Source organism: Ictidomys tridecemlineatus, chromosome 8 (genome assembly GCF_052094955.1).
Source record: "Ictidomys tridecemlineatus isolate mIctTri1 chromosome 8, mIctTri1.hap1, whole genome shotgun sequence".
Taxonomy (NCBI): Eukaryota; Metazoa; Chordata; class Mammalia; order Rodentia; family Sciuridae; genus Ictidomys; species Ictidomys tridecemlineatus.
In genome coordinates, this window is record NC_135484.1 from 75033738 (window position 1) to 75105826 (window position 72089).

The 72089-nt window shown below is 36.7% G+C and overlaps 1 protein-coding gene across 1 annotated transcript; it reads left to right on the top strand.

Moving 5' to 3' along the window:
• The first annotated feature begins 8709 nt into the window (after positions 1–8709).
• Positions 8710–38475, top strand: Tbx18 (T-box transcription factor 18). Its single transcript, XM_005324745.5, has 8 exons — positions 8710–9464; positions 10558–10762; positions 12921–13022; positions 16208–16379; positions 24033–24200; positions 27132–27196; positions 33434–33528; positions 35467–38475. The coding sequence occupies exons 1-8, from the start codon at positions 9158–9160 to the stop codon at positions 36189–36191; spliced, it is 1839 nt and encodes a 612-aa protein (XP_005324802.1). The 5' UTR covers positions 8710–9157; the 3' UTR covers positions 36192–38475.
• The last annotated feature ends 33614 nt before the right edge of the window (positions 38476–72089 follow it).

Genomic DNA, 72089 nt, shown 5'->3' on the forward strand with positions numbered 1-72089 from the left:
CGAGTGATGGTGAGGTCTGATGGGTTCGACTGTTGCTGAGGGTTTTGATGAACATAATTAGCTCCCGGAAAGGCGAGTGGCGCGCGGCAGCCCCGTCTGCGCGTCCTGCTCAGCCGACTCCGGGAGAAGCGGGCGCCGCACAGGAGCCCGCACTAATCTCCAAACCCTCGGCGGGCTCTGAACCGCCGTGGGCTGATAGACCCTTTCAAGACAGACTCTCTGAGAGATGATGTATTTATTCTTCGCACTTACTGTGCACTTAGCACCAATAGGGGCTGTTCTTTGCATTTATCAACAGAAACCCGCGGCTCCGCGGCCCCCAACTCCCGTGGCGTCCGAGCTCCGCGCCGCAGGCTCAGGCTCGGAATCTTGGGCCTGGGCTCTCAAACTGGTGGCGAGCGTCAGCGGACACTGGTCGCGACTAACCTCCTGCCCTGCCTGACGCACACACAGCCCCGCCCCGAGGGACCGCTTCTAGCCACTTAGATCCCAGGAAGGGAGCGCGGGTACGTGTAAGCCGGATGCCAGAATCCCGCAGATGCGCTAGGAAATAAATACGCCTGAGGGTTCCGGACTCCAAGCGGCTACGCCCGCGGAGGAGAACTTCCCAGGAAGCCTTCCCTGATTTTCCATAAGAAAAGTAATTATTAATGGCTGAGAGGAATTTCCCTTTCAAGTGACTTGTGCAATCAGAGGAACTCCTCTGGGATCCGGAGAGAGTTGTGGAGTGGGGATTTTTACTCCTTAAACACTTTCCCCAAATTTACCTCCCAAGTCCTCTTTGATTTCACACACACACCCCAATGGAGAATTCATGATGATAGATGAATTAGGGGATCACTTAGGCGTGTCCATGCATTTCTCCCCCAACAAGTTCCTTTCCCAGATGATTCGATCCTCGCTGGAACCCCCGCAGCGAAGCCCTACTCGCTCCGCCTGGAAGAGTCCAGAGGCTGCATCCCGCGCCGCTCCCACGCCGCCGCGACTCTGATTTATGCTCCAATGGCTCGCGAGAACTCCAATGCTTTGGCTGGGTTAATTTTTGTCATTGTTCCTCATCACAGTGAGATAGTTGAAGTCTGAGGCCGGTTTTATTTATCACCCTGAACATTTGAAATACAGTCAGACATAAAAATAACTGACTCCGGGACTCTGGCGCAATATTGGAGCCGTCGGGGAATAATTTGGCTAACTGACTTGGACGTTTTACCTTCTAAACAGAAATGCAACTCTCAGTCAAACTGTAAATCATATTGTCTTCAGCAATAAAAAAAAAAAGTACCAACACCAGAAAGAAAGGAAACAAAAATGAAAGAAAACGCAGATATTGGACCAAAGCAATACAAACTTCGGAAAGCCAGACTAAATTTTAATTTCACGCGTGGAATCTCGTCAGAAATGTGAATTCTTGAATGTTTTACCGATGGGATCCACCTCTTGGATTCTAGGGTGCCCCTGGAAATGACTGGCTTTAAAAACCTTTCTGTGGTCGTTATTAAATCAAATCAAATGCTAGTTTAAAATATTAATAAAACTCAACTAAGCGTGCTCTCTACTGAAGGCAGTTTGGGGTCTCTCTCTAGAACTAATTATAAATGCAAATGAGACGCTGAATGGCCTGGGCAGGGCAAGGTGGGGATTCAGGAAGAGACTCCAAACTTTGTAAAGAAGGAAGTGGGGAAATTTCCCTGTCCAGTTTTCCATAGATGGATGGAAAGGAATCTGATAGTTCGCACTTCAGGGATTCCTCCCATCTCTCTGGGAGCCCATAATATTAAATACTCGATCTCTTACCGACTCACATAAGAAGTGATCAAAAGCCTGGCCAAGAGGACCCCTCAGCAAGGCAGAAACTGGAAAAGAACAGAAAACCTGTACAGACAACCACTCAGCCACTGATCACAGAAGAGACCCCCAAAACACAATCAAACAAAACTGTGCCTGGGAAGGGCGCATCTGCTATTATTTTGTATTATTTCTCCTCTCCAGCAAATTTCATTCCAGCGCAACAGGGCAGAGACTAGTCTGGACATTTCCCTTCCCTTCCAATACAGAAATCTAAGGATTTTTTTTTTTTTTAATGGTAACCCAGAGCTACCTAACCTGTAGACAACTGCCCCACTTTTAGACTAAAGGAATATATATTTGTTTAAACTCATTTTTTGTCCAAGAACATTCACTATAACCACATTTCTCCAAATATACTGCAAGGAGAGCAGATATGACTCTTAAAATGCACATAATTAAATTTAAATTAAAAACAACACAGGGGTTCAGGTAGAAAACAGGGATTTTTTAAAAGCAGCTTTGAAGGCATAAGGGAAGATATTTTGGCAGTAGGCAGTACTTAGTATCTACTAATAAACTGAATATGTCATTTAAATTATTGCAATCAAAATGTGGCTTCAAAAACATTAAATGAAACAAGATTAAAACTAATATTATGATGGGAAAAATGGTTGACAAAAAGCAGGGTTTTTTTTTTTTCTCAAGAACAATTTGAATCATTACAGTTTTGAAATTTGCATGGTCCAGTTTTTAATCTGGTAGTTTTAATGTAGGTCCCAAGTTGGCTTTGCTCAAGTTGATATCTCTGTTTCTTCACAGCTCAATAAATGCAGCTTGCTCTACTGAAGGGCACCTCCTGTATTGTGAGTAATCCTTTGCCAATAGATGACCTGATGTCCTTTTCAGTATAACCAGCTGGGAAATAAAAGAAAAATATTTGCCCTTCTGCCTATTTATTTGTATTTGTTGGAGTTTTTCTTTGTTTTTAATATATGGAGATGAGGGTTTTTTTTAGAATCAAAGATTACAAATATCTCAAAAAAACATATATTTCAAAAATTAAGTCTACAGATGTAATACATACTGTGAACCCTATAAAAATGCGTTTACAATGCTGACTTAAAGAAAGAAATTTATAACTTTCATATGTACCTTCCCTGTGCAATAGGCAACTGCCATATGTTTCCGACTTCCATAATTCAGTTTTCCTGGACATCTGTAGCAGGTAGTGAGTGCTTCTTAAAGTACATTTTATGTAATTTGAGAAGGAACCGCACCAAAGACTAAAGGTGAACGTGAAAACGTTAACGTTTTTCTAGAAATGCTAGTTATTCTAAATTTACTTTACCTACTATGCATGGCTTGAAGTAGTTTTTTTTCTCCCCTTTCCTTTGTGTGACATAATTTGGAAGTACAGTTTTGTATATGCTGAGATTCTTTTCAAGCAATGTTTCCAGAACATACACAGTTTTGACAGAGTTCATCTTGTTACTACCACTCTTTAGCCTTTTGCTCAAAGAGACTCATGGCTTTTTGCTGAAACCCCACTTTGGAAATATTTTCTAATGTGATGCTTTATTTGAGACAAAATTTAAGGTTTTATATTGAAAAGGCAAAAACCCTATTCTCTTCCAATTTTTAGCTACCTGAATTGTTCATAATCCACTTCTTAAAGGACAGAAGAGTATGCACAATTGAAAGTGAAAACAAAAACAAAAACAAGTTATGTAGAAAAGTTATTGATGGCTTCTATTCAAATTTTTGCCATGGGTTTAAATCCAGAATCCATTGCCTATGCTGATACTAGTTCTCAATAGCTTACTTCTTTTTGCACAATTCTATTGCTAGCTTTAAATTACTTTGTTTAAAGTCCTGTCATTCAGCTGAAATCAAAATGCCTCATCTGTCAGAACAAAAATATGAATAAATTTCAGACACATTCTTCATTGTTTATAGTTTTGACAGATGATATGAATGTGCACAAAATTTTCATTGCTTGGGAACTGTAGTAACTACCAATGTAAAATCCAGAAACAGGGCCCAATTTACAACCAATTGAAGGTGGGCTAATTTTTATGAAAAGTTAAACACCAAAGCCCAACAGGGTGACATAAGCCTGTCATCCCAGGTAATTGGGAGGCTCAGGTGGAGGACTGAGGCAGGAGGAAAGCTTGACCTCAGGAGTTCAAGGGAAACATAGTGAGACGCAAATACCAAAGACAGTGACTCTTGAGCAGGGCCATTTTCAATTCATTTTGCTAAACTGGCAAACTCAAGGTAATCTTTGTTTATAGGGAAAATAGCAATACATATCTAATTCAAACAATATGAAGCTGCATATTTTGAACATTACTTTAAACATGATTTTACATAGATTATTTAAATACTCATTAAATAGAGAATATTGCTTAGTTTTTCCTGCATTGTCTCAGTTTATGTCCAAATCTATTTGTTGCAATATTGATATTAGCAACGTCCAATCACCCATCTTCAGGTATTCATTCACACCTCTGTGTTAATTTCATTACTTCCTTCAAGCCATCTTACATTTGGATCAGGTTTGAGATAGATAAAAGTGTGGCCTTCTGGAACATTTCTGTTATTGACCCCTTAACCTGTGATGCTGTGGGAAGAGTGTGAGTCGACGAACGTGGAAGAGAAGGCGGCCGATTCTTTCAGTATGTTCTGGAGGTAGAACAGATATTGTTGGAAATTGTACACGAAGGGAAGCTCACTCATCCAGCGCATGGAATTTTCTTCCGCACACATTGCAGGTTCATTACTTCCTCACTTCCCTTGATGCGATCAGTTAGAAGCCTCCTTCCTCCCTTTATCTTTCCTTTCTGCAAATTGGAGAACCAGGGGATGAGACAAGAAGGAGTGAAGCCCAGCTTACCCTCGGAGGAGGAGTACACTTTCATTTGTTCTCCCGAAATGACTCACTTCCCCTGAGATCCAGCCAGAAATGATAAATGATTTGAAAAATCATTAGAAGAGAAACTCTATGCTCCCCACCCCCCGACCGAGTCTGAGTTTGAGGAGCCCGGATAGAGTTCTTTCACTGTCTGCGCGGGTTCTTTGATTAGCGGGCCTCAGTCTCCGTCGATTGTTGGCCGAGAAGGTGACTGTGCACGATCTGTGAGTACATCTGCGTGCGAGTCCGCGACCTCACAGAGCAGAGAGGAATTGCGGCTCTGGATCTCTTTCTCCTCCAATCCTGGATTTACAGCTGCAGCTCCAGACCAGGCAAGGAGGAGGTTCGCGAGGGCGCAGTCATCAAATCCCGGCCTCCTGAATTTACTCCCGTAGCCCTTGTAAACTTATACTGGTTATAACTTATTATTTTCATTAACTCGGATTAGAGGGAGGAGCAAGAAGAGTAGGTACAAGGAAGGAAGAAAGGTAGGGGTAGCGAGGGCGGAGAGAGGGAGCCCTAGTTCAGGTAAGCGGCGCTGTGATCAGAGCGATATCTGTTATTTAGGTCCCCAATTAAGATATGTCTCCTTCCCAAATTACAAAGTAACACAGCCAAGTGCCCTCCTTGGTGGTTGGATTCAGCCATTACTCACCGACTCCCCCTCCTATTTCTGTATTTCTCTCGTTCAGTTCAGTTAGTCTTTTAGCTATAATAAAAGTCTTTTTATGTGTGGGAAGGAAGTCTGGATTCCGTTTGGAAACTCTGGGACCACCAGTTGCACCCCGAGTTCAGAGGCCAAGAACACACTTTCCTAATGACAGGACTGGTCGTCTCCCTGTATGAGGTCTCCGTTCAGGCGAAATCAAATGTAAGAGTAAAACCTCTTACAGTGATTGTCAAATATAAGAGAAAAAAAAAAAGAAGAAAAAAAAATCTATCTAGAGAATGAAGTTCTGCTGTGTGGGGCTTTTACCTATGGAACTTAAAAATAAACACTTGTTTATAAATACAACTATCTTATAAATCAAGTAAGATGAAGTAGCAAACTACACACGCATACATCAAGTATACAAAGTTGTGTATAGTGTGTACTGAGGGATCTGATTTTTTTTAAAAAGAATCTTTCTTAACTGTCCATTTTTAAACTGCACCAAGAAAAATAGAACGGATGTATTGTATATGGACACACCAGGATCTTTGCCCCTCCCTTTCTCTCCAGGTCCCTGAGATGGACCCATTCCTGAGGTGACTTTTTTTTTTTTTTTTAACAGAATCCCGCTGGTCTTTCCTGCAAGAGGCCTGTTTCAGTTTTAAAACTTTCTTTAATGTAGCTCCCACTTGAAAAAGACATTTTTTCCCCCAAAGTGTCAGGCGGACACCTTCCCGCATACATAGATCCTCTCCCACGTTTATATACGTGCAGGTGCACATGCGCACGTACACATGCATACACGGCCACGTGCACACCAGCGCACTAACACGTACACTGGTACATTCACATTCAAAAGCGAACGTTTCCTCCCACCAGTACGCGTCTTTCTCCCATTTTGATTACTCGAAAAGCGCCAGGGTCTAATTCTGTCGCAGCTGGAGCACGCCCTAAGGTTGGGAACAGGCCTTGTTAGCACGACGGCTTCGCCATCGTTTTGAAATCCGTAACTCCCCCCCCCCCCGGCCCCCCGCCAATTTGCGGTGCTTTCTTCCTGTGCCCAGGAGAGGTTCTTTGCCCCTTCTTTAGGAACCTAGGTAAAGGTGCGCTGCAGTCTGCCACTCACGGCTCCACCCGGTCGGGGGCAGCTGGTCCAGCTCAGTTTGGGAATTTGAGCCTGGATTCACTTAAGTCCGGGGAAGCAAGCGGTGGTGAGGCCCTATTGCTAAGGTTCCCCAAGCCATGCGTGGGTGGGATTAAGGGAGCTAGAATTTTTGTCCTTCCAGGGCGACCCTCGCACTTTAGGAGTATTTCTTAGTGCTTGGACGCAGTTTCGGTGAGCAAGGCTTTCCAGCTTGTTTGTTATGTGGACATTAAGTACCAGATTTCTGCGAGGTTTGGGATTTGCCCCTCTAGTTGCTCCAGGAGAAAAAGGGAGAGAAGTGGAGGAGGAAAAGAGGACTTTTTATCCAGAGAGCGCCATGCAGGCCCCATGTAAACTTCTTACATCAGTTTAAACTGCATGGCATAGGGACTTGCGTCTGGAAACCGCGTTTGTCCCTGGCGGTTTCTCGGAACCAGCAGCTCCTCCTCCTCCAGCTGCTGGACCATAGTAGGCCCTTAGGTTTCAGCAACTCCACCTCTGGACCTCAATGCCCCCAAGCTCGACTTGGAGAAGAAACAGTAGCTCTTCCTCAGGGTCACAGAGAGCCTGGTTTTGGAGGGGGCTCCTGTTCTCACTGTCAACTGAAAGTGACTTCAGGCTCCCTAGCCCCCAGATGCCTAAAGAGTAACCTCCGGCCACATCTGCCACCCCTCCCCCCTTCCCAGTCCAAGCTCTCCCTGCCGCCTCTTAGCTCTCTTTCATCACTTCTTGCCCTCCACCAAACTTCAGAAACAGTGTTTGCACTTAATTTTTTAAGGGCATAATATTGTCCTGGGACACCGCTTGAATTTGGGTCCCCCTTCGTCTCCAAACCAGTGACTAAGATTTTCTTTTGAAATGCAAAACAGACCCTTCCCGTTGATGACGTTTCTTAAGCATTTGAAGTGGCCTTGTCCCCAAGGATATTAGGGAGTCCTTTATGATCTTGAGACAGCTAGGCTCGCCAGGGCGGCCTGCACGTGCCTCCGGGCACCGCCTGCTAGGTTTCTGCTCCTCCCCCGCTGTCCAGTCTTGAAGAAACCACTAGTTACCGAGCTCCATGCAGCAAAAAGATTGGTCCCAATGTCGAAGCTATTTCCAAAAGCTACTCTCCTGATCGCTTATAGAGAAGTCAGAAAAAAATAGGGCAGTTAATGTTGCGGGGGTTTAATTGGACAAGAGAGAAAAAAAAAACGATTATTAATTGTGTGTTTTATATCAAAGGGTAATATACATCTTGAATTTTATTCTAAGATTTATGTTTACACAAAACACGTTTTTTGTTGATCTTAAAAGTTGAGTTGAAACTACAAAGCAAACGGTACATACATATTTGTCATTCAACTGAAAAGTCCTATTTTCTCTTGCGTTTATTTTAAGGAAACAAGTTGACCCTTAAAAAATTAAGAAAAGTGGCACTTTTTAGATCAGGAAGAATATAAAGTTAAGTCACAGAGAAAGTTTTTCAAGCGGCAATCGAGTTTTAAAATTTATTTTATTTGTGAAGTTTTAAAGGGTTTAAAGGTTAAATTTATAATATAAACACATACAGAATTAAAATTCAATGACCTATTTTAAAATAACTATCAAAAGAACAAGGGGGTCTACAAAAAAGGGGGGATGATTTTCCTGGTAATTTATATGGGCGACTGAGTGATAGATAATGTAACATTGTATTCCTAAATGTAGGTGATAAGTATTTTTGAACCTGTCACCAATAAGAAAAATCCACGGAGTAAAATTTGAACCTAATGCTATGCTCTGCACAGAGCGGGCGCTACTAAACGCGGGAATTTTCAAAAGAGAAACGACCGACTGGTGGCTGTGAATTCTCTCTACCTCCCCAAATATTCCGAGTTGTAGCAACATAAAGTCATAAGAATGTGGGACCGGGAATTAAGACTCCTGTAAAGATTCTAGATATGCTAACTTGTGGTTTTCTCAGTTTAAAGACAGAAGACTCCGCCTTTCCAGGCCCTGGCGAGAAAAGCTGGAGATTACGGGCCTGGACAAGGCTTGTGGGAGGCAGCCAGAACGATAGGGTTCAGCCAACGCTAGGCTGGCACATCCAAGCCAGATGGCGGCGCTTTTCACTCCACGTTTTTTGCTACCTTGTAAGGAAGTGGGCGCGGGCAGAGCGGAGTCGGTGCCTCCCGATTGGCTATCTGTCTCGGGGATTGACAGGTTCCTAGGCTCCGCCTCCACTGCTTTATTGACACTAATGAGCAAGTTCTTCCCACCGCTCTCCTGCCTGGAAGTGCTGACAGATCAAGGCAACAAATTTCAATTACAATCCCTAATTTGTGTCCGCAGAGTGTTTTTTACCCATGTTAGCCCTTTCTGGCGCATCAGTCGAGGCAGATCTTGGAGCAGCAGGAGGAGGTGGAGGGGGTGGGAGCGAAGGAGTGCATCAGTGAGAGAGCGCCAGAAAGACTGAGGGAAGGAAACTTGGCCGTCTCGTCGCTGGTTCCTCGGATCCCAACACCAGCGAGAAAGAGGAAACGACAAATTTCTTTTTGCCCGCGGCAGGGAAGGGGACAGATACCGAAGACCCCCCCAAGAACTGTTCCGTTTTTTGGTGGGGCAAGGAGAGCGAGTGTGTGCGTGTGCCCGCGTGAGTGTATATGAGAGAGGGGCGGGCGGGCACCGGGCGGAGGGGATGGCCGAGAAGCGAAGGGGCTCGCCGTGCAGTATGCTAAGTCTCAAGGCGCACGCCTTCTCTGTGGAGGCGCTGATCGGCGCCGAGAAGCAGCAACAGCTTCAAAAGAAGCGGCGAAGGTTGGGCGCGGAAGAGGCGGCCGGGCCCGCGGACGACGGAGGCTGCAGCCGTGGAGGTGGCGCGGGCGAAAAGAGCTCCTCAGAGGGAGATGAAAGCGCTGCGCACCCACCGCCAGCTGGAGCGGCGTCCGGGCCAGCCCGGAGCTGCACAGACTTGGAGCCGAGCTGTGGGTCCCGAGGAGCTGCTGGTGAGTCGGCCCCTTCCAGCCCAACTTCTTTCCGGCGCTTCTCAGGTCCCGCCCGCCCGCAAGGCGGCGGCGAACCTGAACTGAGAATCTGTCGGTGTGTATGCGCGCGGGGTCCTTAATTCAGTCAGGAGCGCCTTGGCCTTGGGTGTCAGATACAAGGCTCCTTCACAACCTGGCCACCCTAGATACGATTCAAATGCAGCTTCCAGCCTCGCCCAGCAATCTGCCGCCGCCCACTCGGCGCGTCCAGCACGGACAGCCGCGGCGGTTTGCCGAGCGCGGAGATGCCAATTCGTGCTTTTCTCTGCTGCCTCCCTTGGGGTTCCAGCCAATGGGTGCTCCTTTTTCTTTCCTAAGTTTTAAAAGCCTGGGGCGGGGGGAGGGTAGAGCGACAGCATAACCCCCCCGAAACCGGAACGAATGCCCTAAACCGTTGGTTTAAACCAGGAAGAGGGCGGCGTATTTGCAAAAGTGGTTTCCCCGGGGGTAGCGGAGCGGTTCCCTTCCCTATCCGTCTGGATTCTCTGGCCAAGGCCGACGGCGATCGCTCGATTGCTTTTTGCGCTCTTTTCGTGGCTTTGCTGCTGGGCTTGAAGCGCTGAGCGTCCGGGAGCGGGGTCTGAAAAGGTTCCTGGAAGATGCCTCGGGCCGAGCCCAAAGCGAGACGCCTCAGAAGCCTGTCGCGAAGGGAGGCCCCCGCATTCGCGACTTGGGGCGGGGGCGCCTGGCGCTTTGGCTGCAAGCGCTTCGAGGAGCGGGTTCCGTAGGAGGCTGCCTTCGGACTGTACCCCGGGACTTGTGTCAGACCGTCGGGCGTGTGTCCTACATCCTGCGGCAGCGCGAAAACTTTTGGGGCCTTGCAAAGCCCCTCCCCGGGGTTCTGGATTTGTGGGTCTGGAGGGCCGAGCGCCCCGCCGGGGCTGAGAGGCACGTCTATCGATGGGGCAGTTCGCTCGGTGTCCCCGAAGGCACTTGAAGATTCCCCTTTTCCCTCAGTACTTTTCTTCTCAGACACCCACCGAGGGGTCCCCCTTTCCGAGCGGCTTCCCCTCGGGAGCCCTCACCGGTCCTTTCTCTGCCCTTTGCTGTCCAGGCGGCTGTGAGGACGGCTTTCTGCCGGGCGCTTCCCCGCTGGCGTCCCCTGGAGGCTCCCCAAAAGGGTCCCCCGCGCCTGTCCTGGCCAGGCCAGGGACCCCGCTGCCCTCTCCCCAGGCGCCGAGGGTAGATCTGCAAGGAGCAGAACTCTGGAAGCGCTTTCACGAGATTGGCACCGAGATGATCATCACCAAGGCGGGCAGGTAAGGGGCGAGCTGCAGCGGACGCCCCCACCGACCCGGACGGTGGCTTCACCCAGTCCTCGCCCGGGTACGGAGAAGGGCCTGCAGCGCGGCGGGAGCTCTGGGTCGCCTTTTCAGACAGATGCGACAAGGCCCAACCATAGTTCACTTTTGAGGCTGACTTTCCTATTTATCACCAAAAGCAGTCGGTGAAGGGCTCAGCCTGGCCGCCCACTTGTTAGTGCCAGGAGAAAAGCGTTGTCGCCGCTAATGCCTCAACTATCGCGGCTGATGTTCCTCACGCAGGGCCGTTAGAGATTCGAGGTCATATTTACGTCGAACCAGGTATTTATTTAGGCTCCAGTTAAGAGTTCTGGAAACAGGGAGTACATTCTTCTCCTTCCTCTTTTAAAGTTTTAAAAACCGTTTACTCTTTAGCAGACTATGATCTGCCTTTTCAGATTTGAAACTTCCAGGTTGGTTCTTTCTCAGATTTCCTGGCACTGAGAACATGATGTATTGTGCTCTTTTGTTATTAGAATAGGATGAAAAATCCCTGAAATTATACAGTAATATATATTCAATCATGTATAGCTGTAAGAATAATTACCCTGATTTTTAAAAATCCTTTTTGTAAACCTACAGATATGGGGTTAAATATTTTTTTCCTAAATAAAGTCCAACACATAGCCTTAATTTTCAGAAGAAAAATAAAAATCTGTAAGAAATTATCTTTTTTAAGTATGAAATTTTCATATCCATCAGTAAAATAAATGGATTTGTTGGCTAGATCGTATTATTTGGAAGGCAGACGAAGAGATACTTGATATTCACATTTAAAATTTTCAGTTCATTTAGTGCAATGAAATCTATTAATGATATGTTCCTTAAAAGGAACTATAAAAAGCACACACAACTCTTTCAGGGAGTACACATGGTAAAAACCTGGATAGCATAAAAGTATCCGAACTTATTAGAAATTACAAAAACATATTTTATTGAATCCATATGCTACCTTCTACATTTTCACAGAGCTTTTATTAATGATCCAAATTCAGTTTTCAACAACACAAAGCAACAGTTGTCTTATAAAGGATGTAGTTAAAGACCTTTACTCTTTATCTTACAGGTGCACTGAAATAACATTAAAACAGTCTGCATATTAAACTGTTCTCATGCTTAGTTAGGAATAATGGACTTTCCTTTCTCTGAAAGTGGTCTTTACTAGCATTATTGTTTTAGAAAAAAAATTGGTAAATAACTACTAAAATTTGTTATAAAGCTAAATTAGCCAAAATTAGATTAATTGAAAGTCCTAGATGTAAATCAAAGATGAATTTTTTAAAAAGGAATTTCTGTATTTTTAAAAAATATGTAAAATAAAATTTGCTGTTCTACTTCTTGCTGCTGTGCCCTTTTCAAAGGATAGGTACCTTTTGATATATATCTCTGGGAAGCCAAGAGAAATGGGGATTTCATTTGTTTTAATTAGTGAAGGGTTGAGTAAGATTGGTTAAAATAGAAAGCATTTTTAAGGTGTGATGGGGGAAGGAATTATTTGGTAAATATACATTGTGTTTAGTTTCTGCTTTCAATAAAGAAGTTTTACTATAGCTTTCAAATTTAGAGTAACTTTTGCACTTCACCTCTACCATGCTGCAGACAGGAAGTCCTGTCTCAATAAAGAACATATTGTTTGGTTATAGCATGGCACATTGGCTCCTTGTGGTTTTTTATAACCCCCTTTAAAATTTCACATTATAATATATTTTATCACTTTCAGAAATTTGGAATTTCTATTTCTACCATTTGGTCCATTTTAATATTTGTATTATTAAAGTAAATATGCTTACTGTCTTTGTTTTAAGAAGTGAAGTGCTTGCTTTCTTTAGTGCCATCACTCCCTCAGTGTAGGAGTAGTTCTTTTATTTTTAGCTCTGTTGACATTTTAATAAACATGGAGCACATGCACACAGGGTGCAAAAATTACGTTTTGAAACCTTAGTTTAAATATGTTCTATGTTCTGACACTTTGAATTGCATTACTGTAAGGAAAGCTATGAATTTGACTGCATTAAAAATAGAGATTAGAGAAGATATTTTGCTTTAATCATTTCTCCATTCTTAATCACAAACAAAAACAAAACCCAATCTACTTTCTCCTTTCCCTTTTAAATAGACGCATGTTTCCAGCAATGAGAGTGAAGATCTCTGGATTAGATCCTCACCAACAATACTATATTGCCATGGATATTGTGCCAGTGGACAACAAAAGATACAGGTACAGTGATTGGATACATGACAATAAGAAAAATTGTAGGACTTTGTAGACTAGTGCCTGTTTCATTTGTGACTACTATGAACATTGTTTCTAGATCCATAGTCCATTGTCTATGGATTTCAGCAGCCCAGATGATGTCTTCTCTTTCAGGAAAATGTGGAAACTGAATTTTTGTTTTGTTTTTAATAGATATAGAAATGTCTTCAAACATTGAAGACTTTTAATAGGGACCCATATGGTATTGCTAAACAAAATATTTTTTATAAAATAGTTGATAAACTAAATGTATTTTTTACATTGATTCATGTTTCAGTTAGGATTCTGAGAGGAAATGTTAGGTAAAGTTTGTAGATACACATTATAAATTTTCTTGATTTTTAAAAAAATTCACATTAATTTCCTTTATCTTTTTATATTCAAAATTATAAATGTTTATAGGCCTTTTCCATTTAATATGAGAAAATTATCTAAGATTTTCTATAAAAATGAAAAATAAAATTTTTATAATTCATTTATATTAAGGCATCTCTAAACTGGCAATGAACTGTTACCTTTTGGACTTCTTTGGTTGGTAGTTAACAATTTTTAAAAACATTTATAATACTTTCATTTTGAAAGAGTACATTTATCTAGACATTAGGTAAACTTTGAAAAGATGTGTGTTCTTCAGTTTCAAACCAAATTTTGTTCTTTTTTTCTTTTGTAAGAAAGTAAATCAGCTGTTTTTAATGGCAATGCTTTTTGTTTTTCTGAAGAGTTAAAAACACTAACATTTCAAAAAGGAAGTTTTGAGCATTGGAAGATTAGATGATGGATGCTGTTTAAATTTTGCTCCTCTTTGTTTCTTTTTAAATAGAGTGTTTAGTAAGTTTTAAAGTGAAATCAGATTTGTTTTTTCTCACTTAAAAATTTAGGGAGTTGTTTTTGCAGAATAGCTTTATGATGTCAAAAGTATATAGATTTCTGGGGTTTGAGGTTGTGGCTCAGTGGTAGAGTGCTTAGCTTGCACACGTGAGGCACTGAGTTCAATTCTCAGCAACACATTAAAAAATAAATAAATAAAACAAAGGTATTGTGTCCATGTTGAAGTAAAACAAAAATTTTTAAAAAAATATACAGATTTCAATTTATATAATGGCATATATGAAATACTACAAAAATGGATAATAGGAAGTTTTATTCCAGTTTTGTGTATAAGTTGTATTTTATACATTTATTGACTTAATTTTAATTATTTAATTTTAACTTATTTTAATTTTAATTGATTTTAATTAAAATAATTCATTAGGAAGTTTTGCTTAAATTGTTGCATAACAGAAGCTAGAAAGCATAAAAGCTTATTCTTTAAATGTGCTTGATTTAAAACTCATATGCTAATTTGTGCTTTGTGCAGAGGGAGATAATCTAATTCTTAATGAGCTAGGAAATTATTCCTTTCTCTTCTAAGTTTGTATCCTACCTATTTCTTCCTCCGCATCTCTTCCATATATTTTAGATGTTTTATTTTACTTAATTCATTCTTATCTAGTCTCTCACAGAAAGTATGAAAAATTTACATATTATTATGATGATGTTAGATTTTAAAAGATCCAACTGTAAAACATAAATTTGCTTTCACTTTTGTTACTCCCTAAAAAGAAAGTTGTATTTAGCATATATATTTAAACTCTTTTATGAAGAATGTGTAACATGTAGCATTTATCCTCTTAATGACTATGAAGTCTTAAACTACGTGATATATATAATTTTGCAATATTTTGATAGAGCATATAATTCTATTTTGGTAGTAATGTAGTCATATCTACAGTGCAGTGTTTGCTCGCATTTCTAAGATTTCCTTTTTGCTTTCAAACTTTCAGTAATACTAAAATTTTTTTGACTTATTCTTTGATGTCAAGGACTGGTGGTGTTTGGTCAAGTTAAAATGATTGTCCCTTATCACAATGTAAAACAAGTAATCACAAAATACCAGAATCAGAAACTTATTTATTAAAATAATGTACCAACTAAAGAAATGTTTTAAAAATTACTCATAATTTTTTGCTGATGCATTTTCCCAAGAAAAGGAATTAAATTATAGAAGGCATTGAGCTCAAAAGGGCATGAAATGTCACCCTACTTAAGACAAAGAGTCTCACCAGAAATGTGATGAAAATGTTTCCTGCTGTGTTTAAAAGCAATTTGTGCATTACACAGGTATATAAATTATATACCATATTTTAATACTCAAAGGTAATAAAAACATCTAGGACAATTTCATTTTATACTCTTTCATCACTGACACACTAGTTTCTAATTTTTAAATTTTAAATTAATATTAATAAATTACTGTCTGAATATAGGTTTAAATTTTAAGATCTTATGTTTAACTTGAAACATTGTTATTTAAATGTATTCTTACTGAATCCTATATATTTGGTATGTATAATTAAACAGCATAGGATATTTTGTCTATTAGAAAAGTAACATTCATCGGTTATACCATCATTTTCAAAGTATTATTTATATCTTGATTAGTGGTATTTGGAAACTACTTGAAATAATTTTCTTACAAGAAAGAGAAATATCAGAGGTGAATCAGGGTCTACATTTAATATTATTTAAATTTAAAAAATTAAACTGAATATTTTATCCTAAATTTATAATGTCATAACATTAGAAAAAATTCTAAATAACAGATAAGACTGTTTTCCTATCAAAATATGATAATTTCCTCTCACCTTTCTATTATCTATCCCACCAGATTGTACATAGCCTAAAATGGGAAATGATCTTTAAGGAAGTATGATACTTTAAGATAATTGTCAAGTATTTTGAGATTTACTAAAAGATGATGTTGACAACTTCATAGTTTCTTCATGTCAGATGAACAGTGGAAAATATCACATTATAGATAGAATTTCTAATGTAAGTGTGATTCATTAGAATTAAGTTACTTGAGTTTATGGGGGTGATAGTGTGCATATTTTTCACTAAGCTCTTAATGTCCTACTTACTGTGAGTTGTCAGTAGGCTCCTGAAACTTCAGAAAGTTTTTGAAAAGCACTTAAAGGCTTATTCTGGGTATAAAGAAGAAACAAATTTATTTTAGACATTAAGTGTGCACATTTGATCTGATACAGTTGAGCTGGAAATTCCAAGAAATAAATAGTCCATAATCTGAAAATCCTGTCTTTGCCTTGTAGGTATGTTTACCACAGCTCTAAATGGATGGTAGCGGGTAATGCTGACTCCCCTGTGCCACCCCGGGTGTATATTCATCCAGACTCACCTGCCTCCGGGGAGACTTGGATGAGACAAGTGATCAGCTTCGACAAGCTGAAGCTCACCAACAATGAACTGGATGACCAAGGCCATGTGAGTAGATGGCCTCTGTAATACACCACCATTGGATGGCATAGCCAAATCTATGCTGTGTCTGACTGAAGGAAATGGACACTTCTAAGATCACAATATTACTTTCCTGGTTGATCAGCATGTGCATAATCTGTCCAAAAATCAAGATTATATTTGCATCAGAGACTATGCTTTTGGTTTTGAAGTATACTATGAAACATATAATAGGTTAAAACTAGATACTGCATTTGTATTGGAGAGAAAAAACCCAAGGCAGAGCCTTTATTTTAGCCAAAATATTTGTGTGAATCTCAAGAGGTGCTAGTTATTATATTCTAAATATAAATACTACTTAGGAGTTGGGTAAATGAGGATAATGATTTATTGTATCCTGCCTGCAGTCACTTCTTTTCTCAACAGAGGCTCATTGCTTCTCAGTACTAGCCCAGGCTTTTGCTATTTGTGTGTCCCATCTGCAAGCTCCCAGTTGTTTTATAATGACATCTAATATGTCAAAATATGTTATAACAATAATTCCTTTTGTTCTTAAAACTGGTTAAACATGATATGTAAATTAAAGTTCAGCCATTTCAATAATACAGTCATTTTTAACACCTTATTAATTTTATGCAGCATGGTTCTTATGCAAGATTTCTATTTTATTATTTTAATAAATAAGTAACCCTGGATTTAAGCTGATTTCTGTTCAAAGCTAACATTTCTATTAGGTTTCCATTATTTGAGAATGATTTGATTGATGCAGAACTGAAATGCCTTAAAGAACACATAATACATAAAAGGAAGAGCAATGTGTTCATTTCTCAAAGGAGTGACATAAAGATTGCATATTTATGAGCAAACCTTTTAAAACAAAAATACAAACTCATAAATTATAATACAGTGATGACAGGATATGGTTTGCAAGTTGCTAGACAGTGTCTTAAACACTTTACCTTAATGAAAACCTTTGAGAACTAATTTCATTATAGTACATTTGCAGTGTCTAGATTTTCAGGACACATCTAGTAAAACCTCACATTGGTAGTGCTTTTGTTTATTAATTATTGCCTTTTATGATTTCAAACAGAATCAGAAAAAATAATATAAATTTCTTTTCTGAATCCAACTTCATGCCCTACATTTTAGTGCATTATTTTATTTTCCTTCTTTTTATTCTTTGTGCTTATTTCTACAATTTAATATAGTCAAGTTGTAATGAATATTCTTCATTTCAGTTAAAAAAAACATAGATTTCTTCTTTCTCATTATGGGAGCTGTCTGTGAAATGTTGGTATGTTGGTAGCATATTCATTGAGAGTTCCTTTTTAAATTTTTCTTTGTACAGGAAATTTTAGAAAAAATGTCACTTAGCATTAACTATTTTGGAAACTTAAAAGTAGCTTACCCTTTCTGAGTTTTCCTAGTATAAGAATATATCTTCTGAAGTGATTATTGGATCCAAAAGCTATTTTACTGTCGTATATAAAGTACAAAACTTCTAAAGTCAATAAATCCTTTTATAGTTCTGATTCTTTCAGTCCAAATTACTGGCTTTATATCCAATATCTAATGTATTTAATATTAGATGTAGATTTAGTGATTTATTATGACTTTTAATGTTGTAATTTTGTATTGGAGAGAAAGGACCCAACTTGAGTTAATGCTGTTTTAACATTCTTCAGAAAATACAATGCATATATATGTATATGTATATGTGTGTGTGTGTGTGTGTGTGTGTATACACACATATACATACAAAGAGTGCTACACATATACATATAGCTAAAGAGAGAGATTTAAATAATTGGGTTATGTGATTGTTGGGGAGCTGGCAAGTCTGAAATCTGTAGGGTAGGCTGGCAGGCTAAAGAGCCAGGGTGAGTAGGTATTGCACCTTGAATCTGAAGGTAGTCTTCTATCAGAATTTCCTTTTCCTCTGGGGACCTCAGTCTGTTTTCTTTTAAGGCCTTCAACTGATTGTATAAGGCCCACCCACATTATGGAGGATAATCTGCTATACTCTAAGTCTACGAATTTAAATGTTAATGTTTCCTAAAAAATACTTCCACAGAAACATGTAGACTGGTGTTTGACCAAATATCTGGGTACTGTGGCTAGATAAGTTGATACGAAAGTTAACTATCAATATAATTTATTTAAAACATAAAAAGACAGGTTACAAATTGAAATTCAGCTCTGTAAATCTAAATAATTGAAACATTTCACTATTAGAAAAATAAAACACAGCAGAAACAGGTAAAATTTAGAAAAGTGTATAATTTATTTGGGAAATTTTTTAAGACTGGGCAGGATGTACTAGTTTAATAAAAGAAGGTAGTTAATGTGTGTGGAGAGTAGGGAGAGAGCTATTTCTATGCAATTTGGAAGCAAGGAAACTGCCTTTGTAAAAATGTATGTACCTGTCAGTTACACCAGAGGAGAGTGTGTAAGGGAAAGTGCTCTTTTCCATTAATCATTTTAAAAACATTGAAAACTTTGTAAAATGTAGTAAAAGATACAAAGCTATGGTCTCTGCCTTTGGCGAGTTTCTAGCCTAAATGGGGAAGGAAGGGATCTTTTATACAGTTTATCAATACTGCCAGCTCAGAGAAGTAGAGATCTGGCCTTGAGAAATTGGGTGGGCTTCCTGTAGAAAGGTGTCTGTTATGTTTACTTAAAGTGTGCACAACATTAAAAAATTAACTTTGGCACAGAGTATATTTCCATTTTGGATTCTCACTAAAGTTTCTTTCTAAATACTCCCTGGTATTTAGAAAGCTGAAAAGTCACTTTGGGAAAACTATGAATGTCATATATCATGTGGTCCTAGGTCTAGTTACAGCCTGTGAGAATCTGCAATGGCAGTGCATTAAATTAATAAAAATTCCAGACTTACATGGACTTCTCAAGTCACAATGCTGTACGCTTGCACATCCTTAGCAGAGTATAACTGGGAACTGGGAGGATAAAAAATGTAGGAAAGTAATTTAGCAAGTCACTGCTCATTTGAGTCCACAATTTTACTAGAAGTTATGGTACCTTCCTTTAGAATTAGAAGTGGGTGCTGGGGAAGGCAGAAGCTAAGTGCCTCCTCTGTGTCATGAAAGGGACTATTGAATTAGAAAGTTTCACCTGAATGGTATGGCCGTCTTGGTAGACCCTGAGTCACATTCACCAACAGAACTAGAAATAAATTACTAATCTCTAATCTATCCTCATTTTGGGTCATTGATCCCTACCTGATCCTTGGAGAATCTTTAAGTTTTATACTGACTTTTATACGAAGCAAAATTCGTCCTTGGGCTACCCACGTGCAGATTGTTAGTATGCTTGGGTTGGTTAAATTCTAACTATGTGCGTGTTTCCCTGTCCACATGGATCTTGCCATCTGAAGGAAAACATTTAGATAAGCATCTCCTGAAAAATTAGAAGACATTTAACAGGAAATGGTGCAATTTAAACCTCAGCAGAATTTGTACCCATCGTGCTGGGATGCTTTGGAAAAGTAGCCTGGCAAGACCAGGCAGTCATCTTCAGGGGCCTGTGGGAGGACTTATATTACCAACTGCTGAGGACTCAGAGATACAGGTTCCCTCACTCACTATCTTCCTGTTTCCTCCTTGGGAATTGGGTGATAAAGCAAGATATTCCAGGGGAGTTTACAAAGTTGGTGGGAGGAATCTGTAGTGACCTAGAGTGTGGTACAGCACTTTTGTTGTGATCATGGGAAAGTTACTTCACCCTTTGAGGCTTGGTTTTCTCATGGGTTATATTGGAATCAGATAACTTTGAGTGAATCAGGTGAGCTGATGTACATGAAAGTACTTATTTTTAAGGTACTTAAAAATTACTTATTTTATTTTGTCACATATAAAATGAAAGTTAGGCATTCTTGCTATAGTTTGTGAGTCAGTTGTTATAGCTTTGTCCCCTATCATTTAAAGTCAGTTGGTACTTGGTATCACCAAAAATGCAGGGAGCCAGGTTTTTATTATCTGTTCCTTCTTGGTCTTTTGCTTGACTTATTCTAACATGGGAATTTAAGTCATCTGGAAAATTTCTAGTCAGCAGGGAGTTTCCCTATTCAGCTGTTCTGCAAGACTAAACGCAGCTGCCTGTCTATCAAACCCCAGGCACTTTCAACTCATCAGATCAGAAATAAATAATATCATACTTCTTTTGACTCAAATTTAGTCTTTAAAGTAGAAGGCATGTATTAGCCTGTATAGGCAGAAGTGTTCTGCATTTATGGACATAGGTTTGTGTGACTGTGCTAATAGGTAAGCCCCAAATCCTCTGTCTAAACAGAACAGAGAGCTTAGAACATGCACATCAGATGTAATTATTTGAGTTTCAGTGATGGACATTATCATTGCGGTTTCCTTTTTTATAAGACCAGTGGTTCTCCTGGTTCTGCTTGTTCTACTTTATAAGCAAACTGAGATTGACCACTCATCATTATAATTTTGATAGCTCATTAAAAAGCAAATAATGCTATCTTATAAAGAAGAATTGAAACTTGTTTGGCATTCTCTAAAATAATTTCAGGAATACGCTGAATTCTTACAGATAATGTTGAAATTATATTATTTTGCTTGAATAATCTTCATATTGCTATTGACAATGGCTCCTTAACATGTAGACAGAGGCATACATTAGTCATTTCTATACCTTACCCCAATATACTGTACCTGAAGTCATTTTTGAATTGGTAAGAACATAAATTAATTAATTAAATGTGTATACCTACTTGGAGAAGTTTCCTTGAGTTATCAGAGCCCTCATAAAACAGGAACTTACTTTTCATTTTCTGGTGAACAGAAAACCCAAATAAACTTTTGTTTCCTTCATTCCAAGTCAGTTCATTTCAATCTTCTGAAATTGTGCATTTGTTTTTGTTCAATTAATGCAAAGTAGTTTTTTCTTTTGATCTGTGATTTGTTTCTAAAAGCTATGATAATTCTCTCTGGGTTCTTATCAGAGCTGTTCTTTGCTTACCATAGGCATTTTGTTTCTTAGCTTGGAGAAAAGGAAGAATTTTCCCTCAAACTCTTGTATTCCCCAAGATGTCAAGTATGTATGGATTTCCTCAAGAGAGAAATTAGTTTATGTTCGTATTTGAAAGTGTGTTTTAAGGTAAAAATTTATAATAAATAATTTGGGCAAAGGACCAGGATAGTTATATCATGAATTTTTCAGGTGATGACCTGTTGGGGCTGAGTTTACTACCTCTGTAGGCTGAGAACCATCGTTGTGCTTCCCTTGTTGGGCCTGGCCCAGTCCTGATGCCTGCCCACACAATGTTAAATTCATAAGGAATGCAGGAAGACATAGTGTTGAGATCAAGCTGTGGGTCACGGGAGTGGCTTCCAGATTCAGCCCTGAGGATTCAGAAGTCTCTTGCTTCTGTAGGCTTTAGCTTCATCATCTATAAGCTGGAATATTAATGGTAGTTTTTTCCAGACTTGGAAATGTTAAAGGTAATGTCGCATAGAACCCTACATCTAAAGAAGGGAAGGGCCATGGCCCTAATTAGAAGACAGAAAGCAGACCTCAGTTTACCTGTCATCTGCTTTTCTCTCCCAGCATTTTTGAAAAAAAAAATACTAAATGCAAGATACCTTTCAACCCTTCTGAGATATTGGGCTTCCCAGGATATAAACTTAGATTTTAGTTATAACTTTTAAAATTAAGATCGTTGATCATAAACTGCTAGGAATAATATACTGAGGAAGAGAGACAAAAAAATTCATTTTTACTGAAAATCTGTTTAGGACATACTGATCATTGGAATCATCAGAATTCAATGTTGTTTCTGTGGTTTTCAAGCTTTTTACCTGACTTGAAGCAGGACATACCTTTTATTTTATTATCTAATGCAGATATATACACAGTCAGTGGAAACTGTTTTTCTGTATTTATCCTTACTATAAGCAACACACTTTTTTTTACTGTATTTTATAATTTTATTTATTTAAAAAAATTTCTGGCTGTAACCCTTTTAATTGATTACGTGAGCCCTAATAGGTCATGAAATTCTACCCTTTTCTTATATCTGGAAAGAATTTTCAGAAATTATGGATTCCTGTGTGTCCCCAGATGAGGATGAGAGCTCTTAAACCTATGCCTTTTCCTTTTATTCAATCTGCCTCTCTAAGAGGCATACCTAATCAGCCAGATTGTTAGAGCTGCTATCTGGGCATTTCTTCCACTAGCAGAAAAACTTGAGAGTAAAACAAAATAAAACAACAGCAAACCTCTGACTACACTGTTAGTTACTACCAGAAAGTTAAAGACATCCTTTTGCAATTGCAAACACACTCTTGAGGTATAGGTGTAGTTTTGTTTGAGCTGATCAAAGATTTTGAATTTGGCTTATTAAATTTTGAATTTTGCCCACATCCTGAAAAAACGAGGCAGGTCAATTGCTGTGTTCCCATAAGATTTTTTTCCCCTCCAAATTTGTAAATATCCCCAAACCTATATTCAAATCTACAGCTCAGGAAAGATATAATAGATTGTTAACTAAACTCATGTATGAGTATCTGAATATAGAATCCCAGCAGCAAATAGAAAATCCCACTTAATGAGAATTTTTTTTCTCACTCAATCCTCCTCCAGCCTTCAAAGCATAAAACTTATAAAGGAGAAAGAATTCACCCACAATCTCATCATCCAGAGGTGATCACTATTCATATCTTTGTCATTGTTACTATATTTTGATTTGGTTGTGACAAGTTTGTAACCGATTGTGGTACTATTATCATTTTAAGATTAACTAGGAAATATTTAATCACATAATGAGATATTTCATAACAGTATGAGTAACAGCTGAATACTATTGGATTCCATTGTGTGAATTTTCGTTTCCCTAACTAACTTACTTACATTGGGAATATAAGTGGTTTATAGTTTTTCCACTATTACAAATTATGTAATGCACATATTTGTACATGTAAAACTTTTCTGAATTTGGAATACATCCTTAGCATAAATTCTCAGAGTGGAATGATTGGTTAGAAGGTAATTGAACCACATTGTGGATTCCTACAACAGAGACTAAGAGGGCCAGCTTTTCCATTCTCAAGAGTCTAAGTTTTGAAGAAGCCTTATGATAGAGATACAGGTTCTTCTGGCAATCCAGAGACTCTGTGAGCTACACACAAAGCAGATGCTAAGATGTCTTTAAAGTTGCTTAGCTCTTGAGCAAACATGTGTAGTCACAGATGAAGGAAAAGTTTACTCTGAAGAAGATTTTTTGTATAAATACTTATTTTTAGTTTTTTTATGGTTCATGCAATTTAAATAATCATTTCAATCTAATTTTTAGTTTTATTGGTTTATTGGTCTTATTTATAATTTGTATCATTATAAATACAATTCTTATGAGTTTATACTTGTATTTTAAACAACAGTAAATTTAATGTTGATTTCCCATGATTATACTTAGGGTTTCACTAAAATAATGATTTTGTTTTATATTTTTATGAACAGTTTACAAATAACTTCCTAACCCTCCCTCTTCTGTTTGACATATTTTATTAAAGTCATTTCTTCATCCTTGGAAATGTTAATTTTCAGCAAGACTTTATTATATGTATTAAATATTGAATTTTAGTCTCAAGATTTGTCAGAGATTTCTGATTATATTTGGATTTTCTTTCCTTGGTGTAGATTATTCTTCATTCTATGCACAAATACCAGCCACGAGTTCACGTGATTCGCAAAGACTGTGGAGATGATCTTTCTCCCATCAAGCCTGTTCCATCTGGGGAGGGAGTGAAGGCTTTCTCCTTTCCAGAGACAGTCTTTACAACGGTCACCGCCTATCAGAATCAGCAGGTATTGTTTTTAGCTGGTATCTTTTTAGAATGTTTCAATAGATGGTATATTGGTATATCTAAATGTCATGAAACATCATACAATTTTTGTCGTATATAACATGCAAAGCATATGTATGCATATTTATAACAACAATACTTTATCCATGATTTCCCCAAGTATGGCTTCTCCCATGAGGACTTCTTTAGATGATAGGAGATGAACATGTAAAATATGAACAGAGAATTGTATTGTAAAGCATGGGATTTGGATTTTTAAACTGCCAGCCATGAAAATCTTTCAGAAGCATTTATCCTGTACATTCATTTTTGTGTATTTACAAAAAGGGCTTTTTTCCTTTCAAACTATGTTTTATGGGTGATAAAGAGTGATTTAAGTATAATAGTCTGAAAGATTAGCCATTATGAGGTAGTCTTTTCATAAAGTTTGAAATAGTTTGAGAAGTAAAATATTTCTTTTCTATATTAGTAAACATGAGACTGTGTTTGCTTGAGTCAAGAAAGCAGAATTCAATCAAAGGCAAAAGCTTAGTACATGTAATTCCAGCCAGTTCGCATAAGAAATGATTATGTAATAGCTGATGGGGCCTGGAGGAGATATTTTTTTCTTTTAAATTTCAGTGGTCAGCCAAATTGTTTTGGGTTTTCACTTCTCCTTACCTATGTATATATTTCAGTAAAAATTTAAGGATTTTCAAATTCTGTTGTGGTAACCACTGTTTTAAAACTTCTAAGGAGATGTAAGTCCCCCCATGTGTTCTTCAGAACTGAGGGGCTAAACACTCTTATCCTGTGGCAACACCAGTCCCTCAGCCAAAGCCAGCCTGTTCCTCACACTCACATTTCCATTCTGTCATATGCCCCTTTACGTAGAAACATGAAATGTAACCTTTAGAAGGTCTAGAGAAAATTAGGATGATCTTCTCAAAATTTTAGGGTCGGGAAATGACTTTCACAGGGGAAGTCAGTGCATGAGGAGAAAATAGCAAAGCTTTAGTATACTTTTAACTACTCTGATTCATGGTCCCTATCCCTGTCTCTCTCTTACACACAAATTACCTGTGCTTTATGTGTTATTTTCTCCCACTCTCTGGTAGAGTAAGTTTCATATAGTAGGCTTTAGGCACATGTTAGTGACTAATACCAACTAGCAGACATTGACAAGTCGATTAGGAGACTAGAAAAATTGGAAGGGAAATTGGTAACAATAACATGCAATTACATTCACTTTTTAATGTCCCAGATCCTAGTTTTAAGAACTTATGGAAATTGGTTTAACTTATTAGAACTAATAAAAATAAAACAAAGAACCTGTGCAAAATTGGTAAGCAGATTCACCCAGTTATTAACAGCATGAGCTCTGCCTTTTGGTTTCCTACTCCATTTCTACTGGCTAATAACTATATGACTTTGGGAAAGTTACTTGTAAAATGTCACTTCAAAAGAAAACAAAATTGGGATAATAGCTATGCATAAGCTGTTATGATAATTAAATTATTGGTATGAATAAAACTTCATATACCCGTACATAGTCTGCATTCAATAAATGTGGTAATGTTAGTAATAAAAATAATAGTAATTGTGACATATTTCTATTTAGATAAACAAAACTATATAAATATGTACTCTTTTTAGTAATAATATTTTAAATTTTTAAATTATTTAGTGCTATTTAAACATTACTGAAATGAACAGAGAATTGAACTGTAATGATCTGTGAAGACAAATACCCTTCACTGATAGATTGGAAGACATGGTGAATTAATTAACAAACTCTTTCATATGTCCGTTATAATATAGTTCTATCCACATATCAAGACAATGTCATATGGAGCACATGTGTCTTAAGTGTTGCATGGCTGATTAGAGGATGGCTGAGAGCATGCACGGGCAGTCTAGGAGAACTGTAGAGGTCTTTTTTTTTTTTTTTTTTGCTATAGTGTTATCCAACAAAGTTCATCCTCAGCCAAGATGGATACAATCAGAAATATATTATTTAACTTTGTAGATTTCTTAAGCCAATGAATTTAGAGTGCAAAGCATGGTGTACTTCTAAAAGATAGCCTATAAATTCCTTTGGGCAAAGTACAGATATGGTAAGAAATAGATGGGATGTTATTTATTAGGGTCAAATTTAGGATGGCAAAAGTAAAATAAAAATAAATTTAATTGAGATGATTAGAACATTTGTAAATCCCCCTTCCTCCTAAATCTTGTGGTATTAGTGGGCAAGATTATAAGACAACAAATTGGAACTCCAGGTAAAATTACATTTTCATTTATTTCTACTACATGTATAAGATTTAATCTCATTAGAATCTTCAAGTAGTGGTTACCTGTGGTTCACTGTAGTGCTGGGATCAAGTTAGGATTCTAAAAATAAAATAAGAAAAGAATAAAATATTCAGATGAGTAACAGAAAGGAAAGGAGAGACAAAAAAAAATACAGAGGCAGAACATTAAGGGAGTGTGGGTGTTACCTAATTCTGAAGAAGACTGTGGAAGAGCTTTATAACATTTTAAGAATATGAATGGCTGATAAATGGATGTTAGATATTATTTCCCATTACCTCTATTGCAAGAGAAACAATTAAACCACATCACAAAGTTCAAGGGAATAGCTTCAGTTTCTAGAGGATTTTCAAACAAAGGGCAAATTATCACCAGATGATTCAAGATCTTCTTTCCTAAGAATATTAAAAGCAAAGCAAACTTTAATCTATGTAGTTTGAAAAGGAGTGAGAAAGTATCTTCTTCATAGCATATGAATGTTCTGGATGATTTCTGAAATTTTTTTTAACTTTACTGCTAAAATATTAAAATATGTGGTGAATGGAAAGAGGAGCACAGTAGAATTCTCTATCAAGTTAACCTTTGAATAATTTGTAGTTCTGCAATTATTTATGTGTTTTATAACTTTATTTCACTGCAGATTACTCGCCTTAAGATAGATAGGAATCCATTTGCCAAAGGCTTCCGAGACTCTGGGCGAAACAGGTAAGTGCTAATGAAAAACCATTATGATTCTAATAAAATATATTTGATATTTTATTGTGGATTTTCTTTTACAAACTAAATGTTTAAATTTACTCATAGGGTATTGAAATAATTTCCGATGATAATTTAAATTGATCAATACTGTTGTACGTTGGATACACCTTTGGAGTGTGATGGTGTGGGCTGCCTTAAGTGAACTTTCATGCATGATTCTGGTGTGAAGATGAAAGCTCTAAGTGGTTCATTGCATGTTGCTTCTTAAGAGGCCTTGAAGCAGTCTACCTTTATAGGCCAGGGCCCTTGATATCCCAAGTAAATGCCCTTTCTGCCTCTGCTATTGGTTTACAATTTCCTTAGTGATGACACAACTGTTTGTTGATTCTGTCTAGTGAATATGATTGGGTCTCTTATTATCTCAGTTTTAAAACTGGAATATGAAACTCCTTCATGTTGCCAAGAGAGCTGATGTTCTTTAGTTCCCAAATTTGTCTTGGTTCTGCTAACAGTCACATAGTTTATTTTTTCTGTGTTGTGTTTATGGTGTTTATACTAAGTGAGAGAGCTACAATAATGAATTCCATTCTGGTACTCTTATGAAAAAGCAGATTATCTAGCCTGTATGCCAAGAGTTTTAAATTTATTGATATGATTCTATTCCAATACAGTTCAGTGCAACATTTTCTAAAATAACTTTTAGTTACAGAGATTAATAGTAGACTGATGTTCTACAAAGCCTTTTTCTGGGTAAGACTTTGACTTACAAGTTTTCAAAAGTCTCTTGTATTTAACTGGGCACAGTAGCACACACCTGTAATCCCAGTGGCTCAGGAGGCTAAGGCAGGAGGATCTTGAGTTCTCTCAGCAACAGCAAGGTGCTGAGCAACTCAGTGAGACCCTGTCTCTACATAAAATATACAACATAAGGTTAGGGATGTGGCTCAGTGGTCGAGTGCCCCTGAGTTCAAACCCCAGTATCCCTCCCCGCCAAAGTATCTTGTTTTTAAAAAGAAATATATGAACATTTTAAAAATCACTTTACTTCCCAAATCATTATAATATTACTTGAAAACGTAGTATTAATTTGGTCTGTCTACACAAAGTCAAAAATCCTCATTTATTTTGGAGACAATTTCATTTGAAATTTTAGAAAGAAAACCATTAGGTAACAGTTGAGAGTTTTAGTTCTTTCATTTGATTGATTGGGCAAGGTAGGCAACTGGTGTCATTTAAATACCATGCAATGTAAGGACTAAAATGCAATTAAAATTCAGCAAGAGTAGAATAACTTTCTGCAGGTGGATCAATAGGACTGACCAATAAGAGGCTTCCCTCCCTCTGAAATTCATCACCTTGTGGGTAGGTTTGCAGCTATACCTAATGCACAACAAGTTGTCTCCTATATTGAAATTATGTCTTTTTTAAAAATTTATTTTTACTTAAAAAATGTTTTTGTGGTACTGGAGTTTGAACCCAGGGGTACTTTAACAGTGAGCTACAACCTCAGTCCTTTTTATTTTTTTAGTTTGAGGCAGAGTCTTACTAAATTGCCTGAGCTAGCCTCAAATTGTGATCCTTCTGCCTCAGCCTTCTGAGTCACTGGGATTATTTGACTTTGTGTCTTTTTAGATGTCTGTTTCAATGTGGAGAAAATGTTTGGTTGGCTTTTGCTAGGTTACAATAGCTTCTTATTAACTTGCTTTTAAGATGAATTTCTGAAAACTGAATGCAGATTCAACCATAATTTAGTAATCTAAGATCATATAGTGAGGTGGCTAAAGGGAACCTTTGGGGTAAAGTAACTCCTCTACCTTGGTAAATGCTTTGATGGAATCTTCTTGTGACTGTGTTTATATCAGATTAGTATTTACTCACTTCAAAATCTTGCACTGGTTTCAGGGATTTTTTTTTTAAGTAGAAGAGGAATTTATTAAAATTTATTTGAACTGAAAGAGGACTGCAGCGAGGCTTTGAATGTGTATATGCCAGAAACCATGTCCAAGGTATTGATTGTTCCAGCGAAGACCTCACTTGCTACCAACACTGGAGATTTCACTGCTTATACCCTGTCAGTTCACTTATGAGGCCAAATTAAACAATATTCTTAAAGTATATTTTATATAGATAATAACAATGAATGAACCTTTTACAAGTAGAAATGAGATGATGTATATGACAACTTTTCAGGAAATATACTAGATATGCCAACATAATGAAAAGACATTTGTTTATTTAAATATAGTCAGTAAAAAAAAATTAGTAGTACTGGGGAAAATAAACTACTAAGCTGTTTGGTATGGTGAGGTCAAAATGCTAGGTTTTGATATTTCCTTTCCTTTGGCTATTTCGGGAATGTGTAGGCATGGCATCCAATGGTGCTTGCTATTATTTTTTCCTGACTGTAATAAAACTTTTAATGTTTTTAATGGACATACAGAAAACAATGAATTATGCTTGAACTGTTTTTAAAATTTTTTAAAATTGAAATTCCTTTTTTGCTTCAAATGTTTTAATAGTATTTTTATAGGTGAAGTATATGATCTCTGAGTTTTTGCTAGTGAAATAAGGTTGCAACTTTTTTTCTCTTGAAAGTATCTCTTTTATCAAAGCTGAGCTCTTCATGGGTCACTTCCTAATATTAAATATCTATAAATCAATATTCTACATTTAAAAATTTGATATTAACATATTTGAGTCATAAGTACCAAAGATGCAAATATTAAAGAGAATTTTGTCAGATTTAAATATCTATAACTTATGTATTATTTTCCTTTAGAAAAAAGAACCTAAGTTATATGTAGGAAAGTATAGTGATTTTAAGGGGTATGGAGGACTGCAATATTTAAAAATTTATTTTGAAAAGTTTTTATTAGTGTATTATTATTTACATAATAGTGGGGTCCATTTTGACATAATTTTTAAATTTGTTGAGAAGAAAGTTCAAGAGAAAAAAAATCAAAATAGTCCTTTATTACCCTGGTACTATTGTGCAGTTATTTAAAAAAAAAAACAAATTTCTATTTTAATTTTTTCACATACATAAAATAAACAAATTGAGCAGAACAAGAAATAAACGTGAAATTATGATTGTTTAAACTTTATAAAACAATTTTCTTTAATTAAAAATTATCCTTTCCTGGCTATTTATGACTCCACAGCCTATTTTATAGGAATCAGTAGCTTTGGCCCTTAAAAGCTCTCCTGCAAGACATTTGCTATGTGAGAGCGAATTTATGTGCTGAGAATAGTTTCATTCTTCAGTTAGGCCTTAGGTTTGACCCTATAAAATTTTTTACTCAGGAAGGTACAAAAATTTCTTCTCTTTAAATACCTCAGGAAAAACATAACCATTTTACTAAATAAACTTGGCCATTTGATAGCATAAATTAGGCAGTGATAAAATGTGGAAGTTGTTCAAAGGCACCTTGTATAAATTATCGCCTTGGCTACTCTCCTGCAGGAGGTGCCTTTCATCTTTTCTTTAACTAGATGGGAAAAGTCTCCATTACTGGAGAAAATGAAGGCTTTTTAACAAAAGTCCAGATTCAGCTAATAAATATTTTATAACTGTTTCCTGCAAAATATCTGAAATCCTTTCTGGAACTTGCAGTGTGAAACAGCAGCCTCAGGAAAAATATCAATAGCTCCAAATCAGATCACTTGTAGACATATCACCTTCAGAGCATCTCTTTAAAGCTTGGGGTTATATATTTGTGATACTTAATAACTTTTGCCAAAAATTTGGTTTATATATTTGAAACATAGTTGGCTTTATACTGTTAAAGCAAATAATGCAGTAGTACACATCTCTATAGTGAATAAAGTTCTAAGTCCAGTGAATGCTACTTTATTATCTTAGTAAACTCCCATAAGACTGTTTTTTAACACTTTGGTATCTTTAATATTGAAAACTACCATTATCAAAATTCATCTATGTGATAATAAATGGCAATTTTAAAAATAAAGCTGTGTCCTAATGTTCATTTGCATTTAAAAAATCTTTTTTTCCTGGAACATCATAAAAATTTAGTATTGGTTTGCACTAAATATAATCAGCTAAATAGCACCCAGTATTTGTTACTCCAGTATTAATACAACTCACTACTTGGGGGTCTGAGATTGAGTAGGCTTGCAAAACTGCCCAGAAACAAATACTTTAATGGACAAAAAAGTGCTACTGAGTTGCATGATCTTAAATTTTACTTGTATTTTGGCCACAAATGTGATGTTTGATTTGGAAAAAATAACTTAGAATAACAACTTTAGAGCTAGAAAAGGGTTTCAGAGCTTTCATAACCTAATTCTCACTTTGTAGGAAGCTGAAATCCAGAGAGGTTAAGAAATTGACTTATGGTCACACAATTAGTTTTAGTGACTTGCAGTCAAGCCCATTTCTTCTGATCCCAATCTAGTGTTCTTACCATTAAATGATAGTTTCTGTGGCACATTATTATGTTAGAAGCCAGATTCTGTTCTTCTTTACTAAGTAGTCCAGATAGAACAAGTGCAGTTCCCTTGGTGTCCTGCTCTTCCTTTGGTAGCCCTTCATATTATATCTGTAGGGCTGGGGATGCCTTTTTGAGGTGCTCTGAGAACAGTGTTCCCCTGAGCCTACAACTGAAGAGATGAGTCAGGTTCCTGAGTATACTCAGGAGATGTGTTGATGCATGCACATAGGCTACCCCTCCACCCATGCATAACTGTTCTTTTGTTATTAAAATGGGATAGGTGTGCTTTTCATTGAGTTGGGACAGAAATACATAGATCAATGGAGACTATATCTGCACATTCTAAGGAAGCAAATTCTGCATGTAAAACATTGGTCCAGAAGGAGTAGGAGTGTGAAATGGTTTTATCTGCACAAGTCACTTTTGCTAATTGGAGAGGTTTTACCCTATAGGTAAAGGTGATGTGACTCTTGGTGGTCTTTTCCTCTAGTCTTAGTCCATAGTTCATGATTTGAGGGTACAGGGAATCCAGAGGAGGTAGCACCTGAGTTGTAGTTATCAAGCATATCTGACAATCACAAGAGATGTCTGAGTAGTATTTGATACCTCAGGAAGCAGGAATTTCCTACAGTAGAGGTATAGGTTTCATAAAAGCACACTATTATCTTTTTGGTGGGCTGGTGGCATTGGGGTTTGAACTCAAGGGCACTTGACCACTGAGCCACATCTCCAACCCTATTTTGCATTTTATTCAGTGACAGAGTCTCACCGAGTTACTTAGCATCTCGCTTTTGCTGAGGCAGGCTTTGAACTCACGATCCCCCTGCCTCAGCCTCTTAAGCTGCTGATTACAAGTGTGTGCCACTGTGACCAGAATAATGTTATCTTGATTAACAAATTGCTTAGGACTGAGGAGGTTGAGGGATGAATTATAAGGTCTTAGCTCTTTTGAAAATGGCTAATTGAGTGAAGGGCCTCAATCTCACCTCATGTAAGGAAGGAAAAACTGAATCACTTATGGAAGGAGGCAATTTATGCACATATTTAATTGTTGGTGTTTTAAAATACATTCATGTTATATAAATAGTCCATAACCAACGTTTTCTGTCTCTTTAAGTGTCTATTCATTAAGTATGGGTATTGAGGCTTTAAAGTATTCTGTGATAGTGGTACTAATTTCATATAGTGGATATCCCTTTGAGATCATCTTCCTGCTCTCCTGCACCTTGCTGGGTGAGGACAGGAGGAGTCAGTGCTGCCCTCTTCTGGCGGTTCCATTTCTGAAAGGAGAGTCCAGCCTGGTTCATGGTGAAGATGGTGCCCCTGGCTGAAGTTGGTTTTCTTTGGAAGAACACTCCTTTGAGATGGCTGCTGAGGCAATGAATGATGGACAAAATGCCTCTTTAGAAAAGATTTTTTTTTTACCGTAACATTCTTTTGTGGAAACACCCTTTTCATAGAGGGAAAAGCCCCATCACTGGGAGAAGGTGTATTCCAGATTGCAGCCATGCCTTGGATTCAGAACAGTAAGGATGGACTCTCTTCACCTCAGCCCCTTGGCCCCTTCCCCCACATTGGCTTGGCTTTGGTTCCCAAGGAATGTTAACAACATTTTGGGTGATTTTCCGTCTCCCAGGTATTTCTTTCTGACCATGGCAAGCTCCTAACCTGTGAATATGGGGTGTTCTATCAATTCTGGTCTTATTTCCCAAAATACTCATTACTGATGAAATCTCCTAACTAGACTTCATTTGTCCTCACATCCCACCCTAATCCTGATCCTTCTGTTTAGGATGGGTTTGGAAGCCTTGGTGGAATCGTATGCATTCTGGAGACCCTCACTGCGGACCCTCACCTTTGAAGATATTCCTGGAATTCCCAAGCAAGGTAACTCACAAAGTTTCCTGGGCTATAGCTGCAGCCATTTCCTGTCTGAAAGCTCAGGTGCTAAAAAATGCACAATTATTTCAAATTTGATGGTGACCTCATCACCAACAGGTCTAGAGTTCATATCTTTTCCATATGGTATGGGGATGGGTCAGAAAAAATGGTTGTTGTGGTTATAGATTAAATCTTGGATTTTTAGGCTGTTTATTTATGTTATTACCTTTATCTGACTCTTAAATTTTGTATTAATGTTGGAGGTGGACTTGTGGGTTCTGAGGCCAGTTACTCTCCACATGACATTGCTGATGCTGTTTCCAGTCCACCTTTTCTTGCCAGGTTCTTTCTTCCTTTATTGAGATGATGATGAGAAAGTTGGGTACATTCAGGCAGATTTCCTTGGGCTCATCGCTGAATATTTCCCACAAGTCTGGGGCTTGCCCTTTCTTGGAGAAAATGACACTTTCTCTTTGGTCTGTTCACTAGGTAGGACTATCAGCTCACGGCTGTAGGCAGGCTTTTAATCACCTTCCAGTGAGAATTTCACCTGCTGGATTTTAAATTATTACTGAGCATATTGGGCTTTTAGATTATTTTGGGAAGCTATGTGAGACACTGGCACTATAACAATGAAGGTTTTACACCCTGTCTAGCCCTTGGGATTTTCTTCTCCCTTTAAATTCTGTCAAATTTGCAAACATCGGGTTTACCACCACATCCAGAGAGGGAGGGTCAGCCACCATCACCACCACTGAATGCAGGATAACTACCCTCTCTAAGTTTCACAGGACTGTTTATTTGCTGGACTTCTATTCCTGTGTTAGCATGTGATTCACCAACCTATTTTCTGGTTGGAAGTGAAGTTTTTGAGGGGCTAGACTATTGCTTTACGAAGTGGCCAAGACTTGCCTTGTATAGTCATTGATGCACATAGTATTTCAGTGAGAATCTACAGATATGCTTGAGCAGGGTATGGACTTGGTTCAGCTCTTTGCTTTGAGTCATGGCTGTTACTTTGTAAGAAAATATATTGATCCAAAGGAAACTTTGCTGAAAGAAAGGCTGAAATATAGGTAAAAATGTAGTGTTGTTACACTGTTGGAACAAGATATATGATAGAGATTGATGCTGTATAAAGTTGCTGATAAATTCAGTTATTTGTAATATTTATTATACTAAGAAATCTTTTGAGAAAGCTTATTAAGGGACAAATTATGAAAATTCTGTATGGCAGTATCCTTCTCTTTCTGCAATACAAAAACATATCTTTCCCTAGGGAAATAATTTGTCTTAAAAATATTGAGATACCGGGTGCCATGATACGCACCTGTAATCCCAGGGGCTTGGGAGGCTGAGTCAGGAGGATCATGAGTTCAAAGCCAGCCTCAGCAACTTAGTAAGGCCCTAAGCAATTCAATGAGACCCTGTAAATAAAATAGAAAAAAGGACTGGGAATGTGGTTGAGTGGGTGAGTGCCCTTGAGTTCAATCCTCAGGACCAAAAAGGAAAAAAAAAAAAAACAAAGAAAAAAAGAAAAATATTGAGAGATACTGGACATAGTGGTGTGCACCTGTAATCCAGTGACTCAAGAGGCTAAGGCAGAAGGGTTTCAAATTCAAGACCAGACCCAGTAATTTAGTGATACCCTGTCTCAAAATAAAAAATAAAAGACTTGGGGATGTAGCTCATTGGTAGAATACCCTTGGGTTCAGTCCCCACTGCTGGGGGGTGGGGAACACATTGAGAGGATTTGTGTGCAGATTGTTTCACTATGAATTCAATGAGGTTCTAAATTCCTTGAAAGCTGATAAATCATAACTTCCTTCTCATCCTTTTAGCCCTTGCCACCCCTTATAACAAGCCATTTCTATCATGTATTTAACAAATTAAAAGAAAAAGATGGCTATGGCATCATTCTTTACATTTCAACTTCTTTTATAGGCAATGCAAGTTCCTCCTCCTTACTGCAAAGTACTGGGAATGGTGTTCCTGCCACCCACCCTCACCTTTTGTCTGGCTCCTCTTGTTCCTCTCCTGCCTTCCATCTGGGGCCCAACACCAGCCAGCTATGTAGTCTGGCCCCAGCTGACTATTCTGCCTGTGCCCGCTCAGGCCTCACCCTCAACCGATACAGCACATCCCTGGCCGAGACCTACAACAGGCTCACCAACCAAACCAGCGAGACATTCGCCTCGCCCAGGACTCCCTCCTATGTAGGTGTGAGCAGCAGCACCTCAGTGAACATGTCCATGGGAGGCACTGATGGAGACACCTTCAGCTGCCCACAGACCAGCTTGTCCATGCAGATTTCAGGAATGTCCCCTCAGCTCCAGTACATCATGCCTTCACCCTCCAGCAATGCCTTTGCTACTAACCAGACCCACCAGGGTTCATATAACACTTTCAGGTTACACAGTCCCTGTGCCTTATATGGATATAACTTCTCCACATCCCCCAAACTGGCTGCCAGTCCTGAGAAAATTGTTTCTTCCCAAGGAAGTTTCTTGGGGTCCTCACCAAGTGGGACCATGACTGATCGACAGATGTTGCCCCCTGTGGAAGGAGTGCACCTGCTTAGCAGTGGGGGTCAGCAGAGTTTCTTTGACTCTAGGACCCTAGGAAGCTTAACTCTGTCATCATCTCAAGTGTCTGCACATATGGTCTGATGAAGTCTTTAAGTTAAATCCATTTGAATCTGTCTAATGTATTTTTTATCTTCTTTTTCTTTTCTTTTTTAAAGCAATATGGAAAGTAACTATCTGTAACTTGTAAAATATGCACATAATAGAATATTAAGTTTCCCTGAGGTTTTTCACTTTCTCATGGTGAGACTGTAATTATCTATAGTGTATGTGGATACTGTATATACATAGCATGTGGCATATTTAAGCCCCTTTTATATCCTCCTGTTCACCCAGTTGCTGAGTATTGGCATTCATACAGTATGTTTAATGAAAATTCTCAGACTTTTTAAAAACCAAAATGGTAAACTTAAAACTTGGCAGTGATACTAACCAGATGAAGATTTGTAACTTAATTTATCAGAAAAATGTTCTGAACAATTTCAAAATTGAGTGTTGATAACCAGCAGTAATCATTATATAGAATCTTATGATTTCTGTTATTCTTAAACATAGTGGGAGAATCTAAAATGCAAAAGCCAGTTGAAGTGTTAGTATTAGTTCTGAGGTATTTGTAATTATGAAGGATTAGCTTTTACATTCCTGCTTATTCTTATTTGCCACAGATATTATATGACCTCAGGTCTATAAAATTTATAACTCATATAATTTTAATGTTTTGATGGAAGGTGGAGGAGGATTGTGATTTGTTTTTCACTTTTCATTGGTCATACAAGAGGTACTTACTCATCTGCAGAGAATAAATTTCTAGTATTTAAGATTTTTTGATCATCTTATTTACTTTATCAAATAGGCCATTGAAAACTGTTCTGTAAACATTTTTAAATTCCAGTATTCACCAGGGAAAGAATATATGATATGAGTGGCAGCAAAAAGAAAATAAATCCACCTCACATTCTTTGATTCCAATGAGAAACGTTTATATTTCTAATTTTTGAGGAATAATTTTATCAACTATCCCTTAGATTTTTTTTTGTTGTTGTTGTTGCTTGGTTTTTCATTTAAGATATTTTTTTTTTCTATGTTGCTTTGAGCATCCTGACCCATGGTTTATGAGTAAGGAAAAGACATTTATGCTACTTATTTATGTCTTACAACTCTTGCAAATTGGAACTCCCCCTTTCCTTCCTTAACCATATCCTTCTGTCTTGAGTTTTTCAAAACAAGCAGGTCTTAGGCCTTTATGGTGTTAAAGCTGCAAGGAATTTTCAGAGGGTTATCTGACAATCTGTCTTGTGGGTGTTGTAGTCAAAAGCTAAAGCCCATTACCAAAAAGGCCCTCTTGAAGGACTAAGGAGGAAGATACTAATTATGATAAAGGAACTATAAAACTTTTAACCTCAATAGCATTTTTAGCCTTGGAAGTAAACAAATAAAAGCAGCAGTACTTTTTTTTTGTTTTAAAGCCCCTAAATAATGTATATATGGTTTAAGAGTTCAAAACAACATTTCTTGAACAGTTTCTTGGGATAAAAAATATTTATGAGGTAAATAGAAAAGGCTAAGAATGCATGATAAAATGCATTAACCTTCTGCTGAGAAACTAAAATGATATATCTGACTGACTTATTCATTACACATCATATATATGACAAGCAAAAAGAGCGTTTCCTTTCATTGCTTAATCAAATGGCTGTAACTCATCTTTAGTTTAATGTATGGAGGGGATATAACTTCTGATTTGCTTCTTTAAAATAACACCATTATTAGATATTTAGGGTAACTTAGTGTTTGAACAGAATTTGCACAGGGTTTGACTCTGTTTATAGATACTGACAAATTTCTTCATGGATTCTGTAAGCAGTTCATCAAATTAATATTGATTTTAAATTTCAAATTATCACTAAAGGGCATGAACTATTTGTAATAAGTAGACCTATACAATAAGCTTTTCCTGTGTACAATAGTAATATCAGGACAAATACTTGGAAAAGGGCTTTAATAATAAGTTTATCCCAGCCTTAGTGCTTTGTGTAATTCAAGGAGAATATTTTTCCATTTTGAAAAACATAGAAAGTAATGCTTTATACCCATATGTATTAGTAAGTAGAGCATTTTTCTTTTTTCTGTCGGTAATTTGAGATGACACCACAATATGAGTAGAATTTTTAAATAATTTTTGGTAAAATTTATCGATTTTGTACAAATGCTATTTCCATTAGATTTTACTGTAAATATTAATTACCATGTTATGTCAAAGACTAACCTTTTATTGTTATATTAAATGAAATACATACATTGATAATTATAAGTACATATCTGTATTTTATTAAAAAATGCTTAAGAAATTATATTAAAGTGTGTTATTAAATCCTTTTATGATTTTGGAGGACAATCATTTTAAGTCTCTATGAATATTTTCTCAAGAATAAGCACACATGTGTATATCGCAAACACAGAGTCTGTAACTCTCAATTACAAAGCAGGGGGAAGTGGTCTGCTGCTCATTTTTCATGTGTTAAATGTAATTTCTTGGTGTGTTGACCATGTCATTGAAGGTGAAGGCCCTGACAAATGTTGAACACATGAAAATTTGGACATGAGAGGAGGAGGTTGGAGCGGTATGTTTTGTTTCAGGTCCAGGAAAAAAAGGCCAGGATTCAAGAATGGGCTGCCTGCACGACTGACTGGTGATGACAGATGACTTCTGGGCCCCTTGACTGGAAAACATTCCAAGGGACATCGTGATGGGATGAGGTTGCTGCTATCAAGACCAGTCACATTCTGAAAATTAACACTTGTTTCCATACAGGCTCCCTCCCTGAGGTCAACAGCTTTTCACAAGTGGGGCACCCAGTTGCTGACCCTTGATTTCTGGAATGTAGGGGGTCAGGAGACCTTTGGTTCCCAGAGAAGACACCGTGTAGCCTATATATATGGAAGGATTACACTCACTCTTTACATCGATTAATGAAATTTTGAGAAAAAGAAACCTCACTTTTAAAATGTAAAGAGCTCTTTATTGCTACCAAGATTTAACCTATCAGTACTCACAACCTTAGTGGGAAATAACCAGCAGCTGGAGATTTAATTAGGAGAAAAAGAAGAGTAGGTTTTGTAGCAGACCAATTCTGGGGAGATTTGGAAGGGAAGAAGAAGGTGCAAGAAGAGGAATCACTAACTAAACTACAGGTTTCTAGTGCAGAGCCATCAAAAATAACCATGGTGAACTTGGTAAATGCTACACTGATGCTCTGTCCAGTTAGAGAGGATTGTAAAGAATTCTTTATTCCAAAGTGGAGTAGTGTTGGGTTTCCTCATAGGGAATTTATTGGCTTATCTACATGAATATTTTCCTAAGCGATCTGTTAGGAATTAAATAATTTTATTAAATTATTACCAAATGTTTTAATCTCATTGATCATCTTTTTTTTTTCAAAAATAAGTGCTCAGAGAAGTTGAGAGTGAGGTTAAATATGTGAGCAGTTAAGCAGATGGACCAGATTATAGCATTCCAGGAGCTCAAAGTTTAAAAATTAGTGTCAGTATAGGAACAAACAAATAATGTACATTCAAATATAAAGCATCTGACAGGTGTTGAACTTAGTATCTTTCTGCATGCTGATAAGTTTTCAGGTAAGTTTCTTTTTGTGGAATTTTGGTGTGGTGAAAATATCATTGCCTTGGGAATATGGAAACTGATTTGAAGCCATGGATTTCTCAATCATGGTTTTGGGCAAACATTAGCATTTTTAGTCTCAGTTTTCTTATGTATGAAAGGAGTGGCTCAGAGGAGAATCTTTACTATTCCTTCTAGTTTCAAATTCATATGAACTTCATGTGTTAGAACATAAACCTATTTGTCTTTGGATACACACACACTCACACACATATTTACAAAGAATGAAACAATACCAGGATTATTTTCAATTTATCAGATTACTTGGAGTTATTTAGAATTATATTTATTCATTTATAATATATAGGATAAATTTTAGTATTTTTATATTTGAAGGAAGCTATAGTTAGTAATGTGTTTGCTACTTTATAGTGGACACAAAAAGATTGATAAAATTTCCTTTTCATAATGCTGTTAGTTGCATGAAGTAAATTATATCATTATGCAATAAGTACAACAATCTAGTAAAATATCTAGAGATCATTCCAAGTCCATTCAAAACACATTTAAATCCTTGAGAAAACACTTCAGCATGTATTTTTGAAGGGCTTTACTCATGCTGAGACTCAGATACAATAATATGAAGCAGTTTATTAATGTGTGATTCACTAAGTTTATACAAGACTAGATCAACATAGACATTCTACATCCATGTTTTGAATCATAGTACTCTGGTTACTAGAATAAGTCAATAATAAGGCCAAGATATTTTTCTAGATTTATTTGATATAATTGACATATCACAGTATCATACAATTCACATACTTCAAGTGAACAATTTTAAGGTTTTTAGTACATCTGCAGTTGTGCAGCCATCACCATAATTTTAGAACATTTTCATTACCCTTCAGAAAACTTTATGCCCATTGACAATCATGCCTTTTGCCTTCCCCTACTTTCTTACCCCCAAGTCCCAGGCAAGCACTAATCCACTGTCTTTATATAGTTGATTATTCTGGACATGTCATGTAAAATGATTTATGCAATATGTGGCTCTTTTGTGGTCATATTCTTCCACTGAGAATTATGTTTTCAAGGTTTTTCCATCTTGTGACATATATCAATATTTCATTTTATTTTAATGCTGAGTATATCCATAGTGCATCACAATTTATTTATTTACCATTTGAAGGACTTATTAATTGTTTCTACTTTTTAGCTATTATGAATAATGCTGCTATAACATTTATGCACATCCTATTGTGTGGATATGTGCTTTCATTTCTCTTGGGTGTATATCTAGGGGTGGAATTGTAGGGTGCTCAGATAATCTTTTGAGGGACTGCAGGTTGTCTTCCAAAGAAGGTACATCATTTCACATTCTTACCAGCAATGGAGGTTTCTGATTTCCCCATATTCTCATTGAAAGTTTTTATTACCAGTTTTTTTTTATTACAGTCAGCCTAGTGATCATGTAGTAATATTTTACCAAAGTCTTGATTTGCATTTCCCTAATTTATAATGTTGAATCTTTTTTTGTGTGTGTGCTTTATTGGCATTTGTTTGACTTTGCAGAAATGTCTATTCAGATCCTTTACACTTTTTAAAATTTGGTTGTTTGCTTATTTTTGATATTTAAGATTTCTTTTGTGTATTCTAAATACTTGTCTCTAATCATATATAATTGAAAATATCATCTCTCATTCTGTGGACTTTTAGCTTTCCTGATGATGTCCTCTGCAGCACAAAATGTCTTAATTTTTGAGGAGGTCCAATTTATCTATTTTTTTGTTGCTTGTGCTTTTGATGTGAGAGCCAAGATATTTGGATGAACTCTTTTAATCTGTCATTTCCTATTTGTAGTAGTGCTAGTGACAGAAATGCATTTAAAGTGCTTTTTATATAAATTTACTACTATTGGATAAATTATCTTTCCTCCCAAAACACCTGAAATATTCCTGGGGAAATAATTATTTTTTCACTGTCTTAAGGAGAAGATAAAAGGATCTTAGGTCTTCATGAACTTTTTATTACTGTAGAAAATAGTTAGTACTTTTAATATTTATTCAATCAGTTTTATATTTGTTAAGGATAGACTATTTGCCTGACATTATTTTAGACACTTGGGATATAGCAGAAAACAACACTGCTGGTATTTCCAAATGCCTTCAAAAGTTGAAATGCTGTTTGCTGAAGAAAAAACAAACCTTCATTTGCAATTTATCACAGTTGGCTAGGAAAAAATGTTGCCTCTTGGCTTTTCTATGAGTTGATGCTTTCCACCTTATTGGAATGTTACATATCCCAGGCTTGTGGTTGTTTGTGTGTTAAGGAGCAACAAGGATACATAATCCCCTTATTCTGAGTATTTTGTGTGTGTGTGTGTGTGTGATTTTCTTTGGAAAGCCTAACATCATTTAAAATTCTTTTTTTTCCCAATTTAGATCTACTTACAGAATTATAAAAAGATGTTTCTATATTATTAGCAGTAAAGAAAACCTTGCTTGTTTACAGTATTGGACACCTCCCTCTCTCTGTTTTCTTAAAGGTATTTGATGAAATGGATTGATGAAACAGATTGCAGATTCTTTTGTCTTAATTTGCCTAGTCTAATTTCAAGGCGAAATTAGTTGAACCATATGTAAATGGAAGCTTTCACTTTACAACAATAAAGACAATCTTAAGAGGCATTTCTATCAAAGAATGTTACAAAGCCAGGAGTCACTGCCTTAGGGAAGGCTGGCAAACCCCTTATATACTTCTGTGTTATTTTTCTGAGCTTGATGATCTTGATGGATGGGAAGGAGAGGAACTAAAAATTATCTATGTGTAAATATTTGCAGTCCACTACTCAGTTTTACCTTGGGGATACTGAAATGGCAGGAAGACAAAAACATAAAAATTTGGTCTTGAAGGTCCTTAGCGATCAGATAGGAAAGAAAAGTATGAACATGCATATGACCTCCAGAGGTAGCCATTTTGATCCGTCTGTAAGCTTAGAAGAAGATATTCAGCAAATTAAGTAACAGTCCCCTTGAGAGTCCTCATGAAGCATTTTCAAGCATCCTTGTGTTTCCACACTTCTCCCTCAGTCCTCAATGTCCTTCCCCACCTACTTTGTTATTTTCAAGGACTTACTCAAGTCAAGGATTTGTTTCCTCAGTGAAGTCTTTCCCAATTTCTATTCCCCTCATTAACCTTTCCACAGGAGAAACAAACTCTTCCTCTGTATGAACGATGCATCTGTCATAACTTCAGGGCAAGGGGTGTGAGTGACATCCTGGGTTCCTTAATTACATATGTTAGTTGATTTACATGAAGTCCAGTCATTCAGTCATCTTGCAATTAGCATTTGTTGAGCACTTCCCATGTGGCAGATTCCATTGTTGGAGATGTGATGATGAAAAACAAAATGCTCCTTTGGAGGAACTCAGGGCCTCATCAAAGGATGACCTATGTAATTCATAATGGTCAATGTGGTAAGTGTTCAAAGTAAGGTTGCCAAGAGTGGTGGTGACATCAGAGAATGTACCTTGGGTTGTGTGAGAGATAGAAAGGATCAAGGAGGGTTGTGGAGATGAAAGATCATCTGATGAAGGCCAGAGAAAGGGAGTGGAGAGTATTTCAGAAAATCACCGTCTAATAGAACTTTCTGCGTGGTGTAAATAGTCTCTCTGCACTGGCCAGTACAATAACCACTAGTCCAACTAGCTATTGAGCACTTGAAATGTAACTAGCTTGAGGATCTGAGTTTTAAATTTTATTTTAATGCTAATTAATTAAAATTTTACTACATGTGGATAGTGACAACCAGGTTGGACAGTGAAGCTCTAGAAATTCTGCAAGGAAGAAAATAGCAGATGTTCTGAGAAAAGCATGGACAATGGGCAGTGGGGATATTAGCTCCCTTGATGCACAATTCACCCACTAAGTGGCTGATACTTCCACAGGGTGATTCTAAGTAGGCGATAACTCTGTGACTCTAGTAAAACTGAAGAATATTACATGATTCTGCCAGGCTACTCCAGCTTCATAATAAATAAGTTTACTGAGCACCTTTGCAGTTCTTTTCTCCACACAGTTGGTCTTGTCACCCAATAACAATGACCAGGTCTCGTATTTTTCCTTTCTATCAGACGGAGGCCCAAAACATCCCTTCTGGGCATTATATTTTGTAATCTCCTTTGACAGGGTTTGTTTTGGGAAGAGCAGCTATTCATTCTGAACTGGGAAACTGTTGATAGGGTTTGTGATTCCCTTCTGGTGAGGAGATGCTCATGTTCATGCCCTCCCTTCCCCTTTCTTCTCATCTTCTTCTCTCTCTGCTAACAGCTCTCACTGTCAATTCACTGGAGAGAAGCTTGTCTGCTGTCACTAAATCCTCTTCCCTTGTCAAGCCAAACCAATCATTTGCTTGTGAATGTGATTTTTTTTCACTTGCTTTACCCTCATAGAGTACATTAAGAAGACAATTCCTCCCAAGGAAAGATGGAAAAAAAGTTAATGCAGAATTTTCCTCATGTGAGGTATAAAAAATAACTAGAGTTGATATAGCATTTTATAGCACAGAGCACATATTTGCAAACATCGTATCATTTAGTCTTTCCAATTATCCTGTGAGACATTTTTGTCCACACTTTATGAAAGAGGAAGTTGAGGATTGGAGAAGCACAAGACTTGCACCCAATCACCCAGCAACCTAGTGACAAGCTGAGGTGCTTGTCATGCCCAATATGGCGTCCAGCAACATGAAAGGGAGGAAATTAGAACACTGGTGCTGATTAATTAAATGATTCTGACGGACAAAGGAGGGAAAAAGAAGAAAAGAGAAAAGAAAAGAAGAGAGGGATGGAGTGATCCTTGCTGACTTTTTTTCCTTTGGTGAAGATCCAAGATACATTGGAGGAAACCTTCTTTGCTCTGAGAAAAATCATGCAGATGACTATTGACCTAGCAGCTGGTTTCCTCTTAGGGGTGAAGTTTATGTCAGGGACAGCAGTTGGCTGATAGTAACAGTCATCACAATTTCTCTTCTTGTCACCTGTTTGAGGTGAACATCATCCAACATGAATGGGCAGCTGAGGAATTCAGAGCTGGGACAGACCAGTTGGCAATTTTTATTAAAAGTTTACTATTAGGGAATGGAAAGAGAAACTCTTCACTTTATCTTTCAATAAAACTCGTTCCCCTGGAGATATATGTGCAAAACTTCAAAATGCCCTGAGAAGTTATTTCCAATAGTGAGATCTTCAGAATAGACTCCCCACCCCCAAATCTTTTTAAAAGAGGAGCAAATGACCAAGAAAGAGAAGAATAACAAACTTGTTTCTTAAAGGTAAAATTTACCTTATGCCAAAGTTCGTTGATCTTATAGCTGAATTGGCTCAAGCAAAGTCCCAGCAGTTTGAAATTAAAATCTTATGATTATTGACAACATTGACTAATATTCTTATAACATGAATTATGACTCCACAGGCAACGTTACATATTTTAATTCCCAAACAAGGAAGATATTACTCAGTTCAATTTTATAAAAGGACAGATCCAGAGCTATCCAGCCGTAAAAGAGGCAAAGTCAGGATTTGAACTCAAGTCCATCTGATCCCACAATTGTTTTCACAAATATCACTGTATTGCAAAACACTGTTCTATGTAACAAAAGAAAAGATGGATAAATTGGGCTTCATTAAATTAAAAGCCTTTTGCACATCAGTGGATAATACCAATAGAGTGGAAAAGCACACCAAAGAATGGGAGAAAATGTTTACAAATTATATATCTAATATGGGATTAATACCCAGAATATATGAAGAATTCATATAGCTCAATAACAATAAAAATGATTAAACAGCAGAATAGATATTTCTCCAAAGAAGATATACAAATGACCAATGAGCCCATGAATGGATGCTCACAGCACTAATAATGAGGAAATTGCAGATCAAAGTAACAATAAGGTGCCACTTCACACCCACTAGAATGGCTATTATAAAAAAATAACAAGTATTAGCCAGGATGTGGAGAAATTTAAACCATGTGCTTTGCTATTGTCATGTTAAATGACACTATGGAAAACAGTTTGGTGATTCCTTGAAAAATGAATGATAAATAGAATTCCCATGTCATCTAGTAATTTCATTTCTTTTTTTTTTACATTTTTTTAAATTTATTTTTTTATTGGTTGTTCAAAACATTACAAAGCTCTTGACATATCATATTTCATACATTAGATTCAAGTTGGTTATGAACTCCCAATTTTACCCCAAATACAGATTGCAGAATCACATCTGTTACACATCCACATTTTTACATAATGCCCTATTAGTAACTGTTGTATTCTGCTACCTTTCCTATTCTCTACTATCCCCCCTCTAGTAATTTCATTTCTGAGTATATACCCAAAGGAATTGAAAGCAGAGACTCAAACAGATATTTGTATATCCATGTTCATAGCAGCATTGATTCAAAATAGCCAAAAAAAATAAAAACGGAAGCAAACAACTCAAAAGTCCTTCATTGGGTGAATGGATAATCAAAAAGTGTTAAATAAAAATATCAATGTTATTCAGCTTTAAAAATGAATAAGATTCTGGTTATATGTTACAATATGGATGAAATTTGAAAATATTATACCTGTTACCACTGAGCTGCATCATTAGGCTTATTCAGATTTTAAGCCAACACAAAAGGACAAATGAATCCATGATGACATTTACATGAGGTACCTAAAGTTGTCAAATTCATAGAGACAGGAAGTAGAATGGTGGTTGCCAGGGGCTGGAAGGAGAGGGAAATGGGCAGTAAGCATTTACAGGCACAGACTTTCAGTTTGGGAAGAGGAGAAAGTTCTGGAGATGGATGATGGTGATGTTTACATATCAATGTTGAATGTATGGGATCCCAAAGGACTGTACTCTTGAAATGGTTTAAAATTGAATTTTATGTGATATATATTGTACCTACAAACATTTTTAAAAACATAATGCCAATATGTTCAAATTACTATACTAATTCTAGAAAGAGAAACTTAACATAATTCTCATGGTTTTCAGAAAATAAATACCTTGGTTATTTGTCCATTCATATTCTCTCTCTCTCTCTCTCTTTCTCTCTCTCTCTCTTTATATATATATATACACACACACACATATAATTATAATTATCATTATTATTATTATTATTTGTACCAGGGATTGAACTGAAGGGTGCTTAACCACCGAGTGAGATCCTCAGGCCATTTTCTTTTTTTTTTATTTAGAGACACAGTCTCACTAGGTTGCTTAAAAAACCTCTCTAAATTGCTGTGTTTGGCATCAAACCTGCAAACCTGCCTTAATCTTCTGAGCCTCTTGGGATTACAGGTATGTGCCACCATGCCTGGCCATTCTCTCAATCTTTAACAAATATTTATTGAATATCCATTATGAATCAGGCATGATTCTGGACTTCATAATATACTGGTAATCAAGGCACAGAACTTCTCTGAATCAAATAAAATGTAAAATCTATTAGAGAAAACATACATCAATCATATAATAAACACGTATAAAATTGTCTCAGTGAGTTTTCCCCTTGGAAAGGGCTTCAGCGGTGCTATGAGAGCAATTGATAGGAGGATGTGATTGAAGGAAGGACACAACCTTGATTCTAAACAGACTCTTGAATGTGTACACTTGGGTACAGGACAACTGTACTGTTGTCCCTAACATGTTATGAGTGTCAGTAGTTCCCAAGCCCCGAATTTCTGCAAGCTAAGTATATTTATGATACTGTTTTACCAACAAAGGATGAGAAATTTCCTATGTGACTACCAAAGTTTGTTATTGGAAACACAAGCCTGATATACAAATGAGCTCAGTACACAGACAACTGGTATGAGTTTGATTTTTCACCTAACTGTTAAACATTTGATTCTCCTGTCAGTCAAAACAATCTATCAACATTATTTAGTAAATCTCTGCAGTTGTTTCTTTTAGATGTTAAGAAATGAAGGAGGGTAGATCATTTGATTTTATTTTTGAAAATTTTATCATTTCTTTAATTGAATGTTGTTCACCTGTAAAACACCCAATGATTCTTATTTATTTATTGTGGTGCTGAACAGTGAATCCAGGACTTTGTGCGTGCTAGGCAAGCATTCTACCACTGAGCTGCATCATTAGGCTTATTCAGATTTTAAACAATCATTTGAAAAAGTGAAAGAAGAGGTACAAAAATTTTATCCAAGCATCTAGAAGATAGAATGGGGGACAACTTATACTCACAAAAAGATAAGGAAGTCCTGTATGAATTTATCATTGTGGCCCAAAATAAACTGAGGGGACAAGCTAGCTCTTACCATATATTTAAGCATTTACTTACATATTGAATTTTTTTGGAATATAAGATGTGTCATCGTTTTTTAAACTGCTTATAAAGAAAACATATGCCAGTTAAATTTGATACAAAGTTTTATCCATATTCCCATTCAATACATAATCAGTCACACCAGTCTCTTGTTGCTTTGAAATCCTTCTGTCTTCCGTGGAATTATTTGGCATATCCTTTTACACATTACTCAAACAATCTATAAATTGGCTATTTTTCTTATTTGATCTCATAAAGTATTTGGTTGTTGTTTTGTGAGAAAATGTGGAATTGATTTCCACATTGATTCCTTCAATGGATAACTATTTGCTCTACTAATGTTAAATCAGTGCCTCATATTTCTCTTTTTATTCTTATTGTTCTTTTTATTCTTTTTATGTGCACAATAACCTTTGATTCTCAACACTATATCCTAATGTAACCTTCTTAAGGACATTTTATTTGACAAACTCGACTCATGTTGTAACAATAGTGCAAAGAACTCAGTTAAAATCGACCCAGTATGCTGCCTGCTCTATAGTAACTGTGAGATGCCATCAACTCTTAAAATACATTTCTGTTTGGAAGATTTTTAAATGTAAAAAAATTAATCACATACCCTCAGACCTTTGAAATATAGTTATTTAACATATTTTATAGAATACTCATGGAAATGCATGTATGATTGAAAGTTAAATGGAAATGAAATTAATATGGCATCCGATCTCATACTCTCCCTCCTCTGTCTCCCAATTTCTTCAAGACTTTTCTTTCCTAAGAAAGTGGTGCTCTTGCAAATACCTTTGAGGTGTTGTCACATACTTAAACCTGTTGTCCTGAATCTTGACTAACTCAGTGAGAGACATCTCCAGTAAATGCTGAGCAGCATTCTTTCCTGATCTCTGGACACTTGGCAGAAGCATTGATGACAGTTGCAAGAACACGATGCACAGCAGTATTCTTTACAGCAGTTTAATCTGTGTCATCAAATCCCCAGAAACCATGATTAATAGCAGCACTTGAGTTTGTTCTCAAGTTGTATATTTGGCAGTAGTGAACTTTGATCTATGGTCTCACTTTAAAGAATCATTTTGACACAAACTTTTCCTGTAATCCTTCCATTTTGTTAAGCTCCACACTAGTACCATGGAGGGGGACATTTAATGCTATGGCTGTTAGCCGTGTGTTTATTATACCATGTTAAGCACTTTGATAAGGGGAGGGGAACATTTCTTATCCAGGCATTGAGTAGTCAGTGATGCAGAGCAATCTCATCAATGGAAGATTGTTAGTGTAGGGTTCCTGAAGGTCAGATTTGATTAGGAACATGAAATATAAAATTAAACCTATGGATAATTATGAGCCCATAGTTAGTCTCAGATAAGATAAATTTTCTTTCATGTAGTCAGCTGGTCTAAATAAGTACTTTCTCATTTCTTTTTCTTTTCTATTCTTCATCATCTGCATTTTAGTATAGAAAACACTCTTTCTATTTGCCTTATAATTTTCTTTCTACATTATAGTTGCCCAACAGAAATATAAAAAAAGCCACATATGTAATTTAAAATTTTCTAGTGGCCACATTAAAAAAGAGACAGATAAAATTAATTTTAATAATCTAACCCAGTGTATCCTCAAATGGTTTCAACATGTAATTAATATAAAACTTATTAATGAGAGATTTTACATGCTTTTGCTTTCTGTACTAAGGCTTTGAACTCCAGTGTCTACTTTATACTAATAGAACATTTCATTTTGGATACTGAATTTTCTATAGCCTTTCCAAAACAATAAAGTTATGTCAAGTAGAAAAATATTTTACATTATTTTTGTTTTTAAAATTTAACTTCATTAAAACTATGTAAAATTAAGACTGTAATCTGTATTACACTGGCCACATTTCAAGTGTAATTACAGTAGCCACATGTGTTTAGTGGCTACCATATTGGAGGGCATAGTTCTCAAGTATCAGTGTGAAAAATGGTTCTATAATTTGGGAACTTAATCTCATTATATTAAACATTTTTTATCATATGCAGTCTTATTCCTGTATTATTAGAAAATTGAGAAGTGTGAACACTGGGATCCCAAGAGTCTTTATGTATCTTAGAACTTTTAGTTCTTTTGTTTAGAATATAAGGACTGAAAAGAGAAACATAGAGAAGTGGAATATGTTATCCTTGGGCTTCCTGTAAAAGTGGTAGACATTGTTATGAATGAGTTAGCCTTATGTTAACATATGAATGTGAAATTCTTAAAGTCATAGAATAGGACTGACAGTACTAGGTCTTTTGTAAGTATTACCTTCCTTTACTTCTTTCACTATATCTATCATAGTAGTCAAAGAGTACTTAACCAGTAAAACAAAAATGATAACGAAACAAGCCTACTTATCTTTATAGGTAGCTAATGGTGGTAGCTCAATAGGGTTCTCCTATAAAAACAACCTTTGGATCATTTTTGAAGAATAGAGAATTTTTTTCATATTCTATAAAATTATTTTTGGCTTATAATATGTATTAGATCTACTTAATATGCTAGAGTTACATATATTTGGTAAAGAAGACATAGTTGAGACTGGTTTAGGATTTATTTACCAAAGAATAGAGGTGTTGGAGAAGTGGAGTGGGGCAGATGGTGTGGAAACAAGTAAAATCGCTCAGAACTCTGTGGGAACTTGTAGGCTGACTAGTGGAGCAGTTCCTAGTGTGGCTAGATCGCTATTGCTTGGTCCCTGGAGACTAAAGCTTTGTTCCCAGTATGAGTCTTCTCAGGATGTCCTGCCTTTGGTTTCTCCCTCTGCCACATGGTTTTAGATGCAATCCAGGCTTTCTGAGGGGGCACCATGCCAAGTCTTCTAGGCTGGGGGACAAGATAGCAACTTTGGGTGGAAATATGCCTGGCCTGTGTGATGCAATGGTTTAATTACTGGTGTTCAAAGTACTAAACTATCATCAGCTGTAGCAGTTATAGGAACTGTGGCTCCATGGAGAACATTGAAGTAATGGAAATCCAATAAAAAGTAAAGTTGAGTTGGCTTAGATAAGGGGGAAAAGGGAAATATCAAAGAGGAGGTTGAACTTGTCTGTTTAGTTGACCTACCATAAACTTAAAGAAAAATCTGCTGGGTCCCAACACCATCTTTCATCCTGAAGTGAAAATAGGTTGGATAGAGAAGATTATCACTGCAGATTCTAGAGACCATGATCTGTTTCTGTTATTACTGAGTGTATAAAAAGAACACTGCTATTCCCAAAGTGACTCATTTATGAGCTTCCATATTGGGATGGTTCTCTAAGTTCATAAAGCATGTGAACATAAACTGTCCCACCAAACAATTGTCACTTTTAGAGACCAAATCAAATGCAATACCTCATGAAGATTATGATCATATAAAAGTTATTTTTAATTTCTTTTGCTCTGTTGGCTTATTTTTTTTTTTTGACACACAGAACTTTGGTCATTGACATTGTGAAAACAAATTTTTATTCCTCAAACACTTTGGAATTTGATCTTCATTTTAACTCCGATATGTGCAAGTCAGTGTTCTTAAAGAAAAAACAGACTGGGTTTTCTTTAATCAGCCCTACTTATTTCCTATCAGAAATGAGGACTATGCAGTGTTAGATGCTGTTGAGTGTATGTGACTTGAAATCAAGAAAGGAAAAGATCTGGAAAGTTTCTCTCTCTTCTCCTCACTGCCTTAGGGTAATTTTTTCCTTCATACTCTTCCTTAAATCTGATCTTAGGTTGTAACTTGACTGAGGGCTCTTTCACATGTTGCCTCTGTGGGGTTTGCAGGTATGGGAGGGAAGAAAGAGAAAGAGAGAGGTCAGGGGATTGGGGAGAGAATGATCCAAGGAGATGGTGCCACTTGAAAACAGGGCAGTAATGATAACTACAACTGCTCTTATTGGGAATTTACTATCTTCAGGAACTCTTAAACTCCCCCTGTACTTTTATGTCATATTAGCCACATTCCAGTGCTAGGAGGTAGGTAATATTACCCTCATTTTACACTTGATGAAACTAAGATCCAATAAGATTAAATAATTTTCCAAAGTCACATAGCTTATGAATTTTCAAGCCAAGTCTCTCATACTGGGTCTGCTTTATTGAAGGTGTGTAAATGTTAGGCAATAATCAGTGAGAGTTTGAAAATCCCATCCCCTGGCCCTGGGCCTTTCCTCTGCTTGGCACCTTCCTCTGCTTAGTCTCAGCCAGACTCCTGTGCTTCTTTTCCCTTTTCTTAATTTGCATGTATCACATGCTGTTGAATTCTGCTCCTCATTGTGTTTTGGGAGTGGAACTGTCCAAGCCCTGTAATATGTAAAACACTTAAAAGGAAAAAAGGACCTTTAATTGATTAAAACACACACAAACAAAGTTGGAGAAAGAAGGGAATCAGAAAATCCAGAACAGAGTTTGGCCAAGTGAAGGTGGAGAAGAGAAGGATGAAGACATGAAAGAGGGAAATTTTGGTCTTCTTATCTGATATCTTCAGTTCTGAAATATCACCTGTCATTTCAGAAAAGTGGAGGATGGGAAAGATAGTTTCAACAGCAAATACTGATAGAGGGCTTTCTCTGTGTCAAGTACAATTCTAAATGAATCATGTGCATTAGCACATTTACGTTTAACAAGTCTCTGTATGAGGTTCTATCCAATCTAATAGATGTAGGCACTGGGTAACAGACATTAAATAGCACATCCAAAGTCATATGCAGCAAAGTCAAGATTCACACCCAAGAGTTCTGGCTCCAGAAGGCAGGCTCCTTGTCACCCTGCAGTCCTACCACCTGCACTGTGCTGTAGACCTTCAGGGTTCCAAAGCATTTCAGTAGTAAATGGGAGCCCCTGGAGCTGGTGTTTTGCCAGCTGAGATTTTCAGATCTTCTCTTTGTCTGGGAGTCTTTCAGGTGTATATCACATACACAGTAGTTTCATGGTAATATGTGTTCAGAGAAGAAATGTTCTAGAAAGGGAATAGGGAACAAGTATTTTTGAACACTGATGTTAAGAATGGATATCAGCAATGGATCTTCCTAATTCTCAGTTATAAGACATAATCGCTTCACTTCCTCCCAATACACACACACACATACTCACACACATAAACACATGCATGCACACACATACACATACACACATTCACTCACAATTTACTTTCAAACTGGTGTATTACCCCCAAAACAACTGCATCCCTTGAGAGTCCCTTGGTGGAAAGAATCAGGGTAATTTTCATAGATAGATGGGATATGTTTCTTATTTTACATCCTCTGCAGGGATGGCCTGTTCAGATCCTGGCACAACCCTGCAGAGCTAGCAGAGTGGACAGAAAATGACTGTCCATGAGTGTCTTCCAATTCCCCAGCTGAGTGGGGCCCTCCACAGTGACCAAGGGTAAAATACACAAGTCAAAACACATGAACCCTTGAGTACAGCCTGTGTCTTTCCCCACAGCTTTGTAAAATCAAAGTTTGAGACACCACAGGAGCTCTTTTAAAATGTCCCGGCCAGCTTGCTGCAGCCCAGATGTTGTTCCAGTCACTGCGCTGCAAGCTCCAATCATCGCATGACTTTAGCCGCTTGTCTGCAGACCCTCTCGCCTCCACTGGCACTGCTCATAGATGGTGCAGATGCCACAACTCATTTCTTTGAAGTCAGCGTGTTTTTTTAAAAAACACCCTTTTCGACAGATTTGGTCCAACTTCTCATTACATACGCTGATCTGTTGGAACATCTGTCACTGTGTGGCTCCGGCCCCCATCCTCCACCTAAGTGTAATAACTTGACATTAATAAATAATGAGGCAGTGGTGAGTTTAACACACACATTACAAGGCATCGAGGCTAAAATGGCAGACTTTCATCTTTCAGAAAGACGGAAAGCCTAGATTAAGCAAACAAGGGAAACACAGCTAGGGCCCAGATAAAAACTTTCAACTATTGCTCACACACACACACACACACACACACACACACACACACACACACAAATTATAATATACCTAGCATAATTGACTGTCTTTTTATTATAAATTTGACACAAGGTCAATGGGAAAGGCTGAGGCTTCATAGCTGGAGACATATTAACATAGCATAATTTCCATTCTACACCCTCCAGGTTACCACTTCTCTAAAAGCACTCTTCTGTCTAGAGAAAGTATTTTCTTAGCAGAAATCACTATTGTAATTCAGTCCCATGTTGACCTCCATAAAAAATGAGCCCCATAGTGGTGTTATGCACTTAGGTAACACCAACACATGAGAATCTCAGTGGTACTGTGAATTTTGGCTTGCTCATTATTCTTCTGTGGGGTTTATCTTTTGTACCTGCTATGTGAACAATCCTGGGCATATGCTAGAGAATGTTCTTTGTACAAATAGGAAAGAAGACAGAATCTGGTTATTTTCTGGCATGAAATCCAACATTTTAAAATTTCAAATGCTTTTCCATTTATTCATGGCCATGACACACGGTCAGAATAACAGTAAATGGGATATGGTTGCAGCCTTCGTTCTTTAGAGCTTGCACACATACTAGTTTGCATACTCTTACCCTGTACTTACGGGCCCAGATTCTGCCTGTCTGTAAAATGTGAAATTATGAAAGTTCTCTGAAGTTAGGGATAGCATCGGTGTAGTTAGTCTGTACAGCTTCAACTTTGTGTCATGCATGTGGATGCTTAATAAATATTTAATGACAAAGGAAACAGTGCTGTAAGTGAGGACAGCTGCTATTATTCCCATTCAAAAATGAATTAATGGAAGGAGAAAGATGAATTGCCTGAAGCTAACATGGTGAGCCCATTGCAAAATGCAGCCTGGAAGGTTGAGTTCCTGGACTGTGTCTGGGTTTCTTCAGATATAGGCACAGGACACTTACCTTTTTTGTTGGCTTAGACACTGGCTAAAAATCAAACAAACAAAAACACAGAACTCTTGGAGCATACATTTTAAGGTCAAGATATAGGACAGAAGCCAAAAGGTGAGAAGACTGGCCTCAAAGCACTGGTGACAATGTAAAAGAAGGACAGGAAGTTTTCTGGTGCAAAGCCCAGCAGTAACTTCTTGGTTCCCTTAAGGAGAGCTTCAATCATAGTTCAGTGTGGTTATGAAAAAAAACTCCATTTCATTCTCCTGGCAATAGTTCAACATATTCTGCTAATCAGAGTTCTTAGACATAAAGAATGTCACTTACTACAGGCTGGCAGACTGGACCACAAAGACAATTCCTCACTCCCACTTCACCTCTAGCATTGACCTATCTGAAAGTGTTGAGAGAATACATATGTACCCTGATTTATATGATGTACTTGCATTTATTTTCAATTTTAATGCAAATTTTCATGTAGAATCCCTTTCAATAACAATTCTTTTCCTTTAGACTAAGATGCTATGTAAATATTTATGTAAATTTTCCTTGATTCACCTTAATGTGCCTGCCCTCAGCCTGTTTGTCAAAATACTGGATAATTTCAGTATTTATTTATTTTTATCCCTAGATGAAGATATTTCAATTAGAAAGAATAGTTGAGTTGTTAATGTTATTGTGTCTTAGCCATGTATTATATTACCTGTTTGTTGGCCATTCATGAGTTGATCTTAGAATTCAGAAAGAAAAGCAAAAGGATAATAAAAATATTTATATAAGAAGGTAATGATTTGGTGTATTTTATGTCTTGTGTGCTTATAGTTGACTTGTTATATCAAAACTCTCTGTAAGTTCATAGGCTAATGTGTAAAGATGTGCCCCGCACAGCTGGTGTATTTGTCTCATTTCTGTTACCAGAATATTATGTAACCTCTTTCTTCCACTGTTGGTGTAGAGCTCACTAAAAGTTGCTTACCTAATAACCAGAAACCCAATTTTCTTTTGGGAATTACTTGCCTTCCCACACTCCCTTATAGCTACTGGTGACTGTAAATACTTTGGGCTAGTAAGATAGAAATGGATGTGCTTTAGACATTTCTTGAAAAACTTTTGCTTTCCTAGTACATATGCCACTTCTTATTTCATAGATTCTGACTTTTCCAGAGGGCCAAGCAGAGCCCTGACAGCTGTTAGTCATAAAGGTGGCAGGAGTAGAGTGGAGTGGAGAGTCTCTTGCAGGAGAGGAGGTTCTTTACAGAATTGGAGATCGGAAGCATTGATGTAAGGAGGCTGGGCTTTATTTAAAAAACTAAAACAGAACCTTAAACCATATTGCAATATGCTGAATCAGTAACTAAGAGTGGGTTGGGGTCAACATGATGTGAAATTAAATGTTGATAAAGTCTGTAATCTTTTAGGTAAATAAATGATTTAGCTGAATAGTCAATACATATGAATGTTCTACTTTTTCCTTCCTGTTTTTTCTGTTCTCCTTCTTCTTGTTTCTCCTTCCCTTCTTTCATCCATCCCTGTCATCCTCTCTCTTTCCTTTCTAGCTTACCTACCAGTAACTTTATTCTAATCCAGGAGATTAAGGACCTTCAGGAGATTTCAATATGTGTGTGTGTATGTGTGTGTGTGTGTGTGCGCGTGTGTGTGTGTGTGTGTGTATGTGTGTGTGTGTGACATATTTGCAAGAATTCAGCGCCTTACTGATGGCATTCAGTTTATTGCTGTTTTGGGGGTGGGTTTGGAAAGTGGGACTGTTGCTATTGCCCTTTTAGTAGACAGTCAGAAACAAACAAACCAAGAAAATCTATAGGCTTCTAACAGATGGGTTTTAAAAAGTAGGTCATGTTTTGAGCCCACCAACTTTGACAACATCCCTCTAACCGAAACTGGATTCCTAAGTGTCAGGACAATACAAATGAGGTTCTAAAATTGTCTCTGGATCTGTTACAGCTTCCAAGTACAGCTGGGAAAAAAGTTGTGGAGTAAGGTCTCTAAGGATTTGTGAAAGTAAAAACCATGCTGGGGAACCCTGTAGTCATCGTTCTGTCTCCTGTTTTCCCCAATAGAAAAGACTGGGATTGATCCAATCCTGAAGGAATTAAGATGATATGGACATTTCGGGGGGGGGGAGTGTGAATGTGTGTGTGTGTGTGTGTGTGTGTGTGTGTGTGTGTGTGTGTAGGCAAGGGGGAGAGATACTTTCTCTTTTCAACAAGTAACTTAAAACATATGCAGACTAAAGTATAACTGGATAGATGGTTGTTGCTTCACCTTAAAATAGTCTATTATTCACAACTGAAAGGCTAGAAGCAGAGGGTGTGCAGCCTGTGGGATGGAAGATGTCCGCCCCCATCATCCCCCTGGCCTATGGTGTGTATGTCAGGGAGCACTTTTTGATAATCGAATTATGTACAGATCAAGTTAATGAGCTTGAAGCTCAGAGGAAGGAGGCTGTAGGCCTGTGAGAACTCACATGACCAAAATTGAGTGCCCTTATGTGTTTTCCACTCTCTAGCCCTGAAAGGGGAAATAAAATGCCTTCTTCGATCCAAGTATCTGTGGTTTCCCAGGCTTCATGCCTCATTGCTGAGTGAGAACAATTGGAAACCAGGAGGTACATTTACATCAACATGGTTTTGCCTGCAGTAGAACAAACGGTGAAATGGTCTCCCCAGACTACCCCTTGTTGATTGTCTGGCTGACCTAAATGCCAATCCATCAGAAATCTGCTTCTCAAGCCCAACACCCCACAAATATTGTTGGGCTAGAAACGTTTTTCCATTCCTTTTTGTCTTGTTTAAAGAGTATTTGTCTTCCTCCTTCTGTCATGCTCCATCTACAATTAAGATCTATAAATATTTCTTCTTTCAATATTCCTCATCTTGAATATAAATTTTGGCCAATGTGAAAATTCATTATAAATCCTCATATATACTATCTATAATTTGAATATATCGGAGTTGTTCCTAACCATCCTTATTCTGTTTCTTTTCTCTCACACAAAACTACCATGAAGCAGTTTTTCCATTATGGGGAAGATATTATCCAACAGAATGGGAATAGAGTGATACATCCCTGAAAATACTAAAATATGTTTAAAATTATGCTAATTGTATTTGCATTATACAACAAAACTACTACTGATGCAATAAAAATACTAACGAGAGGAAATCAGCAAGGAAATCACATGCTTAGCCCATAGACAGCTGCTGGGCAGACTCAAATCATGGCACGTCTTGTAAATTTCTTTTCTTTATGAAGAAAAATAATTTAAATTGGGATGTGGAGATTGAATGTCCCAATTCATTACTCATGAGGGGAAACTGAGAGGTATTAATTAAGACTCATTCTGAAAGAGCTCTGATAATGAAAACATATATAATATTTAATTTCAATAGGTGGTATGAACTTTGTTTTTAACTTTATATGACTCCCAGATTTCCTAGTCTATAAGAAGTAAAATCAAGGAAAGTTGATAGTCCATAGGACTTAATTCACATGAGCTTTTGATTTTCTTACATGCGCTGAATTAACATGTTTTTTATCTGACATTCTGAAACAGTTTTGTTTTTATTTCATAGGCACAGAAAAACCCATTTGGTTTCTATATGATCTTCTTATAAGAACTGTGTCAAATTTGCAAGTCTAGGTTCTTATACATTGTAAGGGTAAAACATTGTGTGGACCCATAATTCTTCTAAGATTCAGTTCCCTAATCTGTAAAAGGAGGATAATAATATCTTCTATTTCACAGAGAGTTGTGAGGTTAAATCTTCTCATACACATAAAACATTGTTTACCAAGCTGGCACATAATCAATCTGAAATCACACCATCACTATATTAAGTACAGGTTATATATGCTGAAGAAATTTGGGTGGTATTAGACATAAGAAAATGCTGGTGAAATTTTGTAAGCTATTTGGTAGATTTTACTAATAATCTACCAATTATACCAAGTATACAGAATATAGAACTCAAACTATTATATACAAACTATTATATTATATTGTATCTTCTTCGTTTTAAAAGGAGTATTCATTTGCCTATCAATTTTTATTTGGGCCCTTATAATACGGAGTACACTTAATACCTGGGATAACTTAGATTCTAAAGATGGGTAGTTCTCAAACTATGGGAGAGGGAGATAAAAAACAAAGTGTCAGAAATATTTCTTACATGCCCATGGTCATACTTTCTTGGAGTCCAGAAGGTATATTATAGAATAAAAGAGTGCATAGATCAATCTAATAGGTGACCTTCCCACCTTCCCCACTTCTTCCCACTAATTGGAGCTGTGAATCCCTACAAAAAGGTAACAAGTTCATTATTTTGGACAAGATCTATCTCATTTATTTTCTTACTAGCTGTGTACAATATACTGCAGAATATTTCCCTAAGGTAAGACTCTAGACCTTCACAGAATATGTCCAGATGTGAGTTCACATGCAAAGATTACTAACACAGGGATATTTAGACTACTATGAAGGATAGTCACTATAAAGAAAAAGAAAAAAGGTTTGGAATTCCCATGAACTCCTAAATTTGAAACATTTAGTAAAATTAAGAACACAACTATAGAGATGAGCATGGGACAAACAACAAAAAGTAAAAATAAAAATTATAAAACTTGAACTTCTAGAAATAAATACAAAATGTGTTGTAATTTTTTATTTTTTTGTTTTAATTTTTTAAAAAAATTCTTCAATGAATGAGTAAAAAATAACATATTAAACACAAATGAAGAATAAAAGAACTGGAAGAAGTATCTGATCAATCTATCTAGAATACAGCAGAGACAGTGATATATTAGCAAGATTGAGTGATACAGAAAATGGAAATAGAATGGAGGAGAGGTAATTCACTGCAAAATTATGGTGAATTTTACAAATTACTAAAAATTATGATTATATATTTCCAAGGAACACAAGAGCTGAAGCAGGATAACGAAAATAAACCGACCCTAAATGCATCATAGTAAAATTTTGGAACACTAAGACAATGAGCAAATGCAGGAAGCATTCAGAGAAAGGGTAAATCACCTACACAGGAACAAGAGAATCACAGAAGTGTTCTCAAAACCAACACTGGGAACCAGAATACTGGAATAAAGTTTTTAAAATTCTGATTAATAACAACTACCAAACCATAATTCTGCTTTTTATTTTCTCCATATTTAAGAATACAGGTAAAAATAAAGTATTTTTATAGATAAACAAAAATTCAAAAGTATATACTATCAAGGAATTGCTTCAAAGTCACTCATAAGGTTACATTTCAACAGAAAGAAGATTGATTTCAGATGGATGAAATAATAGCATTTAAATGATAAACATGTTATAAAAAGGGTCAAAATATTGGATAACTATAGTATAAATTTAGTGGAAGAAGTCTAGTTAGTCCAAGATTCTGTATTGTTCAAAAGCAGCTCAAGATATTATTAATTTTAGATGTTAATTTACATATGCATAGCAAAATTTTAAACATAACCACTAAAAGAATAGAAATAGGGTCAGTGAGGAGCTAGTAAATGTGGTATCATTTGGTTCACTGAAAACAAACCACTTATTTGGCAATTGATAGTTTCTGTCAAGTAAATGTTCCTATCATAGCCAATTCCAAGCCACCATGTGAAGCTCCTGAAGTTGAAGTTAGGAAGAAATATGAACAATTGACTCTCATAAGCTGCTACAAACGAGCAGCAGCACACCACTGACTAATGTATATAAATCCCAATGTTTTAGAGAACGAAAAATGGAATATGCAAAAAAAATTAACAAATAGTCCAAGTGAAAACTATCAAGAGAAGGAAAAGAATAAAGATAACAAAAATGTGAGATAATTGGAAACCAAAAGTAGGATAATAAATATCTTCCAATGTTTTAATGATTACAATAAATTAAATGAATGGGTTAAAAAATTGGACTTTGTGAAAGTAGTGAAGATGGTGCAATAGAGGTACCCAATACAAGTTTGATCCTCCACAGGATAGAAACAAAGCAACAGATGTGTAACTGCTTGAGAAAGTGAGTGGCTGTATGTAACAATAGGAAATTATCAGCAGAGAAAACAAATCTTGTTTAAATCCAAAGACTAGGAAGAATAACAAAGCAAGAGAAGCGGAATACCCCATCACCTGGTACTCAGCACCTTTGTTGGGAAAGAGGACTTCCCTTTGAGGGGACAAATGTTAAAGAGAAAGAGTTGGGTCACAGCATTATGTAGAAGGCTGCATCTTGCAAACAGATTGAATAAACAAGGAACCTGAAGTCTGCCCAATAAGTTAGCTTTAAAGAAGAAATGTCACTACATCTTTCAGAAAACTCTCAAAATGCTATAACCAGATGCCATCTTGAAAAGAGTCCTATTGTCTGAGACTATACTGCTCTTGGGGTAAGAAAAATCTGGTACAAGCATGTATCAGGGTTTTATGGTTTGGATCTTTAATGCCTCCCCAAAGCAAATGTGTTAATCAATGCAAAAATGTCCAGATTATAAGAGCTATAACCTCATTGATGAATTAATCCATTTGATGAATAATAATTCAAATGAATTACTGGGTGAGAACTGTAGGCAAGTGGAGTATGGCTGAAGGAAGTAGGTCTTGGTGGGGCATACCCTGGTCTATATCTGACTTGTCCTCTCCCAACCCTGACCATCTTTCTGTTTTCCAGAGACCATGACTTCAGTATTTTCCTCCTACCTACCCTCTTCATGAAGTAATGGAGTCAGCTGACCATAGACTGAACTTCTGAAATCATGAACCCCAAATAGACTTTTTCTTTTCTAAATTTTTCTTGTCAGATATTTTTATTACAGCAATGCAAAGCTGACCAACACAGAAATTGGTACCAAGAAGTGAGGTTGTCATTGTGACAATGCATGACCATGTGGTTCAAAGTCTTTGAATATTATAAACAGACTTAATGGGGAATTCTTGTGGAAGCTCAGAAGACCAGAATGCTGATAGGAATGCATATGGTGCTCATTAGGTTTCAGAAGAGAACAGGATTCTATTGGGAATTGGACTAGAGGCCATTCATGTTGCATTCTGGAAACATGTCTACATTCTGTTCATTTCCTGAGACTTTCTGTGAGGCTGAATTTAAAGGTGATGGACTAATTAATCTGATGGAAGATATTTCAAGGCACCACAGGATTTAAGCAATGGCATGGAGACTTCTGGCTTCTTTAAGCAATGTTTACTGTGATAATTGGGAGCAGAAAGCATAAAAGAAAGGTTTTAAATGTTTTGAAAATGTTTGCCAGCAAAGCACATAAAAAACTGTGGCCAAGGATGATGTGGCTGTTAAAGGGATTGCTGCAACTAAGGAGAAACTCAGTACTTTGTACATAGACAATAGGAAACTGTGGGTACCTGGTCTGAAGGAACCAAGGTTGGTGGCAGCATATCACTCAATTCCTGAAATTCCCTGTCCAGCACAGAAGTCAATGGCTTAACTGCTCTCCCTTCCCTCAGAGACTGGGATTTGCTGGTTTGCCACAGCACTGGGCCCACAAACTAAAAATCTTGAGAGGGATATAATCCATGGATGGATAAAATTCCATCCAAACTTAGTTAGCAAGAAGTTTTTGTCTGCCACAGCCCGTGGTTGCACAGACTAATAAGTTCTGGAGAGAATATACCCCTAAAATAGTGAATGTTCCACCTTCACCTGCTCGGTAAGAAATGCTCTTACAGCCTGAATTCTGTCTTGACTGGTTTGATGAGAGTTGAGAGGATTTTCAACAAGCTGCAGCCACATCTCATTGCACCCCCAAACCACTCCCCTTGCCCCACATACCTAATAGATTCTGACCTTAGAAGACCTGGAGACAATATTAGCTGAATATAGTCTACAATCACCCACTCTTGCTTGTGTTTCCCTTTTAATTTAATTTAATTATTGGTTGTAGGTAGACACAATACCTTTATTTATTTATTTATTTTCATGTGGTGCTGAGAATAGAACTCAGTGCTTCACACATGCTAGGCAAGTGTTCTACCACTGAGCCACAAACCCAGTCCTCTTGCTATGTTTCTGAGCACTTTGGCAATGAGAAATTTCCCCCCATTTATTCTATTATTATTATTATTCCTTGTATTAATTTTTTCATTTATTTTGTTGTATTTTATTTCACTGAAATTTTTAAAATTTGATTTCTTCTTTCTCATTTTTTAATTTATATTTTTATTTTACTTTCATTCTCCTTTAAAAAATATTTATTATTATTATTATTATTATTATTATTATTATTTCTCTTTTATTTTTTTCAGTTCTAGGGATTGAGCTCAGGACCTTGTACATACTGGGAAGGTGCACAGCCTCTTGTTTACACCCTTAGCTCAGCTGAGGGGAATTAAGCCCAACTCTGGCCACAACAGTTCAATTAAAACTCTGGTGGATACCTCCACTTAAAGTGGGCTTAAGCTTTCAGATGTCAACCTGCCCTCAGGCAGGTATAGCTCTGGGGACAGTTCCTGGGCAGATACCTGAACTGATTGCAATCAGCTATCTATGTGGTCCTCTACTTCAGTTGCAGCTGCACTTGGTCTGACAAGTAGAATTGATAAAATTGACTGCAAGTTCCACAAAAGGGGATCTGTGATTCAAGTTTCTACCTCTCTACATGATGCATATAGACCTGTACTTGTCTCCAATCAGAGGATAAGGGTTTAAGGCCCATTGATATAACTAGCATCGAAATTGCTTTCAAGTAACTTTTCAAGGCTACTATCAACAACCTGTGTAAATCCCCAATTCCTAATATGTGTTACCACACCCACATTAGGACTAAACACAGAGAGCACATCACACATACCTTCATGCCTACACCACAGGTGCTGGAAGTACCAGAGTGTCTCCACTCTTATAAGATTTATACAGACAATGAGTCTGACTCAGTTATGGTATACTGTGTGCCCAAATCCACAGATTGCAACCAAAGAAGCTACAGTGAGATTACCCTATGGAATCAATTGGAAATGAACTTAACATTACATGAAAAACTGATACACCAATTCACATTGGCAGAAGAAATTCACAAACTGAGACAGACACCACCTGAAAGTGGAAAAGACATTACTGCAAACAGATGCACAAACCTTAACACAGAAACAGAAGAAATGTGTAAAAACTAGGTAATATGTCACTTTTAAAATCCGTAACTCCTAAGTATAAGATTCCAAACATTGTGAAGTGGATGAAATACTGGACAAATAAATTAAAAGAATGATGTTCTTTTTAAAGTTTAGTGAAATCCAATAGAAAACAAATAAACAGTTGAATAAATTGAAAGAAGACAATGTAGGATATGCATGAACACTCCAATAAACAGAGATCTTGAAAAAGAACCAAACAGAAATCTTGGAAATGAGAAGCTTAATAAATCATATAAAAATTAAATAAAACTCAGTTGAAAGTCCCAGCAATAGACTAAGTTGAGCTAAAGAGAGATTATGGGAACTTGAAGACAACTCTGCCATAACATTATATTCAAAAAGATAAAAGGAAGAAAAGGTAAGCAAGAACAAAGAGAACAGAAAATCTCTAAGACATAATTAAAAGATCAAACTTCTGCATGTAGCTCACTGGAGCTACATGCTACGAGCATAAAAAACGTTTTCAATGAATTAATAGTCCAAAATTTCTTAAATCTTGGGAAAGACATGCATATCCAGGTACAGAAAAAATTTAGGACTTCTAATAGACATGACCAGAAAAGAATCTATCCATGACACTTTATAGCACAATACAGAAAAAATAAAGAATATTAGAAGCTACAAGAGAGAATTGCCAAAGCAAACCCATTAGACTAACCAGAAGTTTCTTAGAAGAAACTCAAAAGACTAGGAGGGGACTGAATAATGTGTTTCAAATCCTAAAAGAAAATAATCATCAATAAAAAAATTGTTATGTCCAGCAAGGTTATCCTTCAGAATTTAAGAAGCATTGAAGACCTTCCAAGTATAAACTAAGGGAACTCATGAACACTAGACCAGCATTACAGAAGATGCTTAAGAAAATCCTACACCCGAAATAGGAAGAAAGATAAAGGTACAATTGTAAGAGCATATGAAAGAATAAATCCCACTAGAAGAGTAAACATAAAAATAATAAATAGGAAAGAATAAAGCATTATCAATATAGTAAATCATCAAAATTCAAAGATGAGTAAGAAGGGAAGAAATAAATGAACATACAATATTCAAAACAACCAGAAAAAATAAAATGACAGGAATAAGCACAAATATTTCAACAATAACTGAATATAAATGGTATTAATTCTCAAATTAAAAAACACAGGTTGGCCAAAAGGACTGAAAAAAACATACCTAACAATATGCTGCCTGTAAGAAACCTCACCTCACTTTACCTGCAAAGTTATACACAGACTGATGGTAAGAGGATGGAAAAATATATTTCAGGCAAGTTGAACCCCAAAGTAAGCAGGAATAGCTATACTTATATTCAGCAAAACAGACTTTAAAACAAAATCAGCTGACAAGATAAAGGTCATAGGCAAGTAATGAATGCACTTGCCTGGCATGTGTGAGGCACTGGGTTTGATTCTCAGCACCACATATAAATAAATAAAATAAAGGTCTATCAACAACTAAAATATATGTAAAAAAAGATAAAGGTCACTACATATTGATTAAGGGAATAATACAGCAAGAAAATATGATTATAAATATATATACATCAAACACCAGAGCACTCATTTTTATAAAATAATCACTTTTAGACATAAAGGGAGATACAGGACCTCACACATTTATAGTGGGTGACTTTACTAACTCACTCACCAATAGATAGACCAGCTCATCAAGACAACAACAAAGAAACAGAGTTAAACTGTACTATTGATCAAATGGACTTAACAATCATCTACAGAATTTTCCATCCAAGAGCTGCAGAAATTACTGTCTTTTCATCAGTGTATGGAACTTTCCCCAAAATAAACCATGTAGGCTGCAAAGTAAATCTTAAGAAATATTAAAAAATTTTAAAAAAATTTCCCTTTTTTTTTGATCACAATGGAATGAAACTCAAAATCAATAGCAAAAGAAACTGCAGAAATTATCCAAGCATATGAAGATAGAACAACAAACACACTACTGAACAAACAGTAGTCAAAGGGGAAATTTAAAAATTCCTTGAATCAAATGAAAATGAAAACACATCCTACCAAAATCTGTGGGATAAAGCAAAGCATTACTAAGAGAAAAGTCTATGTGTGTAGCAATGAGAGCCTATACTTAAAAAAATACAGATACCTCAAATAAGTAAGTTAATGATGCATCTCAAGGTCTTGGAAAAACAAGAACAAACAAGACCCCAAAACAGTAGAAGGAAAGAAACATAATAAAGACCAGAGCAGAAATAAATAAAATAGAGATTAAAAGAATAATATGAGGTATCAGTTAAACTTAAGAATTGTTTTTTAAAAAGATAAATAAATTTTTAGCTAAACTAACCAAAAGAAAGAGAGACAAGAGAGTAATTGAATACAGTGGCTCACACTTGTGACTCAGGAGGCTGAGCCAGGAGGATCACAAATTCAAGCCTGGGCAATTTAGTGAGATTTTATCTTAAATAAACAAACAAATACTTTTAAAAAGGGGGTGGGGTAGGGTCTAGTTCCCAGTAATCCCATCCAATACACATAAAAGAACAAAGAAAAAAATAAGAGAGCATCCAAACAAATTAAATTAAAAGTGAAAGAGGAAACATTACCACTGAAATTCAAAGGCTAATCAGGAAATATTTCAAAAATTTTTATGTCAACAATTGGAAAATTCAGAAGAAATGAACAAATTTCGGAATGTATATGCCTAACCAAAGTTAAACCAAGAGGCTATTAAAAAAATAAATAGATCAAAACAAGTAATGAAATTGAAGCAGTAGTAAATAAGTATCTCAACAAAAAATAAGATTGAATGAGTTCACTACTGAAAGAATTAACTACTGAATTTTACATAACATCAAACTGTTCCATAAAATAGAAAGGGAAGGAGCCCTTTCAAGGTCATTCTATGAAGTCAGTGTTACCCTGCTACCAAAACATGACAAGGATACACACACACACACACACACAAACACAGAGACCAATATTCCTGATGAATATAAATGCAAAAAAATTCTTAACAAACTTTTGCAAATAGAATTCAATAGCATATTAACAAGATCATACACCATGATCAAGTTGGTTTTATTCCAGGGATGCAAAAATAGTTTAATACATGCAATAAGCAAATGTATATAGCACATAAATAAAGGATAAAAATTACATGATCATCTCAATAGAAGTAAAGTTTAAAGTTATATACTTATATTAATCTTAGATGAATAGCTGTAAAATTTTCTCCCAATCCATAAACATGGAAGATCTTCCCACCTACTACTGTCTTCTTTAATTTCTTTCCTCAGTACTTTGTAATTTTCATTATAGAAGTTTTATATTTTACCAAAGGTTAAATTCAACATCCCCTTCGTGATAAAATCTTGAATAAATAAGGTATATGGAAGGATCACACCTCAACATAGAAAGGTAACATATGAAAAACCCATATTCAATATTATACTGAATGGGAAAAAACTGAAATAATTTCCTCTAAGATCAGGTGTTCACTCTCACCACTCCTATTCAATGTTAGTACTAGAAATATTAGCTAGTGTAATCAGGCAAAAGAAAAAAAAGCATATAATTAGGAAAGGAGGAAGTCAAATTATCCTATTTGCAGATGATATGATTCTATACATAGAAAATCCTGAAGATTCCACTGAAAGGCTTAGAAGTAACAAATGCAGTAAGTATTAATATACAAAAGCAATATACAAAAACAGTGTCTTTTATACATGTCAATAATGAATTTGCTGAGAAATCAGGAAAGCAATTCCATTCACAACACACACACACACACACACACACACACACACACACACACACACACAGGCATACATAGATACCTGGGAATAAACCTAACAATATAGAAACCTCTATAATGAAAATTACAAAATACTGAGGAAAGGAATTGAAGAAGGCAGGAGTAGGTGGGAAGATCTTCCATGTTTATGGACTGGGAGAAATTTTACAGCTATTCATCTAACAGAGGATTAATATAAATATATAACTAACTAACAACAAAAACCCTTCAATTAATAAATGAGCAAATTATCTGAATAGCTATGTCACAAAACAGTAAGTATGAATGGCCAAAAAAAAATGTGTGAAAAAAATGTTCAATATCTTTAGTTGTTTTAGTCAGCTTTTTCACTGTTGTGACTAAAGGATCTGACCAGAACAATTGTAGAGGAGGAAAAGTTTATTTGGTGGCTCCTGGCTTCAGAGGTCTTAGTCCATAGAAGGCTCAGGGCTTTAGGTGAGGCAGAACATGATAGTGGAAGAGTGTGAAGGAGGGAAGAGGCACACATGATGTTCAGAAAGCACAGAGAGAGAAAGAGATCTTCACTTGCCAAATACAAATATATACCCCAAAGTCACACCCCCCGCCAATTCCCACCTCCAGCCACACCCTACCACTTCAGTTACCACTCAGTTAATCTCTATCAGGAGATTAACTCACTGATTTAGTTAAGGCTCTCACAACCCAATCATTTCTCCTCTGAACCTTCTTGCATTGTCTCATGTGTGAACATTTGGGGAGACACCACATGTAAACCATAATATTAGTCATTAGGAAATATAAATGAAAACTACATGAGATTCCATCTCACCCCAGTTAGAATGGCCATTATCTAAATAAATAAAGAACACATGCTGATGAGTTTGTAGTGAAAAAAGGATCACTTATTCACTACCAGTGGAGATATAAATTAGTACAGCCACTGTATAAAATAGTACGGAAGTTCCTCAAAAAACTAAAAATGGTACTACCATATAATCCACTATACCACTCCTGCGTACATACCAAAGGAAATGAAGTCAGCATGTTCATGTTTATTTTGGCACTATTCACACACAGTAGCCAAGATATGGAATCAGCCTTGGTGCCTGTCAACAGATGACTGGGTAAAGAAAATATCCAATGGAGTATCTGCCATAAAGAAGAATGAAATTCTGTCCTTTTCAGGAAAATGGATGAAACTGGGAATCATGTTAAGCAAAATAATCTGGACATAGGCAAGTATTATATTTTTTTCTGTTATATGTGGAAACAAAGAAAGAAAGATGACCTGAAAATAGAAGGAGGATGATTAGGGATTTAGAGGGTGTTGGGGGATGTAGGAAAAGAAGCAGGTAGAAGAAGGGAGGGTGGACATGATCAAAGCTCAATATATGCATGTATGGAAATGTCACATGGAACATTAATTTGCACAATTAATTAGATGATAATGATGATGATGATGATATACGCTAAAAATTGAGCTATATACTATCTACAAAAGTCATACTCATGGAAAAAGGAATTTAAAGGATATCTACAAGATAAACCACTGAGATGGAAGGAGAATCAAGAGAGTGTTATGTTTTGAAAGCCAAGCTAATAAAGTAAAGGAGAGAGTGATCATGTTAGCAGAGAATGTTAATACTCACTAAATACCCATGCTCATTTTAAGCCTCCCAGTGTTAGATTGGGGCTATAATGACTAAATTCTGGCTAGTGGACTTGTTCATATCCTGAATTCATTAGGAGGGAGAAATGACCAAGTCACTAACATAGAAGATTCCCTCAGGCAAGCAAAAGCCTATAAGGCTTTAATGAATACCTATTGAGTATTCATGGTGTCCTGGGCATAGTGAGGCATACAAGGAATTAAACAGTGCTGTGTAAAAGGAATTAAACAGTGAACAAACTAGGAATTTTAATGATTTCTTAAGATTATATTCTTATTTCGAGTGTTCCATAAACAGCTACTTTCACAATAAGGTGACATATTCCCCAAGGAACATTCCTAGTGGTCACTAGACTATAACTCATCCCCTCCTCCTTCTGTGTATCAGGCAAACAGCCCAAGGTATCCAAGATGCTCCTCTGAAAATGGGAACCTCTAATGTTGAAGGTTATCAGTTGTACTTGTGTTACTGTAGTATAGATTGACTAGGATGGTGTCCATATATTTTATCAAAATCCAGATGACTAAAGCCAGAGAAAGCTTAAGACATTATTTAACCCAGAGATTACCATACTTTGTTTTTAAATTCAAAAAACAAGATTATATTTCACAGCATACACTTGTACACCAATAGAAATACACATACACCCAAATAACTGAAACAAGTCTTATGAGTAACATCAAATGTTCTATAGCAGAGTAGGGAAACTGTGGTCGACCCCATTCAAAGGTATATTTTAAAGTAACTATAAAGAAGGTTTGAATGTTTCTAACACAAGTAAGTGATAGATGTTTGAGGTAATAGATGTCAATTACTGTGATTATTATATATTATATACATAGTATATAAAGTAGTGCATAGTATATAATATACTATATGTTATACATTACATGTATGGAAATATCACACTGTATCCCACATATATGTACCTAAACACTGTAACCTGTGAATTGAAATTAATATGTGTAGATTAAAGATTGTTTCTACATTTTTTATTGGTGCATTAGAGTTGCACACAATGATGGGATTTGCTGCTTAATATTAATATATGCATACAATGTAATAATTTTATTAGACCAATATCCCACCTCAGCACTTCCCCTTTCTTCCTCTCTTCCTACCCCTAGTCCCCTTCCTCTATTCTACTGATCACTTTTTATTTTTCTGTGATCACCCCCCAACTATTTTTTTTTCCTTTTTTTCTCTGTAGCTTCCACATATAAGAGGAAAACATTTGACCCTTGACCTTCTGAGTTGGGTTTATTTTGCTTAACATAATGATCTCAAGTTCCATCCATTTTTCTGCCAATGACATAATTTCATTTTTCAAGAAAAATTAAAAAATTTTTTTTAAGATCTCATGAAACAGTATATCATTAAGTATCATTTTCTACAGTGTCATTGCATGTCCTATCTTTCTAAAAATTATCTATTTTGACACATTAGATTTTTACTTTTTTTTACTAGTAGATACAACTCATAATTTGAAAAAAAAATGTTTTAAACCATCTTCCTTATTTACTGAAAGTGAAAACTGAAGTTCAGAAACACAAAATGAGTTGGCCAAAGTTACAGTTATTTCAGAACCAGGAGTAGGACTCAGGTCTCCTGATACAGAGGGTTTTGTTCTTCTCTTAGGGTGATTTATACCTCTGTTTGAATCTCTTGGAATAGGAGTCATGGGAAGGACACATAGACTATACATATGGCTCTGTCCTGCCTTCTTTCTCTTGCCTGCCCCTGAACAAAGTTGCCAGAGAATGAGGCCCTTCAGAGCCTGTTGAGATCGCCTTCCAGGAATGCAGGGACTCCAAGACAGGCTGCATTTTTCCTAAGCCAGGCAATTTAGTCTCAAGGCAAACCAAACTGTAGCACAGAATCACTGTGAGGTGATTTTGCCCTTGCCCCTTCATTCATCTTCCTTTAATCAAACAGACTAAACGTTTTCATTGGAAAGAGAAGATTGTTATCCTTGGCTTTCTTGTGTCTCCAGCAGTATTTTTCTTAGGAATGTGTTAATAGCTACGAAAATCTTAACACGTCTTCAAGTGCCTCTCATGTTAGGAGATTCTTCTCAGTTGTGGGAAAAGTGGTTGTCAGTTATCCTGGTATTTAAGCAAAATCAAAATGTTTCTGACAGGTCAATTACACTTTTACTTCAAATGTCCCGTCTTTACTGAACATACAGTGGGAAACTTCAGAGGAGAGACATTTTTTTTTTTTTCTTGCCAACCCTGATTTCTTCAGTCCTTATTCACTGCCTAGCCAATTGGGCCAAAATGATAGTTAACTTCAGGCCCAGGGTAGGCAAAGATTTGGGAGTTTCCAATGTCAAGTTCCTGGGTTGTTTGGCACTTTTGGAAGAGGTTTGTTTGTTTGGTTTTATTTTTCTCTGCTAATTAAATTTCTTTTCTGTTTTGTTAGAAGAAACAAAAATATTAAGTAATGAATAGGAAGCATAATATGTAGAAGGAAGTTCCAGAGGAAGTTGAGAGACCAATGTGCAATTCCTAAAAATAGCTATTAAAGTTTTTTTTTTTACCTCTC

Coding starts and splice junctions, on each gene's coding strand:
- Tbx18 (XM_005324745.5), top strand. CDS start 9,158: ATGGCCGAGAAGCGAAGGGGCTCGCCGTGCAGTATGCTAAGTCTCAAG. Junction 9,465..10,557: donor TGGGTCCCGAGGAGCTGCTG/GTGAGTCGGCCC, acceptor TTTGCTGTCCAG/GCGGCTGTGAGGACGGCTTT. Junction 24,201..27,131: donor CCGCCTATCAGAATCAGCAG/GTATTGTTTTTA, acceptor ATTTCACTGCAG/ATTACTCGCCTTAAGATAGA.